This window comes from Rhipicephalus sanguineus, unplaced genomic scaffold, assembly GCF_013339695.2.
Source record: "Rhipicephalus sanguineus isolate Rsan-2018 unplaced genomic scaffold, BIME_Rsan_1.4 Seq1013, whole genome shotgun sequence".
In the NCBI taxonomy this organism is placed as follows: domain Eukaryota; kingdom Metazoa; phylum Arthropoda; class Arachnida; order Ixodida; family Ixodidae; genus Rhipicephalus; species Rhipicephalus sanguineus.
Genome location: NW_023614168.1, coordinates 1 through 52500, shown reverse-complemented (window position 1 = coordinate 52500; position 52500 = coordinate 1). Strand labels below are relative to the sequence as shown.

The 52500-nt window shown below is 46.1% G+C and overlaps 1 protein-coding gene and 1 long non-coding RNA gene across 2 annotated transcripts; one reads left to right on the top strand and one right to left on the bottom strand.

Moving 5' to 3' along the window:
* The first annotated feature begins 20908 nt into the window (after positions 1 to 20908).
* On the top strand, positions 20909 to 31700 carry LOC125756480 (uncharacterized). Its single transcript, XR_007414535.1, has 5 exons — positions 20909 to 21340; positions 22193 to 22321; positions 24031 to 24170; positions 26502 to 26602; positions 31136 to 31700. It is a non-coding gene; the product is annotated as an uncharacterized LOC125756480 (long non-coding RNA).
* Positions 31701 to 39770: 8070 nt separating this feature from the next.
* On the bottom strand, positions 39771 to 46826 carry LOC119375909 (dorsal-ventral patterning tolloid-like protein 1; the record flags this gene model as incomplete). The annotated part of the gene is made up of 4 exons (XM_037645934.2): positions 39771 to 42061; positions 45444 to 45752; positions 46425 to 46580; positions 46699 to 46826. Coding segments are annotated over 4 exons (824 nt in total), but the record flags the coding sequence as incomplete, so codon positions are not given.
* Between the last annotated feature and the right edge of the window lie 5674 nt (positions 46827 to 52500).

The following is a 52500-nucleotide window of genomic DNA, read 5'->3' as shown; positions in this document are numbered from 1 at the left end:
ATGATAATTTTTTTCCGAATGCCTTGTACTTTTACTGGTCTGAGACCATCGCTGAAGAAACACGAGATATGCAAAGGGGAACAAACTTGATAATACATTATCATCCAGCTTTATCTGGTTGACCGTGTACACTTCTAACGTATGACGATCGCTTTTGTCTCCGCATACCTTCCGCTTTCTTCATAAGTTGGGCTAATACTCAGCAGCAACTAAAGTTACAAAATGTAGAGTTTCAAGATGACAACATGTAGTGCGCTGTTCATCTCTATATGTTCGGTTATTAAAACGATGAGCCAACGACATGAAGTTGCCATCCCTAAGAAATAGACTGATTTTTGTAGCTTTAGCCACACTTGCCTAGCCGGAGCCGATTTCGCGTGGAGCGTCATGAGCCGTGCTGCGCATGCGCGAGGATCAGTGATGTCACACAGCTGGGTCACCGGAGCTGGCATCTCACACGCTCTCCGACACCGCCGCACGCGGCTCGCCGCTGCTGGTCTGCGCGTTCGGGAGGAGCGTCGTAGGCGCGGCAGACAGGCTGGCGCCGGCGCGCGCGCCTCGCCGCTGCTGGTCTGCGCCGCATTCGAGAGGAGTGACGTCGTAGCCATACACACAGTGGCGCTGGCGCGCGAGCAGCAGTTCGCCTTCGCTGTGCAGTCGCCGTCTGACGCTGCGCTGGGGCTGCTTGATAGCGCCTCTGACTGGCGTTTGCAGGTGGGTAACGCCATGGAGAAGGAGAGCGCAAATGCTTCTCGACGGCGCAGAAGAGCCGAGAAGCTTATCTCATCGGATCCCGAAGTATTTGCCTGGCAATAGCGGTTCAGCGTATGAAGAATGTACAGAAGAAGGCTAGACAATCCTAGACAATCTGGAAAGCTAAGAATAATCAGCTGAACCTTTGCTAACGCTACTATATCCTGGCATAGCTGAGCTAAGCCAGTGCAAATTTTTTTCATCATTTGTTACCTTTCAGGGACTTCGCCCGTCTTCGTGTACTTAGCGACAGGTATATCCTGCGCCGTAAGATACACGATACCGCAACCGATGTACAAAAAATTCAGTCGCCAATCTTAACGAATATAGGACAGTGCAAAATACAGCAAAAGTATCTTAGGACACCATCTACGGTGCATTTGTATTCCATACTTCTCAGCCCTGTTTGTCAGTCCACAGCCTATCCTCCCCTTTTGATGGCCATGCACGAAGAACAGCAAAACAAAAATGCAAAATAGTAACTGATACTAAAACGCACTACAACTAAAACAGCGGAGCCTGTTCGTTCGATTTAGCCAGAGAAAAACTGGCGGTCGCGATACAACTGGTTGCCGCACAGGAAACGGCATGCGTTTATTAGCAAATTGCACGCTGATACGACTTTGGTGAAATATATTCTTTCGACGAACTGCGCTGTCAAGTCTGGCTGGCTATATTTAATAGTGGCTGTTTTTCAGCTGAAGCTTTGTCGTGCGCGGAACGGAACAACAATAATTTACGGCAGTTTTTTTTTTTTTTACGGCAACAATAATTTACGGCAGTTTTTTGTTTTTATATTCCAGTACATTTTCTCTCTCCCCGACGTTCGTGCTTCAATGACCTCTACTGTCCTTGATTGCAAATGCACATATAACCGTAGCTACTAGCCCTTTCACAGACATGGAATTTCACAGAATTTGATGGCAAATTTAAGACCATATGCGTTGGGCTCCGTTTTCATCCTGTTGTGCACTCGCGTGTTGCCTTCTCTTGTTGTCCGTTTTTATTTTACGTCTACGCTGATTCAGCCGAACTCATTGTCCATGCAACATTGCTGGCACACAACGCGACCAATTCAGAACGCGACAGATCAAGTTGCCAGCATACTTTGTGAGATCTCTCGTACAATTACTCTTTCCGTGACAATTGACGCCTTACATGGGCATTATCCCATTAGACAGCCTATAGTCCGCTTCTCTACTTTTACAGTTAAGTACACTCGCAATAGGCTCTAAAATCGGGTATGTTGTCCCTTTGCTACACGAAGGACAGCTGTTGCTGCTGTTACTGCCAGTCACAAATGCGACCGTGCTGTACGCATTATCATGGCTGTAATGGTAAGAAACTGAATGACAACGAGCACGTAGTTGAAGGAAAGAAGAGAAATAGAAAGGCGCGAAACAACATAGCACACGCTAGCATTTAACTGAAAGATACGTATTCCGTGAGCAGCTTCTGATCACTTTGATAGAGCTTCTTACAGAAAATTAAAAAGACAAATGCGAAAACTTGTTCTCAAACGACTTATGACGTATAGCCGAATGCGGAACTTACAGTTAGCTGTGCAAGAGTAGATGCAAAATCTTAGCCGCATGGTAGCCGCGGTAAGTGCGCCCGAAGTCAGTTCTTCCTGATCGCCCGAGGTAGAGTGAATCGCCCGTTTCCGCAAATGTGAAAGCCTATGTTCATAGCATTCGCACTGCGGTTATAACTCCAAGCACCGTACACCCCAAGTCAGGAATAAGCGGGCATCCGAAAGTTCACGCACCTACCTGCATTGGTCAGTGGCTTGGATGTCCCAGCGCCGACATCCCTAGGAAGTCAGCGTTGACCAACGGCGCCTCTTCTGAGCCGTCCCAGGCCGTTGACCAGACGGAGCCCATCGGGCTCCTAAGCGGTCCTGTCGCATCGCCGGCCACTTCAGATTCCCTCGCACCTTCTCCTGCCTAGAAAGCCAGGCAAGGGGAGAGTAGCAAGCGCGACGCTAATGTTTCTGGAGAAGTACCGATATAACGAGAGAGAAGCAGTGAAGAAAGCATCGGGTGCTGAGGTGACGGCGGGTGATGAGAGAGGTAGCATTTCACACTCTCACTTTTCGCGATTGTAAAATGAAAGTGCGAGAGAGAAGGAAAATCAGCAAACTCGAAGAGAGCGAGCGAAAGAAAGCGGGCAGTGGGAAGTGGAAGGAGGAAGGCGGCGGGAAGGAACAGATCGCAGCGTGTGTTGGCTCAGCGCGGTAGTGCCGTCGCCCTCGCTGACGTGACCTACATTTGGGGCGGCGGTGGCGGTCCTCCTCGACCACTTTCACCCTTGGCCGCGGTGAGTGGGCCGTTGGACGAAGCGAGAGTCTGGTCCGCCAGTCGGTTGCTTGCCGGCTTTACGTCGACGCCGACACGCATTCCTCGACCCGTCTTTAGCTGCCTTTTGCGCCTACGACGACGCATGTCCATGGTCCTAGAATCCTGGATGCAGAAAATGTTATCGAGTCCAGTTGTTTTAGAAGCATCCAGAGCGGGCATTGCTGGGTGTAATAGCGAGCACAGGTGGAGAGAAAGAAAACACTGCTGAAAAACCTAAAGTCAACGCATCTGTGCTCGCACCTGACGCACTTGACGTGCTCCCCCAAGTACGCGCGTGATTCTCTTCCCCTCTTCCTCTTTTCTTCTCGTTCTTTCTTCTCGCCCCCTTTATCCCTTCCCCCAGAGCAGGGTAGCAAGCCGGACTCCCTACCTTTTCGTGTTTCTCTACCTCGGCTCGTCTTGCCGGCGGTCGAGAGCCGCAGAATATAGCTTCGCGCCTCTGTGAACGATTAGCGCTTTTTCACAGCGGAAGCTGTTGTGAGATCACGATAACAGCTTATTTTGGTAGGTATGTTGTCCGCCGTCACCAGTGTCCATCGCAGCTATCGTACACAGTAACAAAACAAAAATTGGGGGACGCTTAAGCTTCGCCTTTACGAGTTGAACGCGATAGCGATATCCTGCCCCTAGTGCGCACTTCGAACACTACGAGTGTTTAACAGAATGCGCGCACTAAGGTGTGTGCCTTATGTAATGGGTAGCATGCTTTAAACCAGGAGCAATTATGCGCGAGAAACTTTTTCGAAGTTGCGATGCACCCACTACGTGGTCTTAGGGAATACGCGCAGTAATTTGTGTGCCTTTTGTAATGGGTGGTTGTCTTTAAACCACCAAGTCGTTATGATATTGACATGGTGTGACGCCCGATGGCAATGTACGCTTGTACCACGCAATATTCCTGCGATATTACATCTCGTACTGTGACACCCGTGTATACAGGACGCGTATTTTTGGGAAGCATGAAAGCTACTTTCAGTGCAGCTCCAAGCAGGGGCGTGGCTGTGTTGTAGAACACCTGCTTGCCACGCAGACGGCCTCGGTATAGTGAACTAGAACCATCATCCTAGTGGCGCGAACGGGAGGATTCAGGCGTTCCTCTTGGCGAAGAAAAAATCACAGCATATCCACGGGGTGAATGATGATGAGTGGGCGAAGCTGCGGAGGTTCATCGGTAAACCGTGAATCTTCCGTGAATTCTGCCCAGTACATCATCATCGACATGAGATCGGGCGCGTTTATACTAAAGGTTCGATGATAGTTATGACGACTTGCAGCTCACTATAATTTTACATGTACGCTGTGAATTTTCATTGTTTAGAAAACCATTGTTTTAGAAAACATCTGGCGTCTTTCGTTAAGCAGCTGGCGTCTTTTCGTTTTGCTTTTAGAAAACATCTGGCGTCTTTCGTTGGTTTATTTCATCAATCAATGGCGTTTTGAACAAAATTTTCATTGTTTAATCACGCACAGGAGAAATCTCACCAGGCACTACCTTGGAGGTAAACAATGGCTGCTAATGGGAATGAGAGACAGAAGAAGTCGGCTTTTAGCTAACACTTACACTTCTACTTCTACTAAAGTTTCCTACTGGAACATGCCAATGGCTGCTAATGGGGAATGAGAGACGGAAGAATTCGGCTTTTAGTTAACGCGCACGCTGCGAATTTTTTATTGTTCAACAACGCACAGGAGAAATCTCCCACCGGCACCACCTTGGAGGTCAAGATCTGGTACTAGCGTTAAGACTGGTTACGCACTACGAGAGGGACGAACGGGTGCCGCTTTAAGGAGCTTCGCCCCTAAAATCCAGGTGGCGCCAGTGCAACTTTTTCTAGTCGCACCGCCCTGCTGCTGTAGGCGCTTGCGCGCGTTTCTTGTGTGCATTTCTCCGCGTTCCGCATCGTTGTAGCGCTGCCGTGCTTAGTTGAGCGCCCGCTACATATATGTGGACGCCGCCTGTCATTGGGAATGGCTGGCAGGCTGCGTCCGCAGAGCTGCTGCGGATGCCCAAATAAAACGGTATAACGCGTTTAACAGAGAACGTTTATGCAATTCACTTCGACTAACTTCCAAGGAATATCGTACTCAGCTGTTTCAGGAGGCTGAAACAACGTATATACGTAATTTTACCCGCGATTGAGAATATTGTCGTTCTAATTTTAGGCAACTCGCACGCAGCGAGTGCGTGGGATCGAAAAGTGGACATTACTCTGGGGATGATAATTTTCGTCTTTATTATTTGTAAGTCAACACATTAGAAGAAAGCGAGATGATTTTCTAAGCAGTTTCTTGAGGCACCACGCCGAAATACGCTAGTTGACATCAGGGAAGCCTTTACAACTACACGATGTCACGTGAGGACGTACAACTGCGGTGTCTAAGCGGCGTCTGTAGTGAACTCGGAATCGTTATAAATTATTATCATACTCTTATACTTTTCTTTATATTTCACTACAGCCATAGGCGTGCGCAGGGTTCCCCATCAGGGGGGGCAAAGGCTCATCGCAGCGCCCCCCCCCACCCTATACTAAGTCAATGTATGGGACAGATTTTGCGCCCCCCCCCCCCCCTCTTAGGTGACTAGAAGGGTCAATGTACGGGGAAGATCTTGCGCCCCCCCTCCCCCCCCTCCCCCCCCCCCTGTGCGCACGCCTATGACTACAGCTGCTTCGACTAAGACGCAGCTAACTGCGGGGAAGAGCAACGCATAGTGAGTCCACTATAGGCGAACGCGTCGTAGCGCTAGAAAAAAGTGCAGCCGCGATCCTTGCGGCGAGGAGACGCGTTCGGTTTCAGCCGCTGCATTACCACAATTTGCCAGGCTCCTCCGTTCGCACCACTAGGATACATGTTCTAGTTCACTATAACTTGCAGTATTCACCCTACTGACAGAACCACGTTGCGAATGCATGACATGGTGCATAGTGCGCCGTTGCTGCTTTGTTTGCATGCCGATGTGCCTGCGTGGCGCTATAAGCAATAAGGTTTCTTGTGCGTTCGACAGATGGCGCTCGGCCGCAAAAAAGGCGCGACTTTCAAATTTTGACTTTTGCCTGCGTTCGCGCTGCTTGCAACTTGTTGTTACGCGATGTCTTTAACTTTTGTAGCGTCGTCGTTTTGAGATATAATGGCGTGATTTAACGTTGCTTCTATCTTCAACGACCTTGTCAATCAAACCAAAATCAAATCAGCATATACACACAATAAAAAATTTTTTTTTCCGAGGACCAAAGTTGGGGGGGGGGGTTCATTATGCGAGTGGGTTCATTACGCGAGTAAATACGGTATCTTCGTCGCCACATAGAATCCACGTCTGCTCTTACATATATAGCTCGCATTGCCATTGCCCCGTAAAATAAGCTGACGTCCTGTTCCTGCGCACGTGATTGGCTCAGAGCTTTGCGACTGCAGTCACGTGGCTGAAAATCGCCGCACCGATACCGACCCAATGGAGTCTTTGCAGGCTTGAAGAATTAATTTTACATAGCAACGTACGCGTGAGCGCAGGGCTTCGCATTTCATTATCTATTACTTGCTTTACTGGGATCGTTAGTTCCTCAGATTGGCTGATATGCGGCTTCAAATTAACCCATGACTTTCCCTTGTACGAGCCAGCAAAGGATGCCTTTAAAATGGCAGCATAGGAGATAAAGAAAGTAAACGATTTAGAGTAATGCGTACTATGCTCAGAAAAAAAAAATCACCGACGATTACGATATTGCCTAAGTCGAATTCTGAGCGCAGCTGTTTAGGTGTTTTGATTTTGCGATAAGTTGAGGCGGGACTGTCTCGCTAACCGGGAGACCGCGGAAGGCAGCGCATGGGCGCGTTCCACAACAGCCGCCGCAGACAGGCGTCCGCTCATGCAGCGCTTTATTTCCATATATGGTATCGGTGGACGCCCTCGCCGCATACCTTAGTGATGACGTCATCGGCGACCGCACGACGGCGCGCACTACTGTGGCGCCGCGGAAACTGTCGTCTCGTCAGTGTCCTTCCCTCCTCCTGGGGCTCTCCTCGCTATCGCCGTCTTTCATCCTTCGCTAATTACCTAATTTGGCGAATCAGTTCTGTGAAAAACCACATTGTGGAAATATAAGCAGAATGCATGTTGGGCTAGTTGCTTCATGTATGCAACGAGGTTGATGAAACAAGGTTGAATGCAACATTAATGAAAGGGAAGCATTGCCATCCACCCAGTATTGTGTAGTACGAAGCGCTTTAAACAATTCTTTTAAACTTCGTTCTGCGAACAGGTACATGACAATTACTTCGTTACACAGGCCCTCCTGTTTTACGAAGTTCTAGCCACTGGCGCTTACTGTTCTTCAGTTGTGTTCATTATAACAAATTTTCCGAATCCAAATCGGAAATTTTCCAAATTTTCCGGTCGAATCCCGGCCGCGGCGGCTGCATTTTCGATGGAGGCGAAAAAGTTTGAGGCCCGTGTACTTAGATTTAGGTGCACGTTAAAGAACCCCAGGCGGTCGAAATTTCCGGAGCCCTCCACTACGGCGTCTCTCATAATCATATGGTGGTTTTGGGACGTTAAACCCCAGATATTATTATTAACAAATTTTCTGCCCCTCTGGACTATTTTGAGGCACTGCTGTTCCTAAGAACTGTGCGACAACACTTAGACATAGAGTGTAAGATTATTCATCCCTTTCTTGACATTTTGTTTCCTTTTATTTCTTTTTTTTTTCTTACTAAACGTTTTTCGTTTCTGTTCCGTAACGCAGGATTGCCACTCGGCGATTCTCTTCATGTTTTTCCTTTCAGTCCTGCATCTCTCTCAGAATGTTTCGTCATTATTTCAGTCACCTGAACAATGTCATTTTATCACTAAAATGATCTTTTGAGTTTGTCTAAATAAAACGGCTTCAGAATATGGTGAGATTGTAATGTAGGAAGGGGCGGTCTTGTGTATCCGTCGTTGAAGCGCGAGATATGAAAACTGTAGCAGTCTAACGAGTACCTACGTACGCAAGCGCGAAGATAATGTTCCAGAGCCGAAAGCTTAAGGTATTTTCAGCTCTCCAGCAGCGTACCGACTTCTATACGTTGTCTGTTGCACAGCCGTTCAACACTCGTACGAAGGAGCGGAAAAAAACGCCCTGAACTGTTCGAGCACGACCAATTCGTTTTGCGACGCAATTACTTTCTGAGCTGTGGACTCGGAGGCGACAGTGAAGGCGCCGAAGGTCAGACCTTGAAGTGTGGCAGCGAAAACACAATGGATTCGCTCGCGCGCTCGAAATGCCAGTCCTGACGTACGTCTAGGTCGAACTTTCGGTCTTTCGTGCTATTCAAAAGGCCGAGCATCTATTGACGGCAAATAATCACTCGCGATTGAAGTATGCTACTGGAAATTGTAAGAGGATGTCCTTAAGTCTTGGTGGCACGAAAGAAATGGGAGGCCGTGCGGCGATGGGGTGTTCTTGTATCCGCGAGCGCCTCATTGTCACTGCATATGGCGGTGGACCATAGCGGAAGGCAAGCTTTGTAAAAAAAATTGTAAAAGAAAGAAAATAAAAATTTAATATGTTTATCCATTCTCTTGAAGTTTCGCTACGGCTCCAGCTCTATGCATTCTATTGAAGTTTAAGACAACGTGATTTTACGAATGCATGCATGAACATAATCGAAACGTTTCAGATTAATTTGGTAACGGATCAATCGAGCAAGGTGGAAAATCTTTCGTGAAAGATAAAAATTCACCGACGATTACGACACTGCCTAATGCGAATTCTGAGCGCAGCTTCGTGTTCGGGCAAGCCCAACTGTGTCTGAAGTTTTGGCTTTCCGCAAGGTATCGACTACGCCATAAGTCATAATTTTTGTGAAATAGGAAAGCACCCACCACTTTCTGCGGATAAGCGAGGTACCCGCTACACATCTGTAAGGTATTATGTGCACTTTGTTGATGCTGCATGTGGCTGATGACGACGAAGAATTATGGCTGAGCACTTTGCAGTGGTTGGAAAGCACTAAACCACACTCTCGTTGCGCAATTGGCGTTGTGTGATGAATTGTTGTTATTTTACTCATCGGCCACGCTATATTACATAGGTTAACGCGATTCCTTGCCCGACATGACGCCTGTATAGGGTCTTTTTGCAAATGAGTTTCAAGCGCGAGCGTGGCTCTGTGGTATACTCGACTTTCATTCGGCTGGAATAATAAATGGTGTCCCACTCGAACACTGGAAGTGGCTATTGCGAAATCGCGATGCCGGATACCCCCACTTAATTGTTATTTATACAGGTCTGGTCTGGTGCCATCTCCTATGTGCTATTTTTGTCAGGAATCCGAAAACATTGATCATTTCTTGCTCACCTGCCGTCGATTCTTTAGGCATAGAAAAAAGCATTTCGAAACGTTATTCAGAAACTTAATAATTAATCTGAATTGTCAAAATATTCTTTCCCTTGGGGCGGCTTCTCTTGGCTTCAGCAACAGGAACGTCTGCTACGCCCTATGAGAATTTCTCGTTGAGACACGAAGAATTCTTTGTTAACTTATTCCTGAACAAAATTTGGTACTTCAGAATTCCTTTCATTCGTTCACTGTTTCTCATATTGTTGTATTATTCTGCTACTCATTCCATATCGACAATTCATTCTTAAATTTTCGTTTATTCTTTCGGCAATTGATTTATTCTTCATTCTTTAGTTTAAAAAATCTTTTTGAATATCTTATCAGGGTTGCCACTGACTTTCGAGTAAATGTCGCCAAACAACGAGCAGAAAGTCGCCAAAAATCACCATTTTTTACGAATTTCGCCAAAAAAGTCGCCATTCTAGATATGTGCGGCATATCCTAGTAATAAGAATTTCCACTGATGTATAGCCCCGTAGAATACAGTGCCATTCAAAGCCCTGAAAGTATATTGACATTTTTCAATGTCAGGCGCATCGCCCCTTCACCATGGGAGTGCTTGGTGCACCTGGTTCTCCGACTAGCCGCAAGATGTGCTCGGAGGCGCAAGTATGAAAGGATAAAACGCTCATGATATCCTTCCATCCCTGTCCGCTCGTTTCAAAAGTAAAAGTGTGGTAAACCTTGGGCCAAAGCCGTGTAGGCGTTGTTTGTAGACAGCTTTACATCCCCTCATATGAAAAAGAAAGGATTAACAGGTTTATTGAAACTAGTAAGACAGAATTCTTACAGGTATCGTTCATTAGTGAGTCTTATGCCTTTCAGTGTGAACTAATGTGATACCGGACGCCACTGTCCCTTTCATATATAATCCCTTATATCTACCCGTGTCAATCCAGTGAGTTATAATTGAACAGGTAGACATTGTAAAATGTTATATAGCAATTGTTTTCATTGCACACGCTCACCGAGAACAGTAGAAAATGCCTGAATAAATGTTTTTTTTATTGCACGAACACCCGCGTATCCGCCCATCTTCGCTATACGAGCTCGATTAGGGGATACGGCTGCGGTGAATAGGTCACCAAGCTATTCAGAATAGTTGGAGCTTTGGCGGGACAAATGGCCGGAACACACGACCAACCCGTCATCTAGCCCCTTCAGAAGCGAAACTTTAGCGAAGCTCTGAAGCATATAGATGAATCTAGATGAATTGAGTTAGAAGCATCTAGATGAATTGAGGAGATACACACAAGTTACAGGACGGACATACAGAACGGCGCGTAATGTGCACCTCAAAACCCAGAAAAATACAGAGAATAGTGCCGCTCATTCGTTGGGAAGGCACTGAGCTTAGGATGCATAACTCAGTGGAGACCTAAGCTGAAAATCGCCAAAAATTCGCCATGTCACCATTCATAATTTTAGGTCGCCACGGGCCTCTCAAATTCGCCAATTTGGCGAAAAGTAGCCACCATTGGCAACCCTGTATCTTATTAACCGCCGGTTTCATGGCCGATCCCCGTAGTGGGTAAGAGCCAACATAAGAACAAGCAAGCAAGCAAATACTCGACTGCCACGCAGGGGGCCCGGGTTCAGATCCCATTCGATCATGGGTAGTTTTTTCTCATTTTATTTTTTCGTGTCTATCGGTTACGCCGCCGACGGCGACGGCAGCGGTGACGCCGCTCAACACAGGAACGGGCGCCTAGGAGCTGCGCTCTAAAAGCTCGGTATATATATGCACATTACATGGTAAAACGGAAAGCACAAGTAAAACGTCAATTTAGCCACGAAGGAAAGTTTATTGAACCGGTACACGCAAGCGCTATAGAGACGCTTATAAACTAAATACTTAGAAATTGCGTCAGTGTAACTTACACAAACGCTAGACGCAATCTTATGCAGATTCCAGTGATACATTCTACGCTACCGAGCATCTATATAGAACAAACATGTTAGCTAAAAGCACCGTATTTTTCAAGGAGATGGGGGGGGGGGGGGAGGATGAGAAAGAGAAAGGGGGAGGGGGAGAGTAGCACGGGCAGTCGGGTAACTTGTTTCTTTTTCCGAACTCAGTATGGCGCTGCTGGAAATTCCAGTTTCTCCCCACGTAATGCGAAAAACCGAGTGTGCCAGCGCCTTAAGAAGGCATCAACACCACTCGCTTCCAGCTCGTCAACTAGGTATCCGCAAACAATTCGATAAATACGGTGCATGGCTGAGAACGCCGCACGCTTTGGTTGTCGACGAGCTTCTGCCTGGCACCAACGTCTCTAGATCACGTACATTGTCACCAAGAGTATCAACTGGACAAACATGCCGTTATTCCTTTGCTACAGCGATGTAGCTGTAATTCCGAAGGTGCGCCACACAAGGTGCCATACACCTTTAGTAGCAACGCATTCGAATAACGCATGCTTAGTGGTCTCGGATTGCCCACAATTCGCGCACTTATCATTTGGTGCCACGTGTCAGCTAGCGAGGCGTTGACGCGTAGGTAACACGCTTCACCTTCTCAGCCAGTCAAACTCCCGAACCACTTCAGGAACTTTGCTTTTCTTCCATGTCTTCCATCGGCTTGGGTTCGTTTTTCCTTCATTTTCGTCTTCTAGTGCCTCTTCTATCAGCGAGTAGCTTGAATCTATTGGCGCTAGTTATTCAAACCCCTTCCTCTCCGTCTATTGATCTACTGCGCGCCTAAAGTCGCACACACTCTTGTAAAAGTCTAGCGGTTTCTCGGCTTGTGGTTCACAGTATTTATCCGTTGTAAACGTAGTCTTTAGAGTACATGTGCAGTACATTAGAAGGCTCTTTGCTGGGTATTCTGGATCAGCAAACAACCTAGAGATTGTCTTCGCTGCCAATGCTATCGTGAAGATCTTAATATCCAGTTACATTGGGTGAGCGCCGCGTCAAGTTCTTGTATTGTGAACGGTAGATCCATGCGCGTGTCCCGTGAATCTGGGATATCGTCCAAGGTATGCATACTTGTGCACGTTGATTGGTAAGATATGTCGTCGTCGCCTGGCCCGGACGACACATCTTACCGGCTATTGTGCCACCTTGGTGAACGGGCACGAGATGCGCTTCTTCGTATATTCAACGAGTCCTGGCGGGATGGCATGGTTCCCCAAGATTGGAAGATCAGCCGCTTGGTACCGCTACTTAAGCCCGGAAAGTCTCCCCTAGAGATTACCTCTTACAGACCCATTGCGCCGGCAAGTTGTGTTGGAAAGGTAATGGAGCGAATTATCCTCGCCAGACTAGAATGGTACCTTGAATACTACGAGATATACCCGAACGCCATGGCTGGTTTTCGACGTCACCGATGTTCCATCGACAATGTTATCGATCTTGTCACGTACGCGTATGTCCAACATCAAAAGACATGTAAACGATTATCTGTTGCCATGTTCCTTGATGTACGACAACGTTCTTCATGACGCCACCCTAGAAGCCAGGGGATCAGTGGGCCTAGGTGGTCAACTATATCGTTGGACAGGCAGTTACGTACAAGGGAGAACTCTATTTGTGAACACTGAAGAAAGTCCAACCTCCCAACATCACACGCACCGTGGAGTTCCGCAAGGTGGCGTCTTGAGTCCAGCTCTCTTCAACGTCATACTCATTGGTCTTGTGGAACGACTACCGAGTGTGGTCGAGCTATCAATGTATGGTGACGACATCTGCGTCTGGGCATCTGGCGTGACCCGGCCTCAGGTACGCGCAAGACTTCAGAAAGCTGCGACGTTGATATCGATGTACTTCAATGAACAAGGTCTCAAAATCTCGCCAGCGAAATGTGCATTGATTGCTTTTAGCCGAAAGCCAATGAAACCATACGCTATATCTATCGACGGCCAAGTCATACGTTATGTCAGGACGCACAGATTTTTAGGTGTAATCATTGATAGGGACCTCTGCTGGGGTACTCACGTGGCCTAACTAAAGAGGCGCCTGACGTACATTGCCCATCTGTTCAAGTATCTTGGAGGGAAAACCTGGGGGACCTTAGTACATGCAATGATGCAACTGTACAAGACGCTTTTTCTCGGCTATTTGCGATACAGCTTGCATGTGCTGACCAATACCTGCAGAACCAATATTCGCACACTCGAAAGCGTTCAGGCTATGGCTCTTAGAGTTTGTCTGGGGCTACCGCGATGTTCGTCAACAGCTGAGACCATTGCGATTGCAAACGACTACCCGGCCAAGACGCATATTATAATGGAAGCGCTCAGAGCACACGTGAGGCATTTTGCTCGCGCCCCTACCCATCATTTAGCCTCTCTGCCTGGGATCACCGACAGTGCGGCATGCGAGGTCTGCAGTACTGAGGAAGACATCGATCATCTGCTATGCCACTGCCCTCGATTTGCCTCTGAAAGACAAACTCTTTCTGATGCGATGCGACAATTGGACGATCGGCCGCTCTCCGTGCAGATGCTCACCGTCCCCATCGCTCGTCGGCCCACAAGGCAGTTAAAGCACTTTTGTGATTTTTAAGGACTACGGGCCTGTGTGAACGCTTGTGAGCGCTTGTGACTATACTTACAGTGCCACCGCCACATACGTGTCAGTGCATTTATTGATCATTTCCTTTTTTTTTCGCTCCCCCCCCCCTTCTCTCTCTCTGTCTCTCCCATCTTTCCACTCCCTTTGCCTTTCCCCCGGCGTAGGGTAGTCAACCGGACTGCTGTCTGGTTAACATCCCTGCCTTCTCCCTTTCGTATTCCTTCCTTCCTTCCTTCCTTCTGCCTGAAGACCGACCTCGTGCCTCATTTTGTCAGGCAGTCCTGTCCTACTGTACACGCTGTTACGAATGGGGGTTTGCGTGTCGATGAAAGCCGGGAGGCTGGCGATCCGATGATGCCGAAGATCGGACTTATCGCTGAGGGACAGAGCAAGGAGACAAAACGTTTACAAACTTGACAACGTTTATAGCAGGTGTAGCAGGTAATAGCCAGGTTATAGCAGGTTATAGCAGGACAGAGCCTGCCAGCACGACCAAGTCGGCTGGGGCGTCTCCTCATCAACGGACCAGCCCGGTCTTAAATAGGGGACCAGTCCATTGTTGACAGGGTGGCTCTTTAGTCCCAGGTGTGGACAGGGAGGCTCTTTGGTCCCAGGTGTCGAGCAGCCTTTCCATCATCCTCAGGAACGCTGCTTTCCGTAGCTGGGTAGCTTGGAAGAACGACTGGCATCAGTCGACGGGGCCGGCTGGGCGAAGACGCCGTTTTCCGAGATTGCAGACAAAGCATGCAGGGGTTGATCCCTGCCTCCAGGTAGCAGGAGTTGGCTCTTTTCTTGGTCGCAGGGCAAACGCTGACCGCGATGCCGTGAACTTCCAACGAAGTGCAGGTGTTTGTTCGCTTCCCCGTTCGGTCAGGTGCTCTGGCACAACAACGCCTACCAACAGGATATACAGCTCCAGCAAGAGTTCCGACTCCCCCATGGTGTATGACTCATCCACAAGTTCGACTCACTGTTCCAGGTATAAGGTCAAAAGCACAGCTTTCGTCTCCAGCGCTCAAGCAGCTTTCTCTTCTTTTGTTGTACGAGACGTACAGCGAGCATAGCCATCTATATACTGACGCCTCAACCACCGTTGTTGGGTCTGCAGGGTCAGTGATCTTTCCTGCAAGAACAACCACCGTGAAGATTAGGCAATCCCACCAGACTACATCGACAGCTGCGGAACTTGCTGCTCTGCTTAGCGCACTTAGAGTGATTCATGACCAACCACCCAAGAAATGGAGCGTGTTCACGGACTCCAAGGCAGCTCTACAGTGCCTGATATGCGCCTTACGCCGGGGACCTCACGAGCAAATATAGTGTTGGAAATTAGAGAGCTGCTCCATCACCTCTTCATGCAAGGACATGACATCACATTTCAGTGGCTTCCAAGTCACTGCGGCATATTGGGCAACGAACATGCCGACGCTGCTGCTCGAACTGCATACGAAGACGGCGTACAAGAATCCATCCCGTTGTCAAGAACGGATGCTGCGATGAAAATTCGAGAGATTGCCAATGAAGACATAAAATCCTCGTGGAACACACCAAGTTTACAGCACACACGACTGCATAGACTGGACCCGTGTCGTCGACTTCGGCCTCCGTCCGGACTCTCTCGACTCGAGGCAACGGTGCTTTGTCGACTGTGGCTTGGTGTTGCTTTCACTAAATCTTTTGCCTTCCGAATCGGCGTGGCAGAGAGTGCGGCTTGCAGCCAGTGTGACAGCGAAGAAACGATAGACCGCGTTCTTTGTCGCTGCCCTCGCTACAGCTCGCACAGACTGTCGCTAGCTGCTGTGTTGGCCCGCCTTGTCAACAGACCCCTGTCGGAACAGTCAGTGCTGGAATGCCGACCCGAACTGTCTGCACAGCGAAAATCATTTAAGGCCTTACTGACCTTTTTTGGGTGCCAGTGGCCTATTGAATAGGCTTTAGTACTCCCGCTCTACAGCTTCCTTTTGTTTATATTTATTTTATCGCGCGCATGCTCTTCTCTCCGCTTTCCTTTCCATCTTTCTTTCCCTTTCCCCCTCCCCTTAGTGTAGGGTAGCAAACCGGGTGCTGCAATTCTGGTTAACCTCCCTGCCTTTCTCTCGTTTTATTATCTCTCTCTCTCTCTAATATCTGGTAGACCCAGACCGCCGCGCTCTGCGGACAGATTGAGACTAGTCTTCACCTTGACAGGTTTACGTCCCCATATAAATGCTGCGGTAAGCATCCTGAGGCGCTGTGCGAAACTGCGCGGCAACAACGCGACGTGTGCGATGTAATCAGCATACGCGCACGCCTGCGTCTTCACCACACCTGCCCTCGCAGCGAGTGACAGCTTGTATTCCGAAGGCCTGTTTAAAACGTCCCTCATTTTAGCTATAGTGTCACAAAGGAAAGTTTATGGAACCTGTACGCGCAAGCGCATGAGACGTTTATAAACTAAATACTTATAAATTGCGTCAATGTAACTTACACAAACGCTAGACGTAATCTTATACAGACTGGGGTAATACACTGTACGCTACCAAGCAACTATACATACTACCTAAGCATCTGACTTCACAAGATGATGGGGAAAGCAAAGATCGGCCGAACAGTACCACGGTCGACGGAGCCAAATATATCAGGACGCACCCTGCTTAATTCACCTTGAAAAGCCTTTGTGCTTGATCTGGTTATATTTCAGAATTCGGCTGCCTATCGAAGTAGCTTTACTTGTTACTTGCACAATAAAAACTACTGCAAAAAAGAAATTAAGTTTTCATTTCATCCTATAAGCAAAAGACTACAACATAAGGAAAATATTTGGAATTGTGCCGTTTAAATGCTACTACAATTTCCTCTCTAAGCAAGAGACAGGTTCAACTAAAAGAAGCGCTGCTAGCCATAGCATGGCCGCTGAATTTTAATTGAGCGGCCGTGGCCATAGCAATGAATGAATGAATGAATGAAATTGACGCAGAATATCCTTTGGCGGTTGACTAAATGATAGGTAAGAGTCACTAGAAAAACCGGGGGAGGGGGGTGTAGGCGGAGGGGTTGACCCCCCAAAATTTTTCAATTTTGCATATATATATATATATATATATATATATATATATATATATATATATATATATATATATATATATATATATATATATATATATATATATATATGTTTATATATATATACACACACACATTCAAACGAACGCACGAACATACATAAAGTATGGCGTAGCACCCCCCCTTAATGTTTAAGAGCAGCGCAAAAGACGGGACAAAGGACAAGAAGTTCACAGACGAACGCTTGTCCTTTGTCCCGTCTTTTGCGCTGATCTTAAACATTATGGAACCTTACCAACTAGCCCAGCTGTTGAGCTTGCAACAGCCCCCCCCCCCCAAATAAAAAAAGTCTGACTACGCTTCTGGTAAGCGAGGAGTTTTATTGTAGATTGCTGCGCTCCCTCGAACGCTGTTTTCGGGCGGCATCGGCATGGAGTCTTCCAGCGTTTGGACACGGCCCAGCAGTGGCCGCATCGTATGAGCAGGTGAACGCGAGTTTGGCATTAAATGTTTGCAGCCTAAATTTTCCTGATGTGCACAATCATCCATGACTCCTTTGCATCTAGTGATCGATAGAGAGGGTATTTTATTCAACTACCACTAAATTCAACGAGGCCTTCACAGAAAGTGTTGCACCTTTAAATTCGGCTTGCAGAGCGTGTGCAACGCATTCACATGGTTTAGATAGTGGGGGCGAGGAGTTACGGAGTCGCCCTCTATCAGACGCGGCTCTCTTGGATGCTATACACTGCAAAAACTGTCCTTTAGATTCCTTCAGATCCACGAAGAAGATCTACGTAGAACTTACAGATGGCTCTCATTATATGGAAATAGGGAGTACATATTCGTAACTGCCAACGGACATATTGCTTTATTTTCATTTAGGGAGAGAGTGTTCTAGAGTCCTAAAGAAAAAGAAAGTCCTAAAAGTCCTAAAGTCGAAAAGTCTTAAAGTTGACTGCGCTGTTAAGTTATTTTCCAACCAAAGACCGTCACGTGGCTACTTTTCTTGCGATAGCAATTATATCGGCACTCTCGACGGGTTTTTGTCGTCGCCGTCATGTTCAGTGTAAAGTCCAAATTGATAACATCCCACCGCGCATCGTAGGTTCTACCCGTGAGTAAAAGCTCGCGAGCAGCGGCGACGACAGCGGCTGATGCAGAGATCAAACGAGCTGGCCTATCTGCGTCACTCGGAGGGCGCATGCGATAACATCCCCCCGCGTGTTAGACCTGCCGTCGATGCTGCTCAAGCAGAAACGAAACGCCCCGCCCGTCTTGAATGAGCATGGAGGGATGCGAGGGGGGGGGGGGTGCTTGAGCAGCAACTGCGAACTTTGATCCTAAAAGCGCGTTCACGATCGCTTGCGCGCTCGCTATCTCGCAGGCATCAGCAAACGGCTCGTATACTCTTTTACGCGCGCTCTCAACGCAAAGAGACTGCGAAAAGCGCACCTCTCCCTGGAGCGGCCGTATTCTCTTACACCAACGTTTTGTATAGTTACGCGAGATCGGATCCAAAACAGTTAGCTGCCAGCCTTCCTTCGTATAACATTACAATTTGTTGCCTTTGCATTCATTGCTTCGCGCTTGCGGTGAAACTGTGATCTTTTTTTCTTCAGACACGATGCGTTTACAGAAGGCCTGGGGAGCGTGCAACTACCACTGTTCTCTATGTGAGCGGTTTAAATCTTTAACCTTTTTTTCAGGTCAACCGAGAGTGGTTAAATTTGTTGCTTTGTGCATGTTACCCTCGCGAGCAACGAGGGTAGACAATATTTTGCTGCCGTCCTGACATACTGGCAGACTGTCTGCGTCTGTTTGCCGCGAAGTAGGCATGTGCGAATATTCGAGCACTAGGAATGTTCGAAGGAATATTATAGTATTCGAATTCGCTTCGACACGAATTTAAGGTTCCGAAATTTCAAAGTATTCATAATGAACGAATAGGCGTATATTGGATGGCATGTAACCCACCTGTGAAGGTGGTTTCACTGCAGCCTGAAAATGCAATGCCGTGAAAGCACCTAACCAACAAAATTGCGCAATGCCGCGAAGCCCCACTTCAAGGTTAAATTAACATATTACTCCGACATAGATTAATCATTTTCAGGGCCGTAACCAGAAATCTTTTTCGGGGGGGAAGGGGGGGGGGTTCAACCATACTTTATGTATGTTCGTGCGTGTGTTTGTATGTGTGCGTGAATATATGCGCAAGCAAAATTGAAAAATTTCGAGGGGGGGGGGGGGGTTGAAACCCCCAACCCTCTTCTTGGCTACGCCCCTGATCATTTTTTAAGTTTAAAAGCTTGTTATACAGGCTTATATGTTATAATATGTTATATGTATAGTAACTTTATAGTGTGACGTATTTTATCGGTTATAACTTGCATCTTACTGAAATTGAAATTCTGCTACTATTTGATGCTACTAAACGCCACTAAACGTAGCGTTTAGTAGCGTAGCGCTTAGTTTAGTAGCGTTTACTTGCAGCAAAAAGAATGACAGTCGCACATGCCTCGTTCCAATTAAAAAAAAAAACGCTGTGCAGGTTAGTTGGGCCTCGACAATATTTATGCTAATTTTTTTTATATAATGTGTGATGCATACTATTCGAACTATTCGATTCAAAATTATTCGAGGTAATCACTGTTCGCTTCGAACCTAAAATAAATTTGCTTTTCGGACATCCCTACCGCGAAGGCTTCTGTGCGGCGTTCCACGGTGCCTAATAGACAAGGACACAAGGAACATGCGGCGCTGCTTCGTATTGGTGAAAAGCGTCCCTTTATGAAAGCCTCCTTTCGGGACTGTGGCACGGGAGTACAAACCGGTTCGCTGCAGCGGCGGCGGCCTGCGCATCAGCTTCTCTGCAGTGCACGATTGCTAGCGGCGTTTTGAAAACGGATGAGCAACTCCGCCACATAAAAGTAACATTTACAGTAACTCTAGGGTGCAGTAAAGCCTTAGGGTGCAGGCGCTCGCAGCGACCCGTAGCGGCTGCCGCTAAGGTCGTCGAAAATTAAAGGGGGGAGGGGGTAAGGGCACCGGTACCCTGTTCCTCTTAGATCCGACCCTGGAATTTTCGTGGTTGTTGCAATTTCATTCCGAGCTGCGTCTTGAGAGGTTCGTGCATGCTCGCGTGCGACTGCAAATCTTTCTAGCCTCTCCAACGCAACATGCCTAAAAAGAAAAAGACAACCTGTTCCATGACGTTATGCAAAAGAACTCGTGCAATGAAAATGCATCGATTCTCATTCAGAGCTTCTACGGATCCAGTATGCCTGCAAGAGTGGGCGTGAAACATCAAGGGAGGTCCCTCATGTGTACATAAATTTCATTTGACTGTTCGCTGATTCTTACTTTTAATTAATTATTTTTCTTTTTTATATGCACCTATCTTTTCCTTTCACTGTTTACATTCTGCGCGTCTGTTCATTTTATTTTTGTTCTTGATGTAACCGCTATAATTGTCAATGAATATTTCAATCATTGTACTCAAACATTACTGCGTGAAAAAGAATGTTAATCAACTAGAACGGAAACCCCGAATTTCCTACATGTTTGTTCTCTACGCCAGCATGTGCCGTTCAGAAGAAGCTAATCTGCCCGCATAGTCTCCAGAGTTTTCTTTTCTTCGTTTTACAATTTATCAGCGCCATGTGTGGCCTACACGACGAGCTTATACCGCAACAAAAAGCTTGGCTTCAACGGGAAACTCCACAGAGCGCAGGCTCACACGCGCGAAAGCACGCCAGCGAGCGGCAGCGCCGTCTGCACGCTGGATCGCGCAATCTTTCCACCTGGCAGGCGCGCTCACGACACTAAGGAGACCTTCCTAGCCCGTATAGTTCTGCGTTCGTGTGATCGTCGTGATCGTCGTGCCGAGTTCTGTTTGTGCGGTCGACTTTTAACGCGCTGCCTCGCATTGTGTGTATTGTGTGTTGTATTTCGTGGTTACTGACGTAAGCGCAAGTATACGCGGTACCAGGCAAATAGTCACCAGATGCCGACCGTGCGACTTGAATCTCTGCGACTGCTTTGTTCGGTGTGACCGACGGACGCGATTCATAGTTTTGAAGAACACCTTCAAATGTTTCCGCACGTCAGTGAGTAGCAGCGCCGCAATCCTTTGTCGCCTTTGTCGACGACGCGTTCTGTCGCCCTGGAAAATGCTTTGACGCTCGGGGACGGCCGGTAGCTCGGCGATTCCTCGCTTGGCGCACCATTGGAAACCGGCGGTCATCTAGCAGTGTACGCTGCCAGCGTATTTTTTATTGCCAGAGGTAAGTGAACGTTACGCTTCGTACATTATGAGTTATTGTTATTGTAGTACGCCTTGTCGCCGAAGAAAATCGCATAACGTGTTGGTAGTGTATGCGGTTGTAGTTGTGAGGATTCTGCTCGCGCATGACATTTGTCAAGAACGTAGTCGGTAGTGTTATAAAGTTTTGGTAATTAGCTCGCTTGCACGCACTGCTCTACGCTAATATTTGCTGAAAGGAGACAACATTTTTGTCAGGCTCACCATTGTCATGCGTTTTATGCATGTCTCTCGACAAATTACCTGGAGTAACGCCGTGAAACCGAAGCTTCAACATCCATTTCGTTCGCACGAGCTCTGAAGGAATAATCATCAGCCACCGTGTGAATCGTGAATCGGTACAGTGGGAGAAATATAGTGTATTTAGGGATGTTTTCTTTAGGCGTGCATTTATTTGTCATTATGTAACGTGACCCTCAAAAGCGTTAGGTTAGCATTCTTGGACATTGCTTATCATCTTTCAAGCAATAGATAACATAGATTTGCTAAAAATGCAATTTCTGCAGCATGACATTGTATTTTGTTCAATTGGTTTGCCCCATTTTTATCCTTTATGCACGTTCACCTAATTTGACAAGCCGTACTTTCAGCTGAATTTTCAATTGCTTTTAGCACTATATGTGCGTCCGTGTATTGAAGTCCCACCTCTCATCGCATAATAATAGCTTGTGAAGAACGACGCTTGTCTTGAATTAGCCATTTATCAGAGCTCTTCCTCCCTCCTCAAAGGGCAAGGTGCTGCTGGCACACCTGGTTCGGCTTTTCTTAACCTTTTTTTTTTTTGAATGCTGAAGTTTTTTGCAACGTACTGCAGGTAGCAAACAGCAGTGCCTCGACAAACAGTGGAGTGCTGACCATGCAGTCCAGAAGGTGGCTGAGGCAAGTATGCTATAGGAGGTGCTTATTCAGGCAGAAGAAATAAGCATCTGTAGCCAACGTAAAGGTAATGTACAAAGTTCCATTTAATGAAGAAGAATCTTGTTTTGAGCTAGTCATGTCGAAGGGAAACAATGAGCGCTAGATAAATGAGATGGAAATGCAGAGTAACAATGTTATGTATGCCAGCAACCAACTTAAGTTTATTCATGCAAAAGGGTTATTTCCAACTGGTTCATTTAGGGGAAGAGCCCCCAGTTTCCACGAATGGGCATACCTGGTAGCCGTTGCACAACCTGTTACTGTGTTTTCGCACTCATTATTATGTGCCACTTACTCTTGTGACGTTCCACCAAGGTGAAATTACTTCACATAAACAGCAGCGAGAAGGCTCTTGCTAGCCAGTTCAATTAAGACAGCGTTACCGTAGCTTTTAGTTCCAGTAAACCAGCTAAGCTGTATAGAAGAGCGTACTTCATGTTTGTCACCATGGACAGTGCATTTTGCCTGGGAACATGGCTTAGTTTTGCAAAGGAAAATGTTGCCTTTCTGTAAAACGTGGTACTGGGAAATGGCATTGTGCCAAAAATATTAAGGTTTATGACTTCTTGCAGCACGCATTGTTGTACAGGGATGTTAGCGTTTTCATAAATGCAATGCATGGTGCTTGAAGAATATAGCGGCCCACTTTAAAATTTATAACTTCATGATTTCAGTATCTGGGACAGACTTTACTGTATACGATTTGTTTCTGGAAAGCTTCAACCTATCTTGCAATTCTTCAAGGCCAATACTGAATTTGCTGTGTACATTTGGCTGCACATTCTCATCACTTATGCTAAACAACAGGCTTGAGTGATGTGTGGAATTCCTGTCAATCAATTTTATTGATTACCTCGGACGATCTATTCTGCTTCCCACAGTTATTGGGTGCTTTGTGTGCATGTGCTATGCATGCTAGAAATGAAAACAGGGAATGCAGCTGGCAGCATCAACGAGTACAATGCCCATAGGCTATTATGAGGTGCGAAATGTTGCCACTGCTAGAATTTACATTATGTGTGCATGGTACAGTTGATTGTGTAATTTAGCACTTTCCAGCTACTTACGCAGTTGGAGCAGATGTCGATCATGTTTACTTGAGTATGGCACGGCCACCAAGTTCGTGCATTCTGCATACCAGGAAACCTGACACGAAGCAACGTATTGCTGTGATGGCAGCTAAGTGAGAACGAATGAGTTTGTCTTCTCTGTACATTTGTCAATATCATTACACAGGCTTGTTAAGTGCATTCAAGCGGCTTTAGCAATGCACTTGCAGCTACAGAGCCAGTAAAGGCAGCCAATTTCATCATCAGAGTTCACTCTGCAAATCCCACTTTCCATAAAGGGCATTGTTTTGTGATAGCTTAAGGTCAAAACTTGCTCAATTAAACACTTCTTGGTGTCTGACATTACATGAATTATGATAATTGTTATATCTCATGTGAAATTATGCCATTGTTTTTTTTTTTCATATTCTTACTTTGCATACACACTTTACGACTGCACCCTCCCCAACCGAATCTTTACTAGTGCTACATTCTGTTATGGGTGAAAACAATTATTGAACTAAAAACCAGGCCAAGGAAAGCAGTATGATGCCCTGTAATGTAGGAGGATGCCGCTATTGCAGTGTTTAGTCTAAAGCTGAATTTAATGAGAAAGGGCAGCAATGTAGGTCATCTGTGGATATTTGCAGACCATAATTGTGTTGTGGTCATTTTGTTATCGCAGGAAGCATCTTCAAAAAGCAGTGCTACAAGGATGTGAGCAGCAGTTTCCCTTCAACGAACGGGTCAAATTCATGGAAGCCACGTGCCTGCTGCTTCTGGCCTACACAAACATGCAGCCACCATAGTAAAGTTCTTGCAAAGGTGTGAGACATCCCTATGCTGCATGGATTGAGCATGTTAATTGCCTGTTTTTTATAGCTTATAGTAATATGTCTACAAGTGTACTTCCTTCTAGTGTATATTTACATTCTCTTAAAGGGCCAGTCAGCAAGCTCCGACTTCTTTTTTTTACACCTCCCAAACAAGCTCGCTAATTCGTACAGAGGGCCGCAGGAATCACATTGTCCGAATGTCAGACACTCCACTTCTAAAAACAATAACCGCACCTCCTCTTCAGCGCTTGACCAGTCCTCTTTGCTAGCGAAGTGGTGTAATGTTGCCTATGAGCAACATTAAGTAACGCTGACTGTTGAATAGTCCTCTGCAATACGAAACGGCATTTTGGCTTTGTGATGATGCAGTATCTGTGGTTGTCACAAGAGTTGCGAATTGGTTTATCTCGCCAGTGCTTTTACTGTGCTTCCTCACCGCACCGCTCTGGCACAGTGGCACATCGAGGAAGCCCCTCTTCAGGACGGTCAGGCTGAGCGAGAAACTGAAACCAGCTGGAATGTTCGTTCTATCCCCTGTGGCTTCATTATTACACCACTTAATGAAAAAATTCATGTGACAACATGTTCACGTTGTACAAGCGTGCAGTTGTCACAAATTTTAGACTCCGGGGTTGTTTAGGGGCCCTTTAGCCTTAAATTATGAATGGTAAATTCACACGTCACGTGGTTTTCTTGCTTTATTTTTTGCAATGCTGATTTTTAAGATAGCATGTCAGCTTCTGTGAGTGGTAATTTATACATTTATCATACAAAACATCCTGCTATATTCAACAAGTGTTATTATAGATTTTTCATGGCACCAGAGCCACCTGCTTTTTGCCGTGTGGCAGCTACATGGAAGTTCATTGCTATGCTGCTTTGTTTAACTGATATCTTTTCAATCATTGCGTTTCACAGTCCAGGGTGTTTGGTGTATTTGCATCTTGATGTGTTTAATATCATACAAGTGATGGATTTTTTCTGTCTTCTAGTGTTTACTTCGCAGCTATTTAACTGTGGTTTTCAGGGGCATATCTAGACAGGAACATCAATTCTGCTAAGCTTTGGTTCGAAAAGAGACGCTGAACAGGAGTTCCTTAGGTGCATGCCCTGAGCACCAGCCCTTTGGATTACAGAAATATCTAAACTGCATAATGTCTGCAGCTCCTTGCTTAATTGCATGTCTTTCTTCAACCTACAGCTCTTTCCATAATCCTTAACATTAACCTACATTACCAAGTGAACATCCCCCGCTGCAATACAGTGGTTATAATGGTCAGCTGCTGATCTGAACTGTGCGGGTTCGATCCTTGATGGAGTGGTTGCACTTTCGGTGGAGGTGCAAATCCTAGAGGTTCCTGTGCTTTTAATTTCACGTTTACATACAGAACCCCATTGTTATTATTACATCAGCAAGTGGACAGAGTGGTAATTCTAGATTGTACACATATTTAGTATAACAGACAGCTGAGCTGGTTGGTAGGTATTCATGTTAAAAAGGCAGGGCATGCAAACATGGACACAAGAGAGAAACCAAGACACCACTAACGCCAACTGGAAAGGTGGACAGTGGCACAAAATAAAGTAGACACAGAAACTTATCTGTGCATGCCCAGGCAAGAGGCGATACCTATCAATCTGGCACGCGCGATAGTCTACGTGAGAGATAACTGCTCAAGCATTTGATTTCTTCTTTATGCTAGTTAATCGACGGTTGGCTCTCTTGTGCACTGCCATTATCGATATGCCAGGCCTCGACAATTGGACGCATTTCTTCATTCATGTGCTTGTACAAAACTGCATTCATCGAATTTTGGCGTGCATTTACGCTCTCAACAATGTAAAGGTAGATTAGGTGATGAGCCTCCAGTTAGTGATCTCAGCGTTTTAGGTGTCTTGACTCTCTGTGTCCATGTTTGCATGCCCCATCTTTTTAACATGTATTCATATAGTGCGTAAGAGAAATAGGTTATCTAGTGAGTTATTTGGAAAGTAAGTTTAGGGCGAACACCAATATAGCAGTGTAAATTAAATTTAAGCGATGAATGCATCGGGCTGGATTAGGAAACAATATAATGGCGAAATATAGCCGTTTGCTCTTTGCTTATACTTGTCTCAGTTTCTTGTCTCGTATGCTTTGACAATGACCAGGTGTCGTGTTGGATGCTACCTATTGGTTATGAGCTATACATAGACAAAGCAGAGGCTGTTTGGATGCTTTCTAAACAGCTACCTCATGGGGAGAGAAAAGTTCATTTGGGTTATGTGAGGCATGCTAAAAAAAGTCGACTTTTTTCTGATGTTTTTGTTTTCCTGGCAGACATTCTACACGAACTTGCCCAAAGGCGGAAGGAAGGCACGCACAGATGGACGCACAGAAATCATGGGGCTGCCGTAGAAGCTGTGAATGAGCATTAACCTGTGAGTATGTGTCTTAAACATTTTGCTGAAGCCTTTTATTTTGGCTGAACATTCTTATCGATGCTTTGTATTCCCTGATTTGTAGTGCAATATTGTTACACCCTGTTGCTTTCACAACAGAGCTCTTTAGTCTGGTACAAGGCCCAAAAAGTTCGACCTAGATGACCAAATTGCGGCAGCTAGTTGTTTCCACAATTAATGCATTAGTGTAAAAAACGCAATAGACGGAGACAAGAAAAAGGAAGACACAAACAGTGCTGTGCTCGTGTGCTCAGTCTTCTGCACTGCTTTGTTTACGCTCTGTCATACCAACACACACAAGCATCCATTTTAGCTTATGTAGTAGTCCAGCTCATACACTTGGTAACGTTCTCCAACGGCAGGATTACCGGATATCTGGCTTGTGAAGTCAATCTAAAGTGCATGCCTGTTCGTGTAGACTTGTGTGCATCCACCATTGAGATGGAAATGCAGCTGTGTTTTAATATTTTAGCCAGTATAGCTCGTGAATGGAATTTGGAGCTGTGACAGCAACACTTTTATAGGGGGTGAGTTACTAAATTATTGTAGACTTGTGTGCATCCACCATTGTGATGGAAATTCAGCTGTGTTTTAATATTTTAGCCAGTATAGCTCGTGAATGGAATTTGGAGCTGTGACAGCAACACTTTTAGAGGGGGCGAGTTACTAAATTATTGTGTATTTCTCGATGTTTGCATGTTATAAACACATAGCTGGTTAAAATTAGTCCAGATTTTACGCTATTTCTTAACATATGACCTTCCGTACTGTTCGAAGGCATTGAACCATACTGAAATGCTTTGTGCCTTTGTGTGTGTGCCGAAGGTTAGGAGTCATTATACTAGAGATAGATAAAAATAGGTCAGAGGTTAAAGTAAATTTTTCGCAATCAACTTCTTGTGGGCAGTTATTCAGAGCAGGGTTTTGAAGTAATTTAGCAATACAAGCAGATTAGTGCTTCATTTTAGTGTCTGACAGTGCACACTGTTTTATTTTAGTACCTATTTGGGTCATTTCACGCCAGTGTGCCAGGTCGTTTTTTGACCATTTCCAATATTTTGTAAAACTGGTGCTGTTATGTTTCAGTAGTGGGAAGTAGTCATTCAAGCGTTATTTTCGGGGAAAGAATTGCATGATGCAGCAAAGACCTTTCAAACTTCGCATGCAGAAATGAAGCTGTGTCAGGCAAATTAATTGACACATGGTTATTGCGTCGAGCTATTACTACAAAGCATTTGTTTCTTTAACATAGTCACCAATCTTTCATGACTATGATAGTCGAATTTATTTTGATTTCAATTTATGCTATTTGCAGTCGTGAGGAAACATTGCAAAATGCACCATTTTTAAGTATATTGTAAAAAAGACTGAATGTTTCATGTGAAATATATTCACAGTATGCGTTCAGTGCATATACCAAGGGTTGAAAATGCTGCTGGCAAAAAGAAGCAAAAATGTCTTCAAATTGGCACTTGGAAGAAGTAGTGTTTGAACCCATATTGCGGGCTCTCTTTCACTGTGTAGCAATCCCAGCTAAAATGTTGCCTACACATCATAGTGTGCTTTCCTCGTGCGATAATTTAGACAAAGTTTTTAAGGTGTAATATTATCTTCAAGCGAAAAATAATTTTTTCAAATGAAAAATAACAAGGCTGTGGGAAGTTTCTTGGAGCTTTGCCTTCACTGCACAGCACATCATTGTTCTTGCATGGTATTTCAGACAGAAGTATTGCTTAAATCTGCAACATTTAGACTTGCACTATATGAGCACAGGGGCACCCGCGTGAATCCTGTGCCAATGTGCTGTGCAGCGAAGGTCAAGGAACGAGACTCTGTGCAGGCTAGGGATTATTCACTTCAGTAAATTTTTCCTTGCTTACAACCAAGCAGTATATATTTTTTTAAATGGAATATAAATTGCCAGCAAAGTATACCACACAATAATGTCTTGGCGACATTTCTGTTTGGAATGCTACATAGCAAAAGCTAAGCTGCAATATGGGTCAAAAGCTATTTTTTCCGACTGTTACAGTTTGGGTGGAACGTTTCTGATTATTTTGTTTTTATAGTAGTTTTATGACAAAGTGGATATCTATTTACTTATTTATTTATTACTTGACAATACTGCTGACACCAGTAAGCAGTATTGCAAAGTGGGCTACAGTGATAAGTTACACATAAAATGATCTTGCTAAGCAAAAACAGGAGCATAACATATACAAAACACAAGATAAACCAAGAACATCTATACAACCGTCTTAAGGAAAATGATAAGGGAACAGCACAAAATACAAAGGCAATGAACTTTGGAAATCAACCTTCGGTATTCCATACGAAAGAATTAGTCTTTCTTCTGATAAATGTTAACATTAGAACTTCAGCATTTTGCAGTGTTTCCTTATGGCTGAAAAAATGTAACTTGAAATGCAAATTAGTAAACTATTTTAGCCATGAAACACTGCCACCTTCAGATTAAAGAAAGAAATATTCTGCATTAAAACGGGAACAAACAGCGCTGGACACGGGACGAAGAAAGAACAATAGACGAGGGTGCTGTCGCCTTCGTCTACCTTTTTTTTCCGTCCCGTGCCCAGCGCTGTTTGTTCCCGTTGTAATCATGTACTAACCAGCCCAGTTAGGTGCTATCCTGAAATATTTTGCTCTAATTGCTCAAAGCAATAACTTTGTATAAGTTATCTTGCATGACGCAGTTTCACATCTGTAGATGGATGGATGCTATGTGTGTTCCCTTTAAAGCGAAGCATTGACATGCAAGTGGCCAAGCTCAATTTTTGAATTGGCTTAATGCCTTTCCTACCTGAATTAAATTTCTTTCCTTAAAAAAACTTATAATAGGTAGCTTATTTTTCGGCATTGTACAAAAGACCCTGCAAGTTTGTTTTTGGCTGTTCTCGCTGCTTTTCCACTACCAATCCTCCATCCGTCTTTTACTGATTTCTCTTGTGGATGTGTTCATCTTTATCAAGCTTTCTCTAAGCCTAGGGCTTCATGAGAGCTAGTTCCCAACACGTACATGGGTGGACATTTTTACATTTATTTAAAAGGTGGTCCGTCATTTCCATATCTCTCTCACAATCAGTGCATGTGACGCCTACTTACTGGATCTCACTTTATGACTGCATATTCTAAGACAAGATTAACTCGCTTCAGACATTGCACTAGCTTATCATATGCTTCCCTCCTTACTTCGTCCTTATTCTTGCGATAGTTACTCAGAGCTTTTCATTTTTAGTATTTGCTATCCATTAAATCATCTCCACCTCTCTGACATTGCACCTAACGCTTATCGTGCATAAAGTTTAATGCATGCTCTCAGCATCACGAAATTTCGTCCTGGAAATTAGCACTTGACTACAGGTATGATCTTTTTAGCAGCATGATCTTTTTCAACAGCAAAGGAGTTCGTTAAAAAACCACCTTTTATACTTAAAATGGGGATGACTAATTCCATACCTCGTTTATTAAAGTTAACCTCTTTCAATTTCCTTACGCTTGTTCTTTGTGTTGTGCTTGCCTCATGGTTTGCAGTCTTTATGGATCTGGTATATTTAAAGAGTTGAATAGCCGGTCACCTGCTTATGACACTGCAGCTTAAGTATTGCACCCACTATCATTGCCATAGTAGCATTTGGTACAGTAGAGGTTTGTAATGAATGTAACGAGATGTGCAGCTCATGAAATAATTGTTGAACAACGAATGTTGTTGGAGCTAGTGATTCAACAAGAGGACTCCTCTTTAGAGGGGCAACGAATTGCATCAAGGTTGCTGCAACAACTTAGACACATCAATTTGTTGAAACATTGGCTCCAACAACACGCTTTGTTCAATGGTTTGACATTTATTCAAGCCGCCATCTTCAGCTCAACTTTTGTCGCGTTAAGATGTACAGGATATACAACTGTCATGTTGTTTCTGATAGAATTCAAGAGCTATTGACAGCAAGCCTTGCTTCTCAATTTAATTCTCATCCTTTACGTTTACGCTTTAATCTTTGTCATCTTCAGCCTTATTATATGTGCACTGCAGCAGTAGCCCTTCGCAGTGGTCTACAATTTGCCTCGTCTTGTGCGAGCCGATTCCATTTTATACATGCGCAATGCTTCATTTCTTCACCCACATAACTCTCGGCTTTCTCGGCAGCATTAAGTACGAAAATTGTAACTGTTAAGACTTTTGCTTCAACATCATGACAATAATTGAATAGAATTGGTAATGCACGTAAATAAATACTCTTGCAGTTAGAACGTAGTGTGTTTAACCCTGAGTTCTTGTGTACTATAGCAATAAGTCTTCGTGAAATCATGCTGCTTGTTCTTCATATAATTAGAACGAGTCCAGAAATATCTGCAAAATACCGTTTCTGCTTTTTTGATTTCTGAAACAGTGATGCTAAGGGAGGCCATGTGCACATGCACCATGGCAATGTTTAAATGTGTATAAATTCTGAACATTGCTGTTGCTCTAGGTGTTTTCTTTCACTTCCTTTTCAGACGTACAGAAAGGAGCGAAGTGGAGCTGTCCATGGGCCGTGCACACAGTTTCATAAGCAGGCTTGCAACACTTTTGACAAATATGTTCCTGAATACATCTGCCAAAGTGGCATTTAAAGAAGCATGTAGTAGTGTACTTCACTGTTTATTTGGCATGAAGCAGCAGGTATGCTTCCGTCATCAGCAAGTTCACACAGTACAGTGCATCTACACATGGCATGCTACCCCCACATCTACCAGCTCGGGATGTGTAGCTTGATTGTAAAATGTTTACTTTGACTTAACACAACAATTATTAACAAAATGACATGAAAGTTTTGCCACCTATGCAGGCGACATTCTCAGTATACGCTGCCAAATATAAGCGGAGTTTGACCAGTCCATTAGTCGCACATTTCCTTGTAAACATCTCGTAGAGGGCTGCTGTTGTTGTTGCAAGCCAATGCGCCGTGATGAATGAACCATGATTCCAAGATTTTTCTTTTCCTCCGACCTTTGTACACGAGGTAGCATCGTCGAATTGATTAGGTCAAAGTTATGCCTTGTCATTCAGCAGCGTTCAACAAGCTCCAGTCTTAGAACATGTTGCATGGGTGGTTTTCGCAACATCCTCTTTGTGTTCTTTAACCTTCGATTACCTTCTTCAACCCATTTCGCCTATGCAAGTTGTGTCGCAATCCCCACATTGTACTTCGTAGATGATCCCGCTCTAATCTTCGGCGGTGTTTGTGTATACCTTGTCCTTAGGACATGTGTTCACAAAGCCCAAAGACCGCACACCTGCGGATGATTAGAGCAGGGTATTCTACAGAGTACGTTGTGGGGTTCATGACACCACTTACATCGGCGAATTGGGCAGGAAAATGCCAAAGACGTTCAAAGAACACAAAGTGGGAATGTTGCTAAAGCCACCCATGGAGCGCATTTTAAGACAGCTTGTTGAATACTGCAAGACGACAGGTTATAGCTTCGACCTTAACAATGCGACGATGCTGGCTCAGGAACGAAGGTGGAGGAAAACTATTGGAATTATGGTTCATGCGTCATGAAGCATCTGCCTTGAAACAACAACCACAGACCCATACCGAACGTGTACGTGGACGTATGTGGCTAGTGGACTGGTCGACCTCCGCTCACTTGTTGCCAGCGTATACCGAGACTGCCACCTGCATAGGTGGCAAAGCTTCTATGGGATTTTATGGTGCAGTTGTGGTACAAAACAGTTATTTTGCATTAAGGCAAATGTGCCGTATTATATTGGACAGTACGGGCAGACCAGTCTTTAGTATCTTAACGTAGGAGGCACGTAAGAAGACCTTCTTTGAAGGAAATTGTTTTATTCTGGTCACGGAACAGTGCTCTCATTCAAACAAAGCGACGGAGTGCTTTGTTTTATCTGTGGTAACGAAAGCACTTCGTAAGAAGACTCCTTTTTAGAGAAATCGTTTAATTCGGATCGCGGAAAAGTGCTCGGCACCGCTATACCTTCAGCTTTGTCCGTGTTTAGGGGCCAGATTTTTTGCAGTGTAGGAGTCTCAGGAAGAAATTTCCTGAAACGGATGAATTAACCTTCATAGCAGTTGCTTGACGTTGACAAAACCTGTTTAATGGCCGACAAAATTCGAGTGAACTTCACCACCGCAGTGCTTGATATTATTATGACCCCCGGTCGCGGCGGCTGCATTTTCGATGGAGGCGAAAATGTTTGAGGCCCGTGTACTTACATTTAGGTGCACGTTAAAGAACCCCAGGTGGTCGAAATTCCCGGAGCCCTCCACTAGAGCACTGCACGGGCCCGCTTTATAAAGCCCGAGCCCAGCCCGGGCCCGGCCCGGGCCCGGGCGTACATGAACGAACCCAGCCCGAGCCCGGCCCGGGCGTTCATTACTAAATCTTTGCAAGACGCGCGTGTTCATGACCAGGCCAGGCCCGGGTCCGCTAGGGGATATTAGAAAGTTGATGATGATTATTAATGATGCCTTGCACTTTGTAAGGGGCGATCGGACGGAAAATCCGGTGTTTACATGCATCGAAATGTTGCTTTGCCCGCGGTGGTAGCTCAGCGGGAAAGCTGTTTCCCTGTAAAGTCCTAGGACGCTGGTGCGATTCCCGCGGCCACGGCGGCCGCATTTTGGTGGGGGCGAAATGCAAGAACACCCGTGTATATACTTATCTTTAGGTGCACGTTAGAGAACTCGAGGTGGTCGAAATTGATCCGGTGCCACTACGGCGTGCCTCGTAATCATATCGTGGTTTTGGCACGTAATACGAAGGAATAAAGATGAAATGTACCGTATGTGTCAACCTCAAATAAAAGACCGAAATCTTTATTCCTCCCATCCTCCTATAGGAACAACCGTGATCTGGCCCATTGTTAGTGATGTTGTTTTTACGCTGGGTGCACATGTATTTACTGTGATCGTACGATTTTGTCCCATCAGGTCATTTAGCATACGAATATATATATATATATATATATATATATATATATATAGTATATGCACACATACCGGTGAATTCATGAGCATACAGCATAAAATAACCGCACCAGTATAGATATATATCTATACTGGTGAAAAAAAAATAGAAGTTCAACTGTTTTTCCATTTTCTTTGCTAAGCTTTACTAAGAACCAGCTCTTTGCACGGTCACTTCAGCTTGGCACAGAAAAACCATGCAATGCATAACGTTCGCGAGTGCTCGAAAGCCCGACTTAGGCCTTTTAATGAGAGAGCCCGAGCTCGGCCCGGCCCGCAGCCTCAAGCCCGGGCTCGGCCCAGACCCGCGGCTACAGTGTACTCTACCGCGGCTTCAAGCCCGGCCCGGGCCCGGGCCCGTGCAGTGCTCTACCCTCCACTACGGCGTCTCTCATAATCATATCGTGTTTTGGGGACATTAAACCCCAGATATTAATTAGTTATTAAATTATTATTATGACCAGATGTCGAACAAAAGTGATAAAAAAGTTATAGCTGGCGCAAATTAACTGTCAACATGGGGTGGGCACAATATGCTGTAGAGCCAAGTTGTTAAGCCGCTAAGCAAAAACGCCGGCAAGAAAGATAACGGTGAGACTAAATTTATCTATGCACGCTGACATCTAAAATTTAGTTCCAGTACGGTGAAGTTCAGGTCAGCCGCCGAGTAAAGCGGGAGGTGTCTGACGGTAACCCGAAAAAGGAAGCTCCTTACATCAGTAAATAAAAATACTAAAGAAAATAATGTGACGGAACGTGCCTCGCAAGGACTCCGCCGACGTTGACACTATAGAAGAAATCACATATAGTTTCCGTAGGGGTATAGCATCTTTTTATTTTAATAATTTCTTCCATTTTCTCGCGTTTGTTTCTCACTTTTTCTTTTTCACTTTGCAGCTGGATATTTTCACCAAGCTCGTGTTATATAATACAACCACATCAAAACACACAGCGAAGGTGAGAGAAATGGCGACAGCATGAAACAGTTGGTCTTCGCTCCGCGTGATGGCGCGACGAGTCCCACAGCGGCAGCATGGATCAATGGCGCGCGAGTTTTTCAATTCTCAGTGGGAGAGCACATCAACGTTGACGGTACCGTCATTATACGCTGGGCGAGGTTTCTTGCACGGTGCCTTGAACGTAGTTCAAGTCAACGCACAAGTAGCCGTAGCCCAAGCAGCTTCGTCAAGGGTCACTAGCGGCTGTCTTCATTCGAGCGTGGGCTAACCCCGGATGAAATCGCACAGCCAAGGTCTTGAGTTTCACAACACAAAGCCACCCGCGCGCAAGGGGGACGTTCGCGACGACAAAAGTAGGCCAACCGTTTCAACGAATGGCGAGATATTAAAGGAGCCGGCCACTCGCGTGTACTGCTCAAACTAAGTCGACATTTATGGATCTTGCCCCAAAGGTTGTTTCTCGAGAAGTAAAAACTAGCTCCATAACTGCCCGGCCTCGTAAACGTGGACCTCCAACCCGGATGTATACTAGGTTTTGTAAATTTCAAGCACCTGACGCGGCAGCGAGGCTGCATCTCTTGTGACTTAGCTGTTTGTTAAGGAGCAAGTTCTGCTGTTCGTGAAACAGAAGAAAAAAACACGGTATAAACGTCATGAGTGCCCAAACGCCCCTCTTTGCCCGCGTGTAAAATTAAGAATAACCGTATCCGTAGCAGCACAGCCTTCATTTTTCACTGCTACGCTGGTAAGCCTACTATTCGGCCTTGATGCGGCGTTTCAGAACATTCAACTTTTATCAAGCTACGGATGATAACGGAAAGGCCTAGTATAAACGCACGCGCAGGACGATTTTTAAGTATGCATGATCAACTGACTCTATCGAGTTGTCTGTTATTGCGAATCTTGAACGGTGGCTATCACCGTAAATATATGACAGCCGAAGGGGAGAAGGCCAAGTTATCCACCTTTAATTATTTGGAACTTGTACAAAACTTAATGTTTATGGCTCATTACCAAAGAAACCCGGAGTGCTAATTCTCTTCGCTGCGCGTTCCGGCGCCGCATCTCCGCAATCGTAGTACAGAACATGGAAAATAACACACACATTTATTTTAGCCGTTACATCGTTTCACATTCTTCTCACAGTCGCAGCTATACAAGCGTTCTGCAAAAAAAGGAAATGCTGTGACTGTGATACAAACAGTTTGATCGAAACGTACGTCACGTAATTACAAGACAAGCTGTCAGGCGTACTTGCGCCATGATTTTGTGTACACACAAGCATTCTGCTCCCGCAAGAGCACGCAAACACATACATGTTGTTCATGAAGCCGAGGTGTCATTCATGCGTCAAATTCAAGGAACAAATGCTGCAACCGAGTTTTTTTTTTTTCACAATAGCCACATGTCAAAAAGCTCTGCGTCTTGTATGATAACATACAGAAGTCAACACCTCTATCTTTTCTTGTTTTCAGTGCAACACAAATCATGATGTATGAAAAGTTGAGTGGATTTTAATACAATCGCTGTAACGCTTCTTGTTTTTGTTTTTTCCAGGGCAGACCTTCGCTGCTATCTTAGCACGGAGACACCTGCGAATGCACACACTCGCAGGGCCGTAGCGAGGAGAGGGCTTAAATGCCCGAAACGCCAATCAGTTTAATCGTAATTTCCCATACCAACGTTTCTGCAAGTGCGAATAAGTTCCAGTTATTGGCGCAGTAATGATGGTACATGCATTCACAATGCTGACGAAATTGGCAATGAGATACAAGTGAGACTGGACGTAGTACGTGAATATCACTCACGAATTTCTTTCCCTTGACAGAATACCATTATACTTTTGGGCGTTATAACTATTAAAGAAGAATGGCAAGAAACGGCGAAAATTGAAAAAGTAGCCAGAAATTTCACGTGACGGCTGCGGGTGGCAACGTACGGGTGTCGCGTATTGGAAGAAATAACACTCGCGTAATGCAGCTTTACCGACTGATGGTTATAATTACCAAAAATAAACTACGTTAAAGAAACAAAGAAAGAAAAAGAAAATTTGGCGTAGACTCTAGCATTGTCGTTTAAGACCAAGTTTTCTTTTCTTGCTCTGTCTCTCGCAACTGTCTTCTGTTCAGGTGCCCGTCGACTAGCAACTAACACGGCTCAGAACCACAGATCTTTTTTAAACCTCTCCGTGGCGACCATAAATCCTGGCACGACCCCGACGACTTCACGTTTGACAAGTTTTCTCCATCTTACAAACCGAGTATCTGAGAGCGAAAAAAAAAAAAAAGAAACGTCAACGACCTGACAGCATAATTACAGACCAGTACAAATCCAAGACGAGCGAAACTAACTAGACGCGTTTTAAACAGCCGAATCACGCACGAAGACGAAATCAACCTCAAATTAACCAAACTCCCGGAAAGCTTGCTCCAGGAACGATATGCATCTATTTATATATATATATGTAATATATCTATATTTAATATGTCGGTGTAAAGGGTGCCACAGGTGTATATTTCATTCAAAAATAACGAACAAATAAAAGGGAGGGGCGCCAAAAAGCGAACGCAGCAGCCTTGAGATATAAGTATAATGCCCTTGAAAGCTGCCGCGTGAAGAAAAAAAGAAAAAAAAAAACTCTGCCAGCGAGCGAAACGGCTTCACGAAGCGAACCGGCGAGGAGCGGATCTTGAAAGGGGAGATAGTTAGGCCTAGCCCGCACGGTGAGCGCACTCACCGGGAATGGCAAACTGCGCGATGATCGGTAAGAAATAAGTTATCACCGGCTCTTGACCGTCGCGAGACAGGGGTGCTTCCCGTGAGGATTAATAATGCATCACTCGAGCGGGGGAAGGCGGAGCGGATCCTCAGCTAGCGGACACGCTTAAAATATTCATATACATGCATGGAAGAGAAACAAAAACAAGAAAGCGTAAGTTGGACTGCGGGATCTTCGTAGATGGCAGCCGGCGTTGGATCGCGGCGCGCGCGCGCGTGACGGTACATGGAAATGCTAAGCGTTATGTGTGAAAGATGAGATTAAAAACAACCTCGTGTATATGCGGGGCCTCACGCACACCGGGCGCTTTGTTGGCCTTGGCTATACGAGGCCGGGAAGAGGCTATGATAATGAAGAGACAGAAATGAAGTGCGCTAAGTAGACGAGGGGCCAAAAAACTCGGAGCAGTAAAACAAAGATCACATCGAAGATCACACGCAACGAGGCGGCGGTGCAACTCACTGCAAGCATAATTTCTTTCTTTCTGTTTTTATCTGAGATATAGCGCGTTCAGAATGTGTGGTTAAGTAAAAGCTGCACTCGCTGTAAAATAGACAATACATCTGTGGGAAGAAGGCTATATTATACAACGGAACGCGGGGCCTGTGGCCTCGGGTATCGGGTGAGCGCTGATGAAAAGGAAGTTATAAATGCGCAAGGTATTTATGTGTGCTTGAAGAGCGAGCGAATGCGTGAAAGGTCGCAGCCACAGACACCGGAAGAATACTATGATAAAAGAAAGAAACTCCCTTGCACGCTGAACGAACGCTGATAGATGAGAAGAGGAGGAGGGGGGGGAGCACTCAAGAATACGAGTGCGATAATATTATAGCCGCAAGTTATGGCGTGATCGTGTAAAAGTACGCTCCTAGGCAGGAGCAATCTGAAGATGCCAGCCACATGTGTGTACACCTGTTTTTCTTTTTTGTTTTTGCTGACTCACATTTCAGAAGAACGAAAAAGAACACGAACAGCAATAAGCTCATTACACAGTAATTGTCCATAGGATCATGGCGGCGCTTTTGTATAGGATGCTTGCAGTCTGCAGCGTTTTCGTTCTCTCTGTTTGCGTTTTGTTGCTCTTAATAACGGAATTGTGCGCCGTCATGTAGGATAAAAAAATGTTAGCGTAGTGTCATATCATGAAGAAGTGCATTCTGTCGATGCAGAGCAACTAATGAGACAAAAGCGGACGAAATTAAGGGCCAGGACCGATAGGCAACTCAACGCTGCAGCAAATTACTGGAATAAACGAACGAAGAACATATGCTCGAGCTACTTTTTTTTTTCTTTTTCTTTTAGGATCGGGCACATCTGATGGGGGCCAGCTCTCATACATATCGTATGATTTATATCCATTGTTAAGGGCCATCATCGCGCGGCCCTAAGTGGCACCGCTGGAAAAAGAAACGAGCCCAACCGCGACAAAAATACGAACATCGAAAACTATAGTCGCATTCGACACATACACTAGCTATAGTTTGCCAAAAAAGAAGGAGCTCTCACGCGATATGTCAGCAGGCGGAAACACACTATACATTTGCACGCTTTTCAGGGTTAAGGATTCTGGTGCATCTCACAACGTGTAAGCTTTAATGACGTCTCTTTTCACCACAATGTCACGCTCCTTACTCGTATTTACATTCTTCTCGCATTTCTGTTGTATGCTCACACATGCGCGCGTGGTAAATGTTGGTATACATCAGTTATGTTACAGGTGGGAGTAAAGAGAAACACGAAAGCGAAGTACAGACATTCTTGCACTGTCTGTATATACGAAGCGAACGGGAAACGAACTCATTGGAAGAAGCGAATTGAAATGATGCTCGTATCGATTCCCCTTCTCCACAGTTCGCATACAACCACCCTGGGCACAAACTGTAACTCCATTTCCTGGGGTTAAGTCTCATCTAAGCATTTTGCAGGCGCATAACAAACCGGCACGACACTGTAAATAGAAATTAAGAAATTAAGATCGAGAACAACCGCGCCGATGCAAACCTCCCCTTTTCCCCGCCACCCCACCCTCAAACCAGCGCTAGATGAATAAAATAGTGAGAGAAACGACGCTTCTCGGACTGTAATTATTTACAAGTCAAGCATGTGTTAACTTATCGCGCTCGGCCCTGGAGTCCGAGTTGCTAAAAACACCATGATCACCCCCCACCCCCTCTAAAAAGTGCTTCGTGCCGTCCCACTCTCCGCGCATGCGTTGTGTGTGCGCGTGTGTGTGCGTCTGTGTGTGTGCGTGTGGAGCGCCGATGCCCACTGTACATTATTGAGCCTCACCGGCGACGAGCGAGGAAATGGGCTTTATCAAGAACCGAAAAAAAAAGAGATAGAGAGATAATAATAAGAAAGAAAGAAAGAAAGAAAGAAGGAAAGAAAGAAAGATAGAAAGAAAGAAAGAAAGAAAGAAAGAAAGAAAGAAAGAAAGTTTCATGGTTCTTACTGCCGCCGTTAGGCATTTACAAAGAGGTTTAAAAAATGCTGGAGTGGAAGGTCTTGCAACATTTTAACAGGGAATGTGAAGCCATCTTTCTCCCGTACTTTACTTCAAAAACGTAGCCTTCTCGTGTGCTGCCCGATGATAGATTAAGGGGTTTTGTTCTGCTTACGTAAATACTGGGTAAATTATAAAATAAGAGCTCGATGTTCCCGATCAAAGTAATGTATCCCCCTGAGTATTGGTGACCTGTGATCTGCAATAAAATTTGCCAAGACTTCGAGGCTTCTTAAGGAAAGTATTAACACGAAGAGACACGTTGGGTAGTATCTGTCCGCAACAATTAGCGGTCTCAAGTTCATAGGGTGACTGGCTTCAATTTCAGAACATCGTTTCCACTGCAGCATCCTCTTAATCTCCTTGTGCATGCAGTTAGCAAGAAGGTATACGATAGAGAAAGAGCGTGCATGTCGCAAAAAAGTCAGCGCGTCCCGTAAGCTTCTCCTCATTTTGGACGCAATTTTTCCAACATTTTTCTTTTGTATTCAGCGCGACCGCAATGCATGTGCTACGGATATAATAGGATACAATATATTTATACAGTATATGCGACAACGCTCAGTAAACTAATCACTGTAGAATTCTATCCCAGCCAGGCGTGGCGACAGGTAGACGTTTAAGCGACGGATGAGAAATTTATTGCGCGGATATTGTGCGCATGAAACACTCTTCTGCATGGTTCCAGCAGAACAGAGTGCTCGCCCGCGTTCGGAGGGAATTGTGGACGAATACTTCTAAGAGCCATAATTTGGGTCACATGCGGTCGATATTCGCAACCCGTATGGTCACATCATTATTGGTATTCCCGCAACTTGACTACTGTTACTTAATAAAGATATGACAAAGACGGATCGAGTGACTCGGTCAGCGCTACTGAAGTATTTGCTAAAAAATGCGACCCGGTGGCTGAAACATAGGCTCGCGCCGGCAAGGTTGTTTTTATATGAAGCTCTCGCAGAAGTTCATTCGCTGCCTGACAGAGCATGCCAAATATTCTGCTAGACAGAAACGCGCGCTCTGTTCGCCACAAGAACGGGAGTGCAAGTGAAAACGAACTTAATCTCCACAAAGAAAATTCAAAGCGAGCAAGCGTAAGTGTAAATGTGTCATCAGTGCGCATTTGTTTGTGATACTTGTTAGAAAAGCTCTCTCGACGTACATGTCCAAGCTTAACGGCGCAAGCTGCAAATATTCTCGACATCACATCAATTGTATCGGCGCAATTACCCAGCGAAAACCTCGCGCTAAACACATCGAAAGAAAAATGCGAAAAAAAAGAGAAAGCACCCTGGGAAACACACGAGCGCGTGCACACACAGAAAATAAAAACAACAACAACAAAGCTGCCTTGTCGAGCTGTGCAGAATGCCTACCTCTCCGACCGAGTGATATTATTCATCGAGCCTTCACTACAGGCGGTACTGCGGGACCTTCAATCGTGAACAAACTTCGAACCAATCGCGTGTAAAAGAGCGACGGCTGCTGACAGCTCCGTTGCTGCACTACTTACGGAAACACACTTCAAGGTGCTCTCAAGCAAAGCATACGTGCGGCAAGTAGATATAAAGATTCGCGAGCGATCGACGAAAAAAAAAATATAAACATCTAACAAGCATCACAGGAAGAGTCAGCCTTGCGTCACCGAGGGCAAGGAAGGCTTCCCATCACCGCTGCGGACGGAAAGCGGCATTCAACCGCATGCACGCTTTCCCGCAATGCTCACGAGCCTAACAGATACAACGCCTTTCATCGGGGGACAAAGGGCTGCGGCGCGCCCCCAGGATTCCCGCGCCGATCACGGTACACTGTATAGTCCGCACACGCGCTGGACGCACATTCGCGGGTGGTGAACTAAAGAACAAGAAGAAGAATAAAGGAAGAAAACAAGGCGGCGTCCAGACAGCATAACAGGGCGGGGGTGATGGTGGAGTGTGTGTGTGGCTCGCTGGCTGTGGTGGTGCCGATGCGCGTGCCTCAGTGGCGGTGCAGTCTGAGCTTTCGTTCCCGGTGGTGCGGTGCGCGCACTTCGGAGAACGAGCCGGAAGCGCCGGCCGCGAACGGCGGCGCCGCGAGGGCGTGCTGCTGGCCGGACTCGACGGTGTCCACGGCCGAGTAGGCGGCCGAGAAGCCCTTGGCGTTGATGTTGTCGTCCGAGCGGAAGCGAAGCAGCAGGGAGCCCGAACTGGACGTGAACTCGCCAGGCATCTGCGAAGAGCCCCGGGTGACGAGGATCAGTGAAATGCCACACGTGTACGCATGCACATTTAATGTAACATCTATACGAAAGACGATCGCACACACGTAGCCTATGCGATGCTCGAGGGGCGCGGGTTTGATTGCCGGCCACGGAGGCCGCATTTCGATGGGGGCGAAATGCAAAGAACAACCGTGTACTTAGATTTAGGTGCACGTTAAAGAACCCCAGGTGGTCGAAATTTGCGCAGCACCCCACTACGGCGTCTCTCGTAATCATATCGTGGTTTCGGGGCGTAAAACCCAAACAGTCATTATACCCTATAGACTATTTCACGAATGGGCTTCGGTGCCGCCACCATGGGTGTGAATCTTGCCGTTTTCTTTTTTTAACAAATAAACGAACAGTGCTACGGTGAACGCATACGCATAAGAACGGTTGGGTTGGTGCACTAGACGTCGCAATAGACAAAATAAGAAAACATTCGTTTAACAACTGAAGGTGGCGGCGCCCATGTGCCTTACGTAAAATAGTCTATACGATGAAATGCGAAAAGGACTAGAAAACGTGCGGGCGCCTCGTTGAGCACAAATTAGCACTAGGGACTACGTCCACAACAAACGTGGCACATTGAATGACATACGACGAACGTAGCCTTTGTAAGGCCTCTCGTTTTTCTTGTGTATTTCGCGTCAACGTTACGAGCATTCCTTTAATCATCGGTGAACGAACGTTATCAACTCCACTGCACTTGTTGTACACTGTGAGCGTCTCACGTGAAACGCGTGTCTTAAGCTCTAGCTTGATTCGAGCGCTGTAGATGATCGGCGTTTCCACCACCGAGGCGATTGCTTCGTTATCATGCCGAAAATTATCATATACTCCGCCGACCGAATGCCGGCTACTGAAGAAATGCTCCAAGGTATAAGTGGATCGTTAAATAATAATTTCCGGAGTTTTACGTGTCAAAACCGCGATATGATTATGAGGCACGCCGTAGGGGAAAGCTCGGGAAATTTCGACCATCCGGTGTTCTTGAACGTGTACTGGTATCGCATAGTACACGGACCTAAAGCATTACGCCTCCATCGAAATGCGACCCCCGCGGTCGAGATCGAACCCGCGATTTTCGGGTCAGCGGCTGAGCACTAAGAGGAGCTGTGAGAATGCTTTGTAGAGACAGTATGCGAAAGGGTGCTTTTTTTAAAAGACAATACAGAGTTATTATAAAATGCTAGGGCACTAAGGAAGCTTTCGTCTTCCCAGACAAACTGTATGTCGCGGCTGAAATACTATGCCACAGCTAAAGCTGCAATGAAATAACTAAATTTCAAAAACTTGTCCCCGAACTTTTCAATTACCAACTCGAGGGCAGTTGTTGATATGGATACCTTGTAGGGCGTAACAATATAAGGCAAACACTGGTTTGAGCAGCGGAACTTCGAATAAGGAACAAAAAGAAGGCAGACAAAGACATCGCTGTACTAACAACAGAAATTTTATTTTTATGCGCGGCTAAATAAATAACCAAAACACGCACAGTCACCAAGAGGTATCTAACAGTGATTGGCGCCTGGTGTCGTTTGGTGGCGCCTGGTGTAGTTACAAAGATTTGTCGCACGCTCTAATTGCTCTCTCTCTTCTCGCGTCCCGACGAAAGCCCTGGAAGCTAAGCAGGGAGGGGTGGCACGGGGGAAGAAGGCACGTCACGCGCGCTTCGTGACCTTGAGCACATTTTCTTTTTTGTTTCTTCGAACGCGCGGCGTACTTTCAGTGCGATCGTGTGACGCGTGTGACGGCCTCCAGCGGCGGCCGCAGTAACTACCGAGCGCGCCGTGCTCAAATCAGCCAATGGCGTGGAACTTGTGTCAGTGACGCAGTGATTTTGAGTCAGTAGCATCATTTGTCGAGAGAAGAGGAAGCGATTTTTAGCTGACTTTGAGAATTTATTGTAAATCCCAGGCCGCGTACTGCGCAATAATGTTTGGCTCGCGTGTTCTCGGGAGTCTCGACTACCCATCGGCAGTGTTTTCTGACCATGCTGAAAAAGTGTTGCAGGGCCCCTTTAAAAGGGAAACGTATAAGCACCACACATCACAGGCAAAGAATGCGCGGCCAACTTGCGTATTTTAGACGACTAGTCGTTTTTCCTGACCAGGTTCCGCTGCAACGCGCCTTCGTTCCAATTGCGTCGTTTCTTCGTCCGGGATGTTAAGTCTGACGTAACAGAGCGGCCGCCTTTCCGCGTCCCAGGTGCCCTCGCTTTCGATATCGCTTAGACCAGTGCCTTGAAATTCAACAATGATTATCGCAAATTACACCCGATACTCTTTGTATATATAAAAAAAGTGGAGCCATAAGTTGTGACGCCCCAGAACTTGCCCATGTAAAAAACTGCCCTCAAGTTGATAACAAAAATGTTTTTCTTAAGAAAAAAGTATTTGTCAAATTGTCTTTTAAATATAACTTAAATATAACTTTATTGTCTTTTAGATATAGCCGCGGCAAAGTATTTCCACCTCGACGTAGAGTTCGTGTGCGAACGTGACAGGTGTCTTTCTATCATATAATTTTTATGAAAAATGTGGCTTTTCTAAAAACAAAATAAAAACTAGGCCACCTTGTATATATGCCTGTACTCGCTTTCACAGTCAGCTTGCAACGCAGCGGAGACTAGCGCGACTTCTTGCAGTATAGCTGCCTTTGCACCGAGAAATAGCTCGACGTTTCCAGCAGTTATCAGTTGAATTGATATAGGCTTCGTAATCAATGAAAAAATTTTATGTTTTTTGTAATCTCGAGAATTAACAAATTGTGGTAAACAGCTGTTAACATTCATACTTATACCAACTTTAGTTTCTTGCTTTTTGTTTTGGGTTTCTGCAGCCTGTAACGGCACCTCGCGGGCAGGCTGGTGCTGGGCTGGCGCGAACATGTGCAACCACGCAGGTAGCCCGTTCGCATAACCGAACTTCTTGTATACCTTCCACAGTTCCACGCAATGCGTAAAACGAGGTGTAAGAGGAATGCAATGCGACAGTGGCCAGCTAAGCCACCACGGCGGTTTATATACGTACATATAAACCAGGGATTTTCGATTCTTCCAATCTTTCTATTTTTCTGAAGTGGCGGTCGGCTGTGCACCAAATTTAATTCTTCTTACTCGAAGACTTCTCAACGCAAGACTATTTGCCACGCAAATCGCTATAGCATGCAGTGCAGCGCAGCGCGTGATCAGCTCATTACACTTTATTTGTCAAACAGGTAATAAGAGGATCGCAATTACCACTCGATGAAAAGCGGGCGTTCGTGCTTCGGTCTAACGGGCGTAATTAGACCGTGCGTGCCGTGGTGTCATCGCGGGTTAATCAGAAAACGAGACAACGCGCCAACCTTATTCCCGCAGAACTTCCCCAGTTGGGGAGCCGAGTCGTCGTAGCCGTCGAAGAGCTGAACGAAGTCGTAGCCGCAGTCCTGCTCGTGCTCCAACTCGAAAGTGAGGAAGCGCAGGCGCACGCGACCGGACTCGGCCTCGACGAGCCAGTCGCAGTCCTCGCGGTTCTCGTAGTTCTGGTCGCCGTACTTGGCGTGGGAGTAGAGGTGCTCCACGGTGCGCCCGGTCGCCAGCAGCCGCCCTCCGCAGGCCGTCGAGTGGGACGCCTTGAAGCCCTTGCGCTGCACGGAGGCGTCGCTCTTGAACACCTGCGGAACAAACGGAGGCGTAAGCATCTTCAGTGGAATAGTCACCTGGGGACAGCCAACTTTGAAAGCGCATAGTTGCACATGTTTCAGATTAAACGTGGCGGAAAAGAAAAGCTAGACACCGTTCTCGCGCGTCCACGGCCGACTGCTAACAGAGTGTCATCAAAAGAGCGGATTCGCGTCTGAGCTGCAATTGCTTTGATTATTCGCAGTGTATAGCTTAAATTTACAGACGGAACCAAGAAGTGGCACGATACACGGATGTCGTGTTGATACCTCTTTGTCTTGTCTGAATAAATTTAGGCTATGCCCATCGATAGGTCCCAAGAAAATGACCACAAATACTTGACCAATCGTGCAAAGTAGTGGCTCACACGCGTGTCCAAATGCAGATCCCAAAGTAGTTACGGTGCAGCGCTTCGCGGCCGAGAAAACTGCTCCCGGTCTTCCAACGAACAACACAGCTTTGATACTTGTATAGAGCTGTACCGCAATCAAACACCAGAGTTACCTCCAAGCTGTTTATACGTGACGACCAGACTCAAGTACTGTAACGACAGTGGCTTCCAGTTGACCGCGCTGGAAGTATCGAGTGCATGCGAAGTTGCTCATGCCAGTTCCATGAAACCACATCCGTCATGTACATAGATACATGTCCGTAGAAGATCTCACCATGTACATGCGGTTGGTGGTGGAGAGTATGGGGTGGGGCACCTTGGCCCCGCAGAAGCGACCCAGCGTCGGGGCGTCTGTGCTGTCGCCGTCGTACAGGGAGATGTGGTCGTACGCGCACTCCTGGTGCGGCTCCAGCTCAAAGTCGTTGAAGATCTGCCGAGATAAGAAGGTCGCACATGAGCACCATCGCATTCGTAACAGGGACCAAACGTATAAAGTGCCACTGCACGTGCGCACGAGACTGTACGCGAGTGCATGCGGCATGCATTACCAGTTTGAGCCGGTGCCCCGGAGTGGTGGTAAAGAGCCAGGCGCAGTCCTTTCTGCTCGGGTAGGCGTCCGGGTAGTTGGGACTGTTGATTTCGCCAAGTGGGGCGCTGATCTGGTGTGTGCACGTGCCTGCGTCATGTAATAGAAAGAAAAATTATCGCAGCTAAGTAGCACAAGGCTGGGTCACACCAGAGCTGGTGCGCACCTAGCTGGTCCTGGCTTGGATTGGCTTTTACCCTCTCACCTGTCTCTTTCCCACCCCTTGCTATACTATACTATAAATGGATACGATTCTTCTCTTTTTATTTTATCTTTTTTTTTGATCTATGGAATTCATGGGATTGCTGACGTGTTAAACTTAGCACCTCTCGCCCATTGTTGCTATTGCATCCCACGGTGGCCCAATCGGCGAACGTGTTCCGGAAACGAAGCAGAAGAGGAAGAAGAGAATAAAGTTGAAGAAGATAACGAAGAGAGCGCGTGCCGGTTTTGAAGATTATAGTTTTTCTACGCCACACGGCAAACTATACTTGCTATACTGTATACTATACTTGGTTATGCTTTCTCTCCTTTTTTTCTATTTTAGAGCCACGAAAGTTACAGCGCCAAAGAAACAGGGACAAAGTAGAAACGAACGCCACAGAACAAGCGCTTGTCCTGTGGTGTTCGTTTCTACCTTGTCCTTGTTCCTTTGGCGCTGTAACTTTCGTGGCTCTAAATTATGAACCAACTAGCCCCCATCAAGGTGTTATTAATGCAATTTTTTTTCTATCTTCTTTTTTGTGTCTGTTGCTTTCGCTTTCTCTTTCTGTCTATTTCTTTCTCTGTCCTTCCGTCTTTTTTTCCCGTTCTTTCCTTTCCCCACTTTTTTCGCTTTATCTTTCTTTCTGAGTCTTTGTTTCTCTATCTCTTTCTGTGTGTAGCCCGTCTCTCACCTTCTATCTCTTTCTCTGACTCTTCCTTTTGTTTGCAACTGTTTTGCCGCATCATAACCTATGCTTTTGCTCCATCAAAACCAACCAAACAAATAAGCATACCGAGCACCTTGCTCTTGCCTTAAGTGGTAAATGATGGAGCTTCGTGCTACCTACGTGTTTCACCGAAGCTTTCTGGCAAGCTGTCTAATAAACAGTCTTTTTATGCAGCGGGCAAAAGATGCGTTCGACGTTCTTCTTAGTCAGCGTCAAGGGGGGACACTTCTATCGTTGCAGGGTTGCACATCACCGAAATCAGGCCGTACACTTTAGCGCACCTTCCTCGCGTGAGAACGCTTAGTGAAGCACATCTCGGCTCTGGCCAAGTTAAGAATCCCCCAACGTATGATAATGAGCGGCAGCTGGCCCTGCCATCAAATGTTGCGCATAGTCTGCGCCTTGTAAACAGGACGCGCGTGGCGGCAGGACATGGATGCGGTCAGCAGGCTGGGTCAACGGTAACGCTGCACGCACAAATGACTTTTTAATAAGTGAAGTGACAAGCAGCGAGCGAAAATACCTAACATGTCATAAGAAAATATCACCAAGGCGCAAACTGAAAACGCAAAGGACAAAAGGCGATGATGTCTGATTCATCAGCGGGAATATTAATAAAATGCAAAGTGCACCATCCTGGAGCCGCAACTTTCTTGGCCTGTTCATTAGCAGCACCCGGAGCGCGAAAAAAATAAAATCCAGGCACTGGTAATTGAGAGGTGCATCAAAACCCGAACCCTTATAATATATTTCACACAGATTGCAGCGTATTGGAACGTGGAATACTCAATACCAGGGGTTCTCAAACTGTCTGGCCTTGGGGAACCCCAACGGCTTTGCCAGAGTGCTGCGGAACCCCTACCTTTTTCTTGAGCATGAAGACAATCAAAAGCGGGGAACGGGGGGGGGGGGGTGACAACGCCTCTCGACGCGCGCAACCACAGTATTAACGCGCCCATGTTGGCCTGTTCTCTTTGCTTTAACATCGAAGGCCATCGCCGTTGATATCAAACTCCCGACAATACATAACTTGCGATTCGCCCCTTGCTAGTCGAGTAAAGCGCCCGCCGATCATAAACTGCATGGTTGAGGCACCGCGCACCGTAAGCAATGTGTTCACGCAATGAAGCGCCGGACGTACAGAGGCCTGTTTTATTTTATTGTGATAACAACTATTTGGACAGTGTCCGTTGTTTTTTTTTTGCCGTCGGCGTCGCCGTCATGTCCCGTATATATATATATATATATATATATATATATATATATATATATATATATATATATATATATATAAAAGCCACAAAGAAAAATAAATCTGAAAAATATTTTCCGAAACGCGGAATCGAACGGGCTACCCCTCTCTCCGCAGCGCTCGGCGTTAGACGGCTCGACTATAACCGTACGTCCCTCAGCGCACTAACGGCGAGCTATTTATATACACGATGCGTGTTTTCTTGGTCACCAGCGACATGGCGCGACGGGCGCGCTTTAAAGTCGTCGCCCCGCTCGTTTCGATGCGCGCGCGCCCCATGTCTCGCCAGGTGCACTTTGCCCTAAAGGGCGCGGTCGCCTGCGCGCGTGCTTATCACGTGAGGGGGGTGGTTCGTATGTTTTGTGCTTTCACCGTGATGTCCGCGCTGAATACTGAGCATGCGAAGGTCACATCGCTCGCTGCAGCGACCGCGTTTGCGAAAAGAGCGCGCAGTTCAAACAGAAAGAAATAACAACTGTGACAGTTGTTAGTTCACGCTCGTCTGGTGTATACCTGTGCGTTCGTTTCGTGCGCCCTTCTTTATGTTTTAGCAGCGCGCTTCAAGTGTCGAGCTGTGACACTGGATAGTTCGCGCTCGCCCTGTGTGTGTTCTTTTCGTGCGTCCTTTGCGCTTGAGCGACGCGCTGGAAATTTCGAGCTGCTTTCCGTTCTTCCCGTTACAATCAAATTTGTTGCTGTCGCATTCATTGCTTCACCGTTGCGGCGAAACTGTGACTTTTTTGCAAAACAAGAAAGGAGGCGTGCCAGTCGCACAACGAAACTGCCGTCGACCTATACACTGGTCGTAGAGCTAAGCCTGAATGCCTGCGTAGCCCACAGCTGGCATGAAGCGACGACTCTTGCGTGTATCAAAACGCTCGTTGGGCGTTTTGATTAAAAAACCGACATGTAGCAGTCGCAAATCACCGTGTATGGAAACTGTGCACGTGGACCAGTTTGAACTGGTTTGAACGCTCACGAGCATGAATTACCAGCGCTCCACGTGTTCTGTCACCACGGGTACGCAAATCGTGCAAGTTTCATGGCGCACACTAGACGACAGGTCTTTAGCGCTGCTATCATATATGTGGCACGTGGGTCTCTCGCTACCCGCAGACACCCGATGTGCGGATCCGGCGTGCGATAGCTTCGTTAGATGCAAAATGCCATGCAAGTTTGACATGTCTAAATGAGAGAGATAAGATTCTTTAATGAAATGCCCGGAGAGGTTAGCCTGGTTTGTCGCCTGGCTTGCTACTCCAGGTGTCGGGTGATTATGGTATATACAATGACCACATATACACCATATACACACAAATAGTACGTGCAGTCACAAACAAACATATGTACATAAGAAGAGTCCTTCACAAGCTCTGGTTAAGCTGAGTGTTCCTCAAGAACGCCAACAGCGCTTTTGTGCTGCGCATCGCACAACTGCTGTCTTGCCACGGGCCGAGAAGGTGCCGCAGCTCCAAGCTCGAGCCGCGTTGCAAATGAAGTGCCTCCTTCAGAATCTGTCGTTCGGCGTCGTAATGGGAACAGTCGCAGAGTACGTGGTTTATGTCTTCCCGAGTGTTACATGTGGTGCATGTGGTGGAGTCCGACTGCCTGATCTTGTGCTTGAAGTATTTCGTGTAGGCAACGTCGAGTCTAAGCCGGTGAATGCAAGTTTCATCTTGTCTGGTTAGTTCATGTGGCATATGAAAGCTACACGTCGGGTCTATTCTGTGCAGCGGTCCGTACCGGTTATTGGCATCGCTCCATATTGTTCTCTGCAGATTACGCACGAACGCAGACACCGAAATCACTGCGTCTTTTCTTGAAAAAGGAATTTCGATTTTCTCAGATGCCGTGTCATGCGCAGCTCTGGCAGCGGAGTCAGCTCGAACATTCCCTTCAAAGCCGCAGTGAGCGGGCAGCCACTGCAGTACTACATCGTGGTGTAGTTCATGAGCACTATTGCCTAGGCGCCTGATGTGTACGGCTAGTTGGTCTTGCGTACGTGGAGATTTCAGGGACTGCAGTGCGGCTCGTGAGTCGGAGAATATCACCCAAGAGTCGGGTCTCTGATCTTTAATATATGCAAGCGCCCTCCGCAATGCAGCCAGCTCAGTAGCAGCGGCGGATGTACGGTGACTGAGAGCGGCTGTGATGGTGACATTCGCCGACGGTATCCACACACCTACAGCAGATGATCCATCTGTAACAGACCCATCTGTATAAACGTGACGGCGGGTTCTATAGTTGGTGTTAATGTGTTCGAGAGCGAAGTATGTCAACGCTGGCCCAGGTGTGTTTCTCTTGCTCTTGAACCCCGGCACTGTCGTGACTATCGTCCAGGAAGGAAGCTGCCATGGAGGCCCCGTCAATATCGACGGCTTTTCATACGTCGGGGGGAGTAATATTCGCACCTCAGAAATGCTGACTGAAGCAAGTGGATGATCTTGTACACTTGCCGCAAAACGCAGACAGACTCGGAGGAACTCTTGCTTCATTAGCAGGGCAGCCGAAAGACGTTTGCTTTCTGTCAAGGTCCCTACTGTCGTTGTATTTTTCGGTAAACCTAGGCACACCCTCAAGGCTTTGGCTTGCATGCTCGTGAGCACCCGAAGATTTGATTTGGTGAGGCCCTGTAGTGCAGGAAGACTGTACCGCAGGAGACCTTCACATAATGCTGTATACATGCGCAGTAGTGCACTCACGGAGCAGCCTTCAGCTTTACTTGACATCATGCGGAAGATGTTCGCGCATGACGCGAGCTTCTCTTTTAGTGATCGAATGTGAGGAGACCACGTCATGGATCTATCGAAGATCACTCCCAAGAATTTGTGACTTGACACGTATCGGAAGTGAGAGCCTGCAATGTTTAACTTGTAGTACGACATATCCTGCTTGGTAAGGCAATGGCGGCATACTTGTCGGGTGCCATGGATAGTCCACGTGTTCGTAAAAAAGTCTCAATGGATTTAATGGCCTTCTGCAGTCTTCCGCGTAGTATATAAGGATATCTCAACCGATGCAGGGTCACATTTTTCCAGACCAATGAGCGAAATATTAAAGTCGGGCTTAATACACCACCCTGAGGGACCCAACGAGGCACTATATGAAAAGTGGTGTCGCCGTCTTTAGTAGTCATGTACACCGGCCGGTCAGTGAGATAGTCAGAAATCCAGCTGTACATACAGCCACTGACCCCTGCAGACCTCAGAGTGTGTAAGATCGCCTCGTGTGTCACGTTATCAAATAATAATAATAATAATAATAATAATAATAATAATAATAATAATAATAATAATAATAATAATAATAATAATAATAATAATAATAATAATAACGTTTATTTGCACCAATACAAATTTGATGGAGGGGGTGAGAATAAAAGCGACTGTCCGCTTGACTACGTTCTCACCCCCCTTTACATTAGACAGAGGCGGGGCGGCAACAGAACACAAGATCTGACGAGGGTATACACAACATTCTAGAATCTAGCAATAACAGAAATTCGCAACAGCAGGCTGCGGTGCTGGCAGAAAGAAAAAGAAACACAATGCAATAAACATATATACCTGCAAGCATAGAT